Raw genomic sequence first — 56,487 nt, forward strand, 5'->3', positions numbered from 1 at the left:
GCATTTACTGCAGCCCCCATCAGGCGCAGCAGAAGCTGTGAGCATTTAGCTCCTCCGAAACAGCAGCTTGGTGAGGGGAGGCAGGGTACACCCTCTGGCTCTGGCAGGAGGCTCCAGGTGCAGGCAGTGAGCTTCAAACTCCTGATGCGAGGGGCAAGTGCGAGTACGGGCTCGGGAAACCTGTTCTGAAGTGTGGCCGTGGGCCCTGAGCATGGGGCTGCCCTGAGCAGGGATGGGAGCAGGCTGCACCTGAAGGAAAGGTTTGATTCCAGTCCCTGCACTGGTACCTGCAGTTAAAGGCAGCCAGGAGTGGGGAGAACATGCCAGGTCTGGGGTGCTTTGGGACATGTCTGATCTCAGCCTTAGCCTGCGCTGGTCCACAGCACAACGGGAGCAGCGAGCTGATGTGCCTGTGAGGGCCGGACCTCCTGAAACTCCACAGAAGCAGCAAGTCCAGACCTAAATTTAACTGGCAAGAGGAAGATTTGATAGACATCTGCTTTCAGTTAGAAAGTGCTTTAGAGAGAGAACAAATACTTCAAAGTAACTCTCCTGCATCACCTACAGTTCCTCCTCCTTATCTAAATGCAATATCAGCAGCCCAGCCACTGATGCTCCACAGGGGTTTAATTATTTGCAAGAAATTGCTGTTTGCTGCAGACTGCAGACAGTGCTGGGTAAGGTCCTCTGGGATCAGACTCCAGGCTGCTTTATGGCTTGACATCAGAAGGAAATCACCTGAAAATCAGTCTTCCTGTACATGATCAGATAAATGCAGTTGTCAAGCACAAGGCTGAAAGCTCTTCAGTGAAGAAGAGGCAGTGTTATATTTTTTTTTCAGATGCTGATACAAATTATGAAGTCAAAATGAACTCATGAAGCACTTTTTAAGCTCTAGTGTCTGCCAGACTCATACAGACTTCTGTGGGAGGTCTGTTTTGAACAAGGCTATTTTCAGCTCTCCACCTGGGGAAAAAAACCCAACACAAGAAAAAAAAAAAACTGTCTCAGTATAATCTAGTCCTACCATGTGATGCTGACTGATGTGTGATAAAATTTCCAGAGCTCAGCAGGTGTTTGGGGAGTGACTGCAGCCACCCATTCCACGTAACAACACACAACCACAAGAGAAAGATCCGAAGCAGCAGTCAAGGGAACGAGAGTGCAAGAAGGTAGGTGTGAAGATGAGTGATGACAATGGATGAAACTTGTGCCAAACATGATTTACAGAAGAGAAACTGAATTCTCTTTCTGGGTGAGAGCAAGTCGATTGGTCCCTGCTAGAGGTTCTTCTCCATCACGCTGACAGTCAGAGGTCCACACACACTCGGATCCTCTGGGACAAATGGTTGATCCCAGGAGCCCCAGGCCAGAGCACCCCTTGCAGCACACTTTGTCCACTTACTTCGTGCACATCCTTGCTACTACATTTGGCAAAGGAAAGGGGTTTTACTCCTTCTCTTTCAGAGATCCTATTGTCACAGAGAAGCTGAAAATCAGCAACAGAGTGATGCCATAAATTCAATTCTTTGCTGGTTGCGTAGCCCGAACACTGATGTCACAGGAGAAAGTTCCAACTCACTGTTGGAACTCAAACACCAAAGCACCCACAGCCCAGACCTTCTGGCTGTCAGACGTTTCAGAACCATGTACCAAGTATAGTCATGACCCTAAAAATACCCCATGCACTGTCTGCAGAGAGCGGAACACTCTGCGTGCACCAGCCAGCCAGATTTAGGGTAGCACTGGTGTCATGTGCAGGATAGCCAGTACCTGCTTATCCCAACCTGCTGCACTCCTCCACAGGCTGCTGTGCTGCACAGACCCCATTGCAGAGCTAACTACAGAGCAACAGCAGTCAGAGCAGCAAGGCTGCTAAGGTCTAACAAGTACAAACGAAGTGACATCAAGGGGATAACCTGGGATCAAGTTACCAGGCAGAAAAAAGGATGCCTAAAGAGTCCCTGCACGTACACTGGCTTCCCCCTGGAAAATAAGGCAAGCACCGTTTCGCAGAGCTCCTCCTGACTCTCCTGGAGCCGCTTCCCAACACGCCAGCAGAAAGGCTGGTGCAGCCCCAGGCAGCAGGCACACCCCCGCATTCCCAGCGCGGGGAGCCAGCCTCCCTCCTCTGCGGGGGGATCTCAGACCAAGCAAAACCCTGAATGGCTCCCAGCAAGACTTTCTTATAGCAGGAGCTTCATGGTCAAAGGAGAGGCACACTAACCTGCAAGTCTTTCCCACAGAAGATGGGGATCGTGGGCTTATGAAAGCTTGGTCTTTTCACTTTCTGTGCAAGCTGGTTTTAATTCTTGCTCACTCTAGCCACTGTATTACTGAAACTGGAGCAGGCTGGTCCAGGAGAAACACATGCTCAGCAGCACTGAGTCTTGCTCCTCTAAAGGGAAAGAGCAAAACCAGATCAAAGAAACTCCTCTGCTACAAAAAGTTGCACTTTGTCTGTGTATAGATATTAAATACTTTGGAAGATGTCTCCGTAAATTGGTGTGGGAGACTAGCAGTTGAAAAATACAATAAAAAATTTATTACTTTTGTCTAAATCCTCAAAGCTTGTGCACTGTTCTATTTTCTAATACAAGGCACTAAGAAACTAGAAAAACCTCACCACAGATCACCCAAAAGATCTGATGGGCAAGGCTTCTCCAAAGAAATCTGCAACAAAATGGTCTGACCAGACTGTACAAGGGCTGCCCTAGGTGCTGCCATGACTTGCACATACAAGGACTTTAAATCTGATTGCTACTGTAATGATGAATCATTGCAGAACTGAGGAGGCCTTGCAAACCAAGTATCCTTGGCAAAGGGATCACCCTCTGCTGGTTTTCAGTTCCCTGATAATTTTTTCACTGCTGCAACTCCAGTCCCCAGAGAAGGACCAGAAACACCCCAAGGTAATGACCCAGCTAGACATGACTGTATTTATAGCACTATTATTTCCCCTTTAGTACATTTTGGAGCACAGAGAGAGCAATCAGACCCCTTGAGGATTATATCCCAACATTTGTACTATAAATATTTATCTGACTGACTTAATTTTAGCCTTACCTAGGTATTTCAGGGACACAGAGTGAGGCTTAGCTTGGGAAACCAGAGAAGCAGCACAACATGACCTTCTCGTGTTGCAGGCAGTTTCCCCTTACTCCAGCTGGGCCTCGTTACCTGTGCATAACCAGCCCGGCCCCACAGCGTCACTGCTTTTCCCAGAATGAATCCCAGGACTCTCAGTCCCTGGGGGATGCTGCCTTTAGGGCTGAACTCGATGACAGAGGAGGTATAGCGTATTCCGTCATACTTTAGACCCTTTGCCATGACATTGAAAACCTGGCACTGCCCAAATTAGTATCACTCCAAAGAGGTAACTCCTTTCTGCCCAGTGCAGTACATTCTCAGGAGAGAAAAATGTTCATTCAGCTGCTAAAATAAAAGAGAAATAAGGTCCTAGTCACAGTCACATCTTGGTAGGGTATTGCAAGTCAGGAACACAACATACCTTCTGGAGCAGGCCTTACGTGCCTGCAGTGGTGCCTGCTGTGTGCCTCACACCTTGCCCTGCAGCCCACAGACTGGCAGGCAGCTCCCTTCAGCAGCATGGTTTCTCACCTGGTGCCAGGTCCCACTCAGGAGCCTCCACCCCAGCTTACCTGGCACACCTGGGCAGCAGGAAGGCTTGTGGCAAGGTGGCCCAGGTTTCTAGAACCATCTTTCCTCAAAGAGGGGCAGCAGCTGCCCTGACCCACTATGGCACTGAGCACTGGCACGGGCATGCTTCTCCACTCCATGCCTCCTGCTGTGTCCCAAGCCTTTGCTTTCAGGCAGCCCTTAGGGCTGGCATGGACACCCTAATTACAGGCTGTTGTGAGGAGCAGAGAATCCCTGCAGTGACCACTGGCCTCACTCCACGCACGCTGCCAGCTGCCCAGAGGGAGCCCTGGCACTGCAGGCTGGGGCAGGTGCTCACTGCAAAGGGGAGGTTCAACAACAGCTCCAAAGCACCCACCTGAGGAGGCAGGGCACCGGCTCCAGTCCTGAGGAACCCCGTGGGGCTCAGCCGAGCGTTCCTGCCTCAGCCACCACCCCCAAGGACAGCCCTGGCTGTGGCTTGGCTGGCTGCTCCCACCTGCAGCGTGCCAGCCCAGGGAGTGCCACTGCCCCGAGGATGCCGAGGCAGCCCAGCTGCTGACCACGAACTTAGCCTAACAATGAACTCAAACGCTCAGCAGTGACAGACATGCACACACTACTCCACGGCCGGAAGGGAAGGTCAAGGAGGAGAGTGATAAACTGAGAAAGTGAGCAGTATTTAAACAGCCTCAGATCTGCATCCCTGTGCAGCACTGCAGAGCTGCCATGAGCTGGAGGAGAAAAAGAACCCCAAATTAACTGGATCACTCATATTTGGCCATTACAGGCAATTCCTCTCAGCAGAAAATGTAAATACACAAAGTAACCTGTGCCAAAAATACAGTTCCTCCTCTCCTCCCCCTGGTTTCAGGGTGGAGACAGATTCCTCAGACACACACTTGCAAGGCCAGTGCTCTCTCTACTGCTTTACAAGGCTGTCAGATGCTGAGGGTCCAAGCAGCTCACAAATTAAGGAGCTTAGTTCAGGAACAAATTTTTCTCTGTTTAAAAGGGTATTTTCTTGAACTTTGATAATTTCAGTACTCCCACCTGCACTGTGGCCCCACAGGTAGGTCGGTGGCCAGAGGAGAAGCCCAGGCTGTCGGAGCAGGAATAGTTTTGTCAAGTGGCTTTGGCTCGTTTCGTCGGGAGGCTTTGTTGCTAAAGAAAACGTGGCACTGAGCTGCACCTCGAGTCACGTTTTGGTACACGAAATACTCCCACAGGCTGCAGTTCCCACTTGCTCTCCCTACACAGGCCAGTGCACAGAGAACTGGCTGACTCCCACTCCGCCAGAGCCAGGAGGCGCGTGAGGGGTGGTGACTGCAGGCACTGAGGTGGCCTTAGGAGACATTTGGCTCTTGTGATTTTAAATCCTTCCTTCTCCAGACAATTTGCTGAATTCTCAGTGCTCACTGTGAGTTCCACCTACCCTAGGGACAGTCGTTCTCCAAGGTAAAGTCCTTGAGTTGCCAGTCACTTTGTGGGGCTTCACTAACTCAGGAACAGATCTATGCCTTAAAATTAGTAATATTAAAAGCAAGTCACATAAAATCAGCCTTGTGTTTCCTTCAGAAGCAGACCTGCAGAGTCCCCGTGTGCAGTTGTGTCAGCACAAGAGGAGGTTCGCTCAGTGCCAGAACCCAGGACGGGAAGCCAAGGGTGGAGTGGGGGATATTGTCACCAAAGTGCCCACAGCATGAAACTGCAGCCACACCACCCCTCTGCCAGAAGAGCCCTGTCCCACGCTCCCACAGGCTCCGTGAAGCTGCACCCTGGCAGCAGCAGCAGCGCTGAGCAGGTGGGCAGGGAGGGAAGCAGAGCCCTCAGACCTCAGCACATCCCACTCCCCTTCAAGGCAGGGCTCCTCTCTCTCCCCCGTTGTTCCATGTGGGAAGGAGCAGCACTCCAGAGGTGATGCTGTGGATGGTGCCCCCGATCTCCGCACACCCACAGCGTCCTGGAGCACAGCCAGCATCACAGCTCCACGGGCTGCCTGCCACAACTTCCGTGCATCTAAGGGGACCCATATCTCCTTAAGGGCTGTTTCAAACAGGACACAAGAGTGGATTTATCTAAAATACCACAGAAAACAACATTTCCACAAGGCACTCATGTGAGAGGCATCTCAACACCGAGGGAAGGGCACTGGCAGGGCAGGGCAGGGGTTAATTGGCTGCTTTGGCCACTCATCACCCCAAAAAGCCCTGGGTTAAAATACTGCAGAGGCTGCTGGAGAAGCTGCTTGAGGGACCAGGTAGTGCCCAACAGACGAGGATGGGTGTGGGATGCCAGCAGAGAACAGCCTGCCTTCCAGCCCCTGGCTTGTGAGGAAACCACATCTGCAATGCAAATGGACCATGCACGGGCAAGTTACAGCCCCAGGCAGGCTTGCAGGCCTGATCTTCACTCACTTCTGAAAGGGAAACCGGGATTCGCACCGTTGATGTTCGTACTGTAAATGCGCTGCCAAGGCTGAGGTAGAGGAGGGATCAGCCAACCATTTCAAACGCAATTCAAAACTTAAAAAAATAAAAGTTAAACATCCAAGGTCTTGGGGGTCCCCATGCCACTCCCAACCTACCTGCCAACACCCTAAGAAGATATTTTGATGCTGCATGTCCACAGTAAGTAGACTCCAGCACTGTGGATGGGAAAAGGCTGCTCCTGTGGTGAGACCCAGTCAAATCAGGCACATGACAGGGACAACCACAGGTGGAAGGTAGCAAAGGATCCTTCTTAGGTGCAGTTTTACACAGTGCACTCAGCACTTGATACCTAAACCACGTATCTATATCCTAGAAGGTTTACGCTCGTGTAACTAACCTAAGCATGAAGTGACTAACACACCTGGTCCAGAAAACAAAAAAATAACCAAACCCCACAATCCTGATACAAATATAAATGTGTCACATCAGACAGCAATGGAACTTTCTGTAGAAGAACAGAGGACACGCTCACTTGAACCAAACGAAAAGACCTTAAAGCTGTTTGCTGCTGGCAGAGCTGTGTGCAGCCCCGACACCTGAGCGGCCAGCGCCCCGCTGGCCTCTGCTGCAGGTTACCTGCCTCTCCCACAGCCCCAACAGCCCCAAAGGTTGTGCAAGCCCAGCTCTGGGCACAGACAGCTGGGTTACCCGAGGTCACCACCCAGGGCACGTTCAATTATCCCTTTTTCTGACATAACTGTGGCAGTGTTGAACTCTGGGGCAGAAATGAAGGATAACATCTTTAGCACACAGAGTCAGCAGCTCTCAGAGGCTCTATCTGGCCTTGCTCCAACTGGGGAGTTGTATGAAGAAGACTTCAAGCCTTTACCAGACCTTCCAGACTCTTGCCTCCCCTCTTGTATCGCCCACAAGGAGCACAGGAAACCTTTGTACCTGCACCAGGGGTGAGTGAAGCAGAAAAGCCCCCTCAGCAAGCCTGTGCACCGGAGCACACCAACCTGCAAGTGGTCAAACACATTATGTGATAAGAAACACCAACAGCCGCTGAATGATTTACATGATAAACGATTTCTGGAGCATTTGATCAGCTCTACTGGCTACCATCACTTTTGCTGAATCAACAGCCCCCACCAGAGCATATGCTCCCATGAAAACAAGCAGCGCTGTGACAGGTTAGCAGAGACATTTGCTAAATTAAACGCTCGCTCCGCTGGGCCGTGGCGCAGCCGTGGAGATCCAGGCAGCTGAACGCTTCCCCAGGCAGTGCCTGAGCACACAGCCTGTCCCTGCAAGGCTCTCCATTAACGTAACCACATGTGGAGCTATAAATCAAAGTGAAGGAGAGCAGAGCAGAAGAGCAACAGAAAGAAAACACGTTGCAGGCCATTTTGCAAAAGGTGGCGATTGGCTCTTGTCAGCTAAAAGCAGCTGCAGAGAGAACAACTCTGCACCTCGGTGGCCTGGGGGAGTGGAAGGAGGCTGGGGAGAAACGAGGTGTTCAGTTGCTCTTGAAAATGGAAACAAACATGACAACAGTATTTTTTAAAGATACTAAAACCGTTGCTAAATACACCATTCATTTCAGAATTTAGCACAAGCAGAATGAAGATACCAGTACTGAGTCCTGCAGAGGAGTCAGAGGGCCAAAAGCGAAGGGGGGAATGCAGTAAGGAAGCACAGAAAGGACCCTGGGAAGAGGCCACTCTGCACAGCTGCCCTGGTACCTCCCTGAGGCCACTCAAAGAGCTGCTGTGGCACGAGGGCTGCCCACATCCACACAGGGTGCAACTTCCATGAGCCACCCCTCCACTTCAGGAAGTAGTGCCTGGGATTTGCTGAGGGCAAAATGGTCAGGTTTTTACTACATTCCCCAGGGACACCCCTGACTCCTACAAAATCTGAAACCCTTTCCTGCCACCACCTTTCTCTCCATGGCAGCTGGGAACCACTGTTCTGGTTGTAGAGTTGGCAGATTTTCAGAAAGAGAAAGAAAAACAGCTGTGAAGTGCTGCCCTTGGGCAGGTGACAACCTGATCAGCACTGGGGTTATGAGGTTTCTCCTGCAGGTGGAAGAGCACACGTGGCACACAAGCCCCCACACTTGCCCCCAGCTCCATGGAAGCGCCTGGGGCATCACCTCGGTAGATCTGGCAAGGAGCAGCCACTGCTTGTTTCCCCAAAGGTGCGTGGCTTCGGAGCAGAGGAATGCCCCGTGTGCTGGGACCTGCAGCTCAGAGTGCCAATCCCCTTCGGAGCTGGTGTTAGCAGTGCCCAGCACCGCAGAAGGGAACCTCCCTGTCTCCCCTCGGTCACGCTGAGGCACACGGGGCTCGCAAGAACGCCCTGGCCCAGCAGGTTATTTTGGGGCGGTGAATCAGTCCAGGAGTGCCTGCCAGCGCGCATGACGAGGCAGGAGAGCTGCCAGCTGCCCTTCAGCTGCCGGGGCAGCTCCTCTCTGCACAAACACACTGGCACAACACCCACTCTCGACCTGGCAACAGGAGGTTTGACACTGCTCAGCGCTGCTGTTAAGTGCAGGAATCATTTCAGAGCACAACAACAAAGTCACACGTAACAGGTTTAACCAAAGCTGCGTATTTTCCTGCTATGGAAACCGGTCACAAGAGCCAAAACGCTGCCCAATGACAAGAATTCTGTGTGCTGCTCTTGCCTAATCTCTCCTGTTCCCTTCTGAACCCCTAAAACTGACTAACAGCAACAGGAACTAGTTACAGCTGGCCCAAAGCAGCAATCTCAGCTTTTCACATCAAAGCTCTGCCATTGCATTATCAAGGTCAGACCAAAGCGCAAGGATAGTTCATCTCCCACCTCCAAATGACCTCATGCAACGTGCAGCCTTGCTTCATCTTCACAAAACAGACTCCCCACATACAGACAGAACTTTCAGTTGCAAGGCCTAAAGGCGCTTTTTTTGTTTTCCAGAAGCAGGAATAATCCAGGGGTCTGAGCAAATGGGAACTGACAAGCGCTTGGTGGTCGCCAGCTGAGTGAGAGAGATGCCACCACATTTAGGAATAGGCTCAAAAAGCAGCTGTGTGAATTGCAGCCCTCCCTTGTTTACAGAAAGCAGAAAATGTACTGACTGCAGCTGTAACAAAAGGTGAGCTGAGACTCAGAAAACCTTTGGGAAACCAGAGACAGCTAAGCAGCACAATCAGCACTGTGAAATTACAGGTTAAAATCTGCCAGAAAGGCTTACATCAAGTTTATCCTGTCTCAGAGCACAGAGGTCCATGTGCAAACCTATTTTTCTATGAGCTTAAACCCACTGGTGTTTCATGCCAAGCAACCCAAGGACTAAGGCACTCAGTACTCCGTACTGCAGAGTTTTGGCTTCAGGGATTTGCTACTCTCTACATCTCAGCAAACATTTTCCTGCTTTCCAAACCTTTAAAGGGTCTGTAAGCCATGCTGCCACGTAACACCAGTCCTGCCATGCCACACCACGGCCCCAAACTCACCACCTGAGCCTCAGAGAGGCTTCACACACAGGCTAAACCCCAGCACTGTTCACAGCTCACAGGGCCCTTCCCATAATCTGTCTTGGAGCAGAATAAAATTACACCTTGCCTGAGAAACACTGAACACACCATAACTCAGGCAACAGCCAAACACTTTGTACTGCAAACGCAGCCCTGCCGTGCAAGAGCAGCAGCACAGGGCGAGCACACTGCCTCGGGTGGCAGGAAAAACCAGTGAGGGATGGCAGGAAAAACCAGTGAGGGATGGCAGGATAAACCAGGGAGGGATGGCAAGAAAAACCAGGGAGGGATGGCAGGATAAACCAGTGAGGGACGGCAGGATAAACCAGTGAGGGATGGCAGGATAAACCAGGGAGGGATGGCAGGATAAACCAGTGGGTGATGGCAGGATAAACCAGTGAGGGATGGCAGGATAAACCAGTGAGGGATGGCAGGATAAACCAGGGAGGGACGGCAGGATAAACCAGGGAGGGACGGCAGGATAAACCAGGAGGGATGGCAGGATAAACCAGTGGGGATGGCAGGATAAACCAGTGAGGGATGGCAGGATAAACCAGGGAGGGATGGCAGGATAAACCAGGGAGGGACGGCAGGATAAACCAGGGAGGGATGGCAGGATAAACCAGTGAGGGATGGCAGGATAAACCAGTGGGTGATGGCAGGATAAACCAGTGAGGGATGGCAGGATAAACCAGTGAGGGACGGCAGGATAAACCAGTGAGGGACGGCAGGATAAACCAGGGAGGGATGGCAGGATAAACTAGGATAAATCAGCGGGTGATGGCAGGACAGACACGTGCTGGAGCTGCACGGGCCGGGCTCGGGAGCTCCTGGCCCACCCCGGGCTCCAGCCCCAGGGCTGCGCCGCTCCCTGCGCTCCCCGAGCTGCCGGGGCGCGGCCCCCAGGGCTGTGGGGACGGGCAAACAGCTCACGCCTTCGCTGCTGAATGCAGAGTTTTTTTTCTTTTTTAGCTAAATTGCATTAGTATGCTTTGGGGTTTTGTTTGTTGTTTTTTTTTTTTTTGGTGGGGTTTTTGTTTGGTGTTTTTTTTGTTGTTTTTGCTTTTGGGTATTTTTTTGTTTGTTGTTTGGTTTTGTTCGGTTTGGGTTTTGGATTTTGGGTTTTTGTTTTGTTTTGTTTTTGTTTTATGCAACTTTTCAGTTCATTTTACAGCCTTCTTCGTTGCCACTTTTAAAACACATACATTTATATGGCTGGGAAAGAACCATCTGGAGCAACGATTTGAGAAACACATCCTTCTGGCGGACGACTTGTGTACTTCGGAGTAATTAGTGCGTTTATAGAAAGCCGGGGCATGCCTGCTTTTTTGTTTGTTTGTTTGGTTTGGTTTTTTTTTTGGTTTTTTTTTTTTTGTTTGTTTGTTTGTTTGTGAGCCCACTCTTCATTAATTGCCACATTTCCCGAAGAGCAAGAAACAGCGCTGTGCCTCCGGAGCTCCCGTGTGCGAGGCCGGGATGCGGCACACACAAGGGCAGAGCCCGGGGCAGGGGCAGCTGCGGGCTCACACAGACCCAGCTCCGTCCAGAGAAGCGAGATCCAACACCTGCCAGGGCTTCTGCCCCTCCCCTGCTCCCGAAACAAGACTTCCCCCCTCCGTTTAATTTCAGATTTCCTTTAATCTTAAAGCTTTTCAGGTTTTTGAAGCAACCCGGTGTAAGAAAAACCCAAAAGCAGGACTCGTTCAAGACCAAAGCCCTTCGAAAAGCCAATCTGCCTAAAATCTCTAACTTTGGAAGGCTGTGTACTTCAGAAGAATTTTACAGTCACAGTCTGCTGGAAAAAAGAGGTTTGCTCAGAGTTCAGCCCCACAGCATGCAGGACACCAGTCCTGAACCACCCCAGAGATCCCCTCACCAGCTCAAACGTGACACCTCCTTAGCTGTGTCAAAAAGCTGGAGATCTCATTTGTAGATCCCTGGCAATAGAGCTGATCTGCCAGCATACCTTGGATGGTGATGTGTAACAACAGCAACCTGTTTGGCCCAGGAAAGTCTGAGGAGATTTAATAAATTGTGAAAGGAAGGCAAAAAGAAAAACAAAAACCGGGATAAAGAGAGGCTCAAAAGAAGTCCATGGAACTCAAAATAATTTCTTTCCCTAAAAAAGTTTCCTTCCACCTTACTGGGAATTGTTTTTCTGTGCAGGAAAGTGAGTGTTAGATGTAAACTGCTGTCATATCCAGTGCTGCATCCAAGCTATGAACTGTCCCAAGCATCCAGGTCAGCACTCTCAGCCTTTTCCAACCCACAGGCTCCATTCTTAACAGTAGCATGAGCTCCTCTGCAGATCCAACTGTTCCCAGCCTTCCAGCTCCTCTTAGTTACATGGCGTGGATCTCTGGCAAGTAAGACAGAGACAGAAATCAGACTTAAAAATGCTGCTCTGCACCATGTGTGACTTACACAGAGGTGTCAGTATTTCTGAGGATCACACTGCAATCACAGTGCTTTGCACATTTATGTAATTCCCATCATGTAAATCCAGAATGCCCTTAATAAATGTCACTGCACATGTATTAAGGACATTTAAAAGGCTTGAAAAGTCTCAGATAATCCAGCTTACCCAAAAACTTTGCTGGGTAACTGAAGGGAAAGTTGTCCCAAGGAAAAACAGGGGCAGAGGCAGTAAATAGCTGAGGAGAACAGCAGCCCTGCAGTCCAGTGAAGTGCCAAATTACAAAGTGACTCAAGTCTTCAGACTGGCAGTGCAGCATTCAGAGATTTATTTTCCCCAGTATCTACCAACGTCGTGCTGTGGCAGGACTAAATCTTAGACAGACAACCACATACGTGGTGCTGCCTGATACATGTCAGCAGCTACTCCAGTTCAGTGTTTGAGAAAGTCTGAGAGCCAGAATAATCCTATTTAGTTCCGAGAGATCAAACAGGATTTGCAAAAGGGTAACATATCCACAGATTAGCAAAATGTTCTCAGTTTAAATGTGGTCACTTTGCAATCGTGTCCAGTAAGTATTTTCATCATTTAAGGGAAGTTTTTGACCATGAGAGACATGAGAATTACATGGAAAATATGCATTCATATATATGAATATATGTGAGAAAAACCTGGGAGTGGTACTCATAAAACACCAATCCCTCCTTATCTACCCGTGATGAATTTTGACTCACTCATACAGGAAGGTTCTTCCACTCTCAGCAAAGGGAACACACCAACAGAGCACAGCACCTGCTTAGCCCAGAAAGAGTCAACATTCTCTAGTAGTCGACTTTTCTAAACAAGGGTTTCTTTGGAACTTCAGGATGCTATCAAAACAGCACTTGTTCAGAAAGATAAAGTCCATTCTGGTATTATCTACAATTAATTCATAATGAATCTAAACTGATGCCCAGATGCAAGGGCCCCACAGCCAGCACAGCCGTGGAAGGCAGCCCCCATGGCAGCCTACAACTGCTCCGAGGGACACAGGGGCTGATCTCTGGTGACCAGAGGAAACGGGGGCAAGCTGTGTCAGGGAAGCTCAGCTTGGACATTAGGAAAAGGTTCTTCACCCAGAGGGCGTTTGGGCACTGGAACAGGCTCCCCAGGGAAGTGGGCACAGCACCAAGCCGGACAGAGTTCAAGAAGTGTTTGAATGCTCTTAGTCCTGTGGTTTAGTTTCAAGCAGCCCTGAGGAGCAGCGAGTTGGACTCGACAATCCCTATGGCTCCCTTCCAGCCTGAGATAGCCTGTGATTCCATGTGCCAAACCATACCTGCAGCTACCGTGGCCACTGCTGACAAGGCTCCTAACAAGAGCTTAGGTGTGAAACTTCCACGTCTTTTGCTCTTAATTCTTTGTGCACTGACGTTACTGAGAAGGCAGTATCAGTCACTCAGCCCACAACAGAAAAGCCTTCACCCAAGGCAACTGTGAACCCACTGCTTCCAAAAGAAAACGCAGCCCCCTCAGATCATGGGAAAACGCAGGGCAGTGGACTGAGCTGTTTGCAGCATCAAACCCCTGACATGAACTGAAGGGCACGAAGGAACCCTTCTGAAGGAGCTCTCTACCACACTCTTATTCCAAAAGCAAAACTCAGCCATTTGCCAGTGGAGATCCTGGGAAAACATTACCTAACCTGTCAGAGCAGACACAAACCTAATTATCAACAGACAAGCACCATAAATAACCTAAATAGATGCACAGATGTTACCTCTCTGATAAGAACAGGGGCAGTAGGAGCTGCAGAAAACTCTGGAGCTCATTCAGTCACTACAGGACAACTCCTGCTATCTTTGAATATTCATTCCCCTGCCCCATAATTTTTTCATCCCACTGGAATGAAGGATATCTAAAATCAGATGTGGATATTTGAATACCCATCAAACACTTATTCACAGCAACATCCTATCCAGCATGTCTACAGTAAGGGCAGCCAGATCAAATTAGCTGCCTGTCAAGATAAAAGTCAATATATTCCCTACGCATTCCCAGTATCCATGGCTGCAAGAGGAGGAAGTGCCCTTGGGTTTAGCTGAAGATGTAATTCCATAATGGAATACCTCGGGTCAGTGGGCAGCAATGCCTTCAGGGTGCTGTGCTCAGCCAGGCTGCTCTTCCCTGACCTGAGGGCTACACAAGCTCCCAGAACTTCCTGGGGCTCGCTCCCTGTGACATTCCTCACCCGGGGCTCTGACAGACCCTATTCAAACCTGCCCCTGTGGCAGCTGTATCGCTGCTTCCTGGCTTGTTTGGAACCTTTTTGGAAAGGTTTCAGTTCAGACCTGAAATGAGCAGTGACAGTGAGCAGGCACAGCCTGTAACGCTGCACCGAGTGCTGACATGAAGACCAGTTTGTCCTGCTAACTTTAGAGAACACCCAGTAATAAACTCCTGTACTTTCCACTGGAAATACTTGTCTTTCTTCCCAAGAATGCTCCATTTGCACATCCTACTTAGGAAGAAGAAAACTTATTTCCTCAGGGAACCTGACCCCCCTCCTACCTGAAACAAGTGTTTTGCTTTCGCAGCAATGCCCACTCAGGCAGTGAGAGGTCAGGGCTGAGCTCTCTTGGCACTGTGCAACACGCCTGAATCTTCTACCAGCCTCACCAGGCACTAGAACAGGCTTTAAACACCCTCATTCCATCAACAGACAGACTGGGAGGCTGGGAAAAGGGAGAGCAAAAACTGTCTTCAAGTTAAATAAAACCATACATTAGACCCACAACTAAAAAAATACTGGGGATAAGGCTAAGTTCATTCAAGTGACTTTAATTACAAGATGATTGTTTAACCAATTTAACAGAAAACACTTTCTAGAAGTCCACATTTAAATAAATCTTTAAAAGAGCAATTTACAAAAGACAACAGTGTAAAAAATGACTTCTTTTCATCTTTGTAATCCACAAAAAGCCTCATTTTTGGAAGCTAAAGTGGACCACTTACTTAGTAAAGGCTTAGTCAGCATCAAACTCACAAAAGTGATTAGAACATTTTCACTCTTAGGAGTGTAGTAAAAATAAAAATAGCCAACATTTTCATTAAACTGATACAAAAGTGAACACATTACCAGTGAAATGGTGCTGTTTCCATATGCCAAATTTGTTGTTTGAGAGGTATCTGTGAGGCTTTTATGTGAAAGTACAGCATGTTACATCCATACAGAACGAGTCCCTGCCTAAACAGCTGGCTTCTTCCTGAGAAGGTTACCAGTGGAGGGCAGGTAACCTCATGTAAGGAACCCAGCAGAAGTCTAGACTAAGAGGATTACAGGGTCAAAATCCCAGCAGCTGGAGGACTTTATCTGCACATTAAAGAGGCACAGAAACTCTTCGATAACAATTTAATGACCGAAAAAAAAGAACAGTTTCTCAGGCCCTCAGACTCCCAAGCTGAAATCTTTCACTTTGTTTTCTTCCTTGCACAGTCTCCACTGCAGTCAGCTGCTCAGCAGAATATATTAACACATGCAGAGCTCTGTGCTCTGCAGCCAGAACGCTCCCCGTGCCTTCCAGGCACGAGAAATGGAGGTAGAGCATTGTGGCAAACACCTCTCCTAATTACAGATGACAAAAGCACCATGTCCAGGTTGAAAGCTCTAACTCAAAGAGCCAGGGAGTATCACAGGCAGAACGCTCACTATGGGGCACTTTCCCCCTTCTGCTTTAGAAAAAAGCCAAATTCAGATGGGCAGGAGAGAGATGGGGACCAGTCCCCCTTCAGTAACTGCCAGCTAATTCCAGTTCATGTAACACGAATCCACATCCTAAACTCTGCACAGCATCACTCAGTGGTTTTGTTTAAAGGGGAGTTCAGCTACTTCTGCTTTCTCAACTTCAAGTCACATTCAGGCTCTGCAGGACCATGTGAGAAGTCAGCCAAAAAAGCAGCACAGGTAACATAAGAATGCTCTCTCACCAGGGAGAGAGATTGCACATGGGTATTTCCTCTCTGAAAGAAAGTGTGGAAAAGTTCAGGTTATTTCTTCTACTGCTTGACAGCTGGCATTGCATTGTCAAAGAAGGTGTTTACAAAAAGTGTAAACGCAGCAACAGTTCTGTGCAGAACATTCTCCTCCAGTGATGTCCCAGCTCCACAAAGCCATTTATAAAACCTACCAGAAACAAGAGGAAATGGCACCATAAGAATTACATGAGATTCTGAGACACTGTTGTCATGTTGTATTTTTTGCACTGTGATTCATTTCACCTTTTAAAGGAGACTTTCAGCTCTGCTGGCAGAAATGTCTCAGTTTTGTTGAAGCAAGTGCTTTTACTCTGACATTTACATCACTAGCATGTGACTATTATTATTATTATTATTATTTATTATTACTGCTCAGGCAAGATGCAGATATTCATTCTGGGCTTCAATGCATGAAAAATAAATGTCTTATGTGATCAGTTAACTGTGAAGTTCATACAGTTAAAAGGATTTACTCAAACATGGCAAGAAATACTTCTAGTCAGCAAAATACACCAGCATAGTAATGTGCTGTCCAGTAAACAGGAAATCAGGAATATCTGGGGAAAAAGCAGAGTTGTACTGTACCACTACATTTTCCTCCAGCCCCCCCACACAGACAGCAAGCTCTGCCACCATACCCTTGTCAGGCAAACTTCTCGTTTGAGCATTCCACAGGGATTAGCATGGCTTCCCCATATGGACTCAGTAAAAGTTACTGACCAATTCACCTGGTAACCAGCTACTGCAGTTCTCAAAACTGAAATACACTGTGCAAGGTAAAAATCAGCATTGTGATGATCCCTGGTGCAACATTCGCTGCAACGAGACAAAACTCTTGGAGTCAAAGGAAGTCAAAAAAACTTTATTCACACCAGAAACGCAGACTTAGGAATTTTCCTTTATCAAAATAAGCCCCTTATGGTTACTTACATCTGTGCTCTAACAGAACTGTACAATATATATAAACATATATATAGAAAAAACAACAACAGAAAGACCCAACTGCTGCGCTTCCTTAATATTAATCATCATCTTCTTCCTCTTCATCACTGATCACGTACTTCTTAGGCTTCTTACTTGCTTTGTCATCATCATCTGCTTTTCTCTTTCCAGAAGGTTCACCTTCCTAAAGGCAAAAAAAGGACAGAAATAAACCCCCATACTTCAAGCTAAAACAGGAAAAACACAGAACAACAACAAAAAGACCTCAAAGCCGTTCTTGCAAGAAAAGCAAAATTACTGGTTCTAGTTTTTCCATTCTGTGCTGCTGTGAAGCTGGACTGCTCCTGTGCCAGTCCTTAACCTCAGAGTGGCTGCAGTGGTTCAGTCACTGCTGCCAGTGTCACACCCCAGACCAGGGGGGTCCATGCATCACCTCGCTGGCCCTGCACCCACATCTGCTCTGCCTGAGCATGGCATGCTCAGAGTCTGTGTTATCTGCAGCGTGTGCAGGGGCACTCTCACCCAGTCTCATGAGCATGGATAACTCCTGGAATTTGCAGTGAATTCTCCAGCATGCAGGCACATTCCCTTCAGGCAGCCACTGCAGCTCTGCTAAGTTTTCAGACTCTTTATACCTGCATGCCCTGAATCAGAGCTCCTGAAGCAAAGAAGAAATTCAGGGAGTGGGTATTTTGTTCATTAGAAAAACAAAACTAAACTAACCACTCTCTGGCATAAAGAAAAAGACTTAGGAGAAACCATTGGCACTCAGAATCAGCACCAGTTTACAGCCCAAGAAATGTAACATTTTATAGTTTATGAGGCTTCAAAGATCTCGTCAAAGGAACACAAATCACTGAGTTAATTACCTGCTTACAAGCAACACCATAATGACTTTTATAGGGTGGATGTTCAGTCTTTAGTTCATGAATATGGAGTCAGCAGGTTGATTTTTGCTCCATGTACATTTCCACCAGTTCAGTTTGAATCATCCTTCCAAACAGCATTTTAGATCACGAGTTGTTAATGCAAAACTCATCAACTATGACATGAGGAACAAGCAGTAACTCAACTATTGTTGAAAAAGAAGAGTATCTTTTAAAATACTCTCAGGTCCAAGAAACCTCATCCCTTTTTCCACTTGTTGGTTTTGGAATGTGGGTTTGGGTGGGTTTTTTTTGGTTTTTTTTGGGTTTTTTTTTAAACTAACTTGCTTGGATTTTAAGGAGGAAAGATTGGGTTCCAGAACTTTGGAGTTTCAGAACTCTGAATAATAATTATTTATCCAAAAGCATTTGTTTCTATATTAATGTATTCAGTAAGTACCGGGAGAATTTCGGTTAGGAAGGAATTTTAAGCATGGAAAACAGAAATTAGCAGGGGTGGGAATCTCAGTGATAGCTTCTTCCTCAGAACAAACATTCTCTTGTAATCTAACTGGGCTATTGTTCAGTGAGTCACTTTCCTGTTCAGCAGAATATCCCCATTAACTGCAGCAACAGTGGAACTGCTTGCTGTGTGGTGATGAAGTGTACTAATAACAGACTGACATTGCCAGTGATGGTAACAAACTGCTACCAGGACACAGATTTGTGCTGTGCTGTTGACTGACAGCAGGTAAAAGCCAGTGAGTGTACCAGAAGCCAGAGTCCCACATATGTGGGCATGCACTGAACACCACACCCCCCTGTGGGGACTGAGCACAAGAACTGGAGCCCCACTGGGGTTTTCTGTGACACTGCAGCACCACTCCATGGCCCTGAGAGGAGAGCACTGCCTCCCAGTCACTCCGTTTAAAATGGAGGCTGCCGCTCCTCAAGCAGCAGAGAAATGCTGCTGATTAGACCTTTTCTGCTGAGAGAAGGGAACTGCCAAGTCCTCACATTGCTGTATCATGAGCTAACACACCTAATAGGGGCTTAAAAATAAACAATTCTGTTTCTACTAACAAACACAGGGCTCACAAAATTACAGTTTTGTCTACCTGACTCACTGTGGCTGTTACATTTTCTGAAATATTAAATTTTCCTAATGTATAATATAAAGCCACAATCTATGTCTTCAGAAGACAAAACTAATTTTTACTTCCACTTCACATTATAACGCCTGTTAGTGCAAATAACTCAGCTGACTCTGTAAGAGCACCAAGAACCTGCACTGAGCACACAGAAAACACCCAAGGGGCTGGGGAGTGAGGCCTCCCAGGGACTTTGCAGGAAACACAGCATAGAAATGAAAGTGAGAGCAGCTTACTCCTTGTGTAACACTGCAGTGCTGTACCAGCAGTCACATGACTTGAACTAAACCACAAATGCAATATTCACAAAGACTCATTTAATAATACCCAGCAGTCATAAATTTCAAACCAATAAAACACCATTTTAGATGAGGAAACAGCACCAGTGCTGTAGCTAACAGTTAATTTGATCAGGGACCAATGTTTCAGATGATACTAGGGTGATGGAAAATGTATGTTTAGCAATGGACAGCAAATCTTTTTAACTCACTTTTTTAACTCTTCTATTTAAAAAGAGCAGAAATACTATGTGAAAATGCTTCCACTGTTTCCATAAAAACAGGAGACGACCATGTAACTTAGGTAACACTGCATTAGCATTCCAATATTAAGTCTTCTTATTCCTTGCATAATTTTGGTAAAGTCATTTTACATAACTCTGCATTAATTTTTCCATCTTTAAATCAGCAATAACAACAGTGTCCTCCTTTGGGAAACACTCAGGTCTGTGAACTAATGCAGTGCATAAGAAATTGGTGATTAATTACCACGGAAAGCACGCCAAGTCAAATAACACACTCACCACGGCATAAATGAAACCACAGAAGTCCCAGGTTTAAACACTAGATTTAGTGAAGGAAATGTTCCTCATTAAAAATTAGCAGCTTAAGAACAAAGTCCTTTTCTTACCTCATCACTATTAAGTTTCTTTGCCTTAAGTAGTCTTTGGGTTTTATCTTCATCTGAGCCTTCATCACTGTCAGAAGAGTAGATTCTAGCACGTTCCTCTGCACATTCCAGAAAAAAATAAAGAGACAAATATTTATGTTTATCTGAAACTGGCAAGGAAGTGAGGATATTAAAAATGTCTTACATCCAGTGCCACAAAATGTTTGCAGAATCTAAGTCCAGAGTAAACAAAATAAACTTACACAAACTGAATTAATGTCTCTTCATGCATCAAATGAGCTGCCAAAATCCTACCCTCCCAGGACCCTCCTGCGAAATGACCCTATCTGAATCACACAGGCCTCAATGACATGCTGTTGAGGTTACCTCTGATGCCACCTTTGTATCTGTTTTTGATAGCTGCCAGACTGATGGCATCGTCCCCCTCATCCTCCTCGTCGTAGCGGTCGGGCTCCAGGTAGCTGGCGCTCAGCCCCCGCTGGTGCTGCTTCTCGCGCATGCGGCGCTGCTGCGACTCCCTGCGGATGGAGGCCCTCAGCCTCTCCTCTTCTTTCTGTCCAAAGACACGAGCAATATGCTGAGGGATAAAAGCACCCCAAGGCATCTCAAGGGCACCTCGTATTCCATGGCAGCTTTTGAGATAAGTTCACAGCAGTGTAAAGGCTGCAAATATTCTCCTTGTTTTGTCATCTGCCAACCACACCCGTGGCTTGTAAGTCTCGCTTAAAACTCCAAAACATTACTGTTTTTCATAAATCATAGAATGTTCAAAAATGTCCAGCTATGTTACAGTTGTGATATCTTAGATTAAACCAGCAGATCAGAGAGTTCCATGCCACAGTACCTTAATCATTTCTGTGCGCTGAGACTCTGGATCACGGCCTGCCATTGGCAAAATACGAATTTTCTGGGTCTTCGAACATCTGTCTGCCAGAGACAGAGTCATCTTCCTGTGGGTGGCACTGTCTGTAGAGTGTGGCCTGGTAAAAAATTGCTAGGGGTTAAGAACTTCTTTAAGGAACATCTCCATTTTCAAAAGACAATGGTAGGGGCAGCATACTTGAGATTTCAGAGACTTCATCTGCACAAAAGTAAAAGCATCAGCCCTTTCTACAAAGTATTTATGTGCAGTGTAACAGCTACTGGAGACATCAAGTCTTCTGTCACTAAAACCACCAGTCCAGCCTTTAACAGTTGGCCTCAAAGATCTCTGAGGGTTTTTCAACCTTAATGATTCTACAATCCTACAACCTTTGACCCGTATCAACCTAAACATCTGTCCTCACAGTTCACATCAGTATCTCAAGAAGCAGTTACCATCTTGACAGCAACTGTGCATCAGACAAAAGATTAATTTCAGGGAATAGTGATATTTTTTCTGATTCAAATGAGGACTTGCCTGTAAAAATGTGAATTAAAACATATACACAAGAAACCTATTTGTAGCCTACATAACGCAGGAAATGGCACATTAACCTTCTCAACTCAGACCCCTAACATAGCACAAATCTTACTGAAAAACTGAGTTTGGAAAACAGCACATTCTTACTAACCAGGGAAGCTCTGATGCTTTACAGACTGCTGTACCTAATCTTTATACACTAGTTCCAACACCTAATTGCACAAATAGTATCAACATTTGATACAGAACAGGAGGTTTACCTGAAGGTTAACTTGGTCTTGAACACGGCCTGTCCTTGCAGACCTGTCCCTTGTCTGATGAACAAATGGTTGTGATCTCCTTGTAGCGGCGCCTTGTACACGTCAAAGACCTCATTCCCCAAGTGGAGGGACATGCTTAAAAGAGATTCCCACATCAGTTACTTGATAAAGCCACTGCAGTCTATTTTTTTACCTCATTTCTAAATGAAGAAAGCCTTCGTTTCCTTTTTATATCTAGCCAGTAATTATATTTCGATCCAAACTAAGCAGAGCATAAACCTTTCAAAGCACTGAGACTAAAATAATCTGTACTGTGATGTCAAAGTCTGCTGACCTTCCAGTTTTGCATGTCACTGCAAGAACAACTGCACTACTTCAATAGCAGAGAGTCCACACTGACCTTCCATCTGACCATTTAACTATCCGGGCATTACTTTCTCTGATCTCATTCCCCTCCTCATCTCGTCGCATCCGCCATCGTATTGTGTTTTCTACCTGTGGGGAAAAGAAACAAAACAGCTTTTCTAGCTCACAGTAAGGAATGCTGTGGTAAAATATACTCTATATAGGTTGAAAATTGCCGTTAGAAAGGCTTGGTAACTTGTGGCATGATGCAAAGAAATAAAGGTGAACACTACTGCTTTTATTGGTGAAATGCAGCTGTCAAGCTTTTAAAAAATTATTGCTAAAATGGATCAACGTTCCTCAGTGCCCACACTTTCATAATCTGAAAACTCAAAACACCATTCCAAAAGACCTGAAATAGACTTTGAAGAAAAGTGCCTAGGTGAGTGTAAAAGACAGAAGGAAAATTAGCATTATACCTTGAGTTTTAACCTAGTTCTACCCTCTTCATCAAGCATCTCCTCATCTTCAAATTCATCTTCATAATACTGGGGATCAAAAGGTCTGCAACAAATTTTACAATAAATTCTTTATTCTTCCAAGAAAATTAATCCAGATTATTCCAGAGTTGTGCAAGTTAACAGGTGCTCGAGAGGTTTAAATTATTCCCTGCCCACAACAGCAGGCACTGCAGTGTAGGACAGCCCCTTCTGCAGCCAGGAAATTCACTGCACTAATTCCCACCCCGGGGCCCGACCCAAGTGTCCTCTCTACCATCAATTACAGGGTAACATTCACACCCTCTGAATGGTTCCAGCTGAAGAAAGCAAGTCTGCCTCAGAAAATACTGTTTCCTTAGTATCAGCATGATGAGGTCAGGGTTAAGAGCGGAACAGAAAATATACAAGATTGTACAGAGGAAATAAAACGAAAGAAATCTCTTATAAATGAGGTGAATTGGGGATCTTCTAAGAGCACAATCTTTGTTGGGTTTTTTTGTTTGTTTGTTTATATTTCAATCTCAAAACCAACCAAAGAGAAAGCAAGATGAGATGGTTTTTCCTCTTCCTTCAAAAATCTGATGAGTGTGATGGGAGTGGGGGGAGCCCTTTCCCTAACCTCCTTCCTAATAGCTCCCAGGCTGCTGCAAGGGGAAAGGGATGAACAGACTCTTGCTACTGTACAATTCTATTTTCAGTCCTGTCTGACCCCAAACATCATCAGCACTTCCCTCTGGTAGCAGCCACTACCCAGATTTTGAACAGTTCTCCCCTGAAACAGCCTGGAGCCCCAAGCCAGGGAGAACGACTGAGCTGAGGTGTGACACAGACAAGGCTGTGCTGCCAGCTGGAGTGACCTTGGCAACAGTGCAAGAAAGCTGTTTAGCAAAACACTCAGATTTAACAGCACTGTGCTGCAAGTGCTGAAGGACCTAACATCACAAACAACTCCAATAATTTATTTTGCTGCTCCTTATGCATTCCAGTCAATGACTTCAGTTTGGGTTAGGTGAATAGGAAAAGAAATAACCAGCCTCTGCATAGTTAAATAGTACATGCAACACACACAAATAAAACTGGTCTTATTCTGAAATTCAAAATGCTGGTTTTAATCACTGGGAAGTGCACAAAGGTCCTGTGCATTTGCCCTTCACATATCTGAGAGCCTGAACTTATGCTTAAAATTCAACTGATAGCATGTGCTTTCAATTAAATTGCACTTTTGTCTAGTTTTTACAGAAAATAAGTTATTAAATCAAGCTGAAACACAACTTCATGATAAAATTATCTGATTAGAAAACAACAGCCATTACTATTGACTAATCACAACCAAAAATATGCATCTTAATGTCAACAACTTTAAGTAGGCCAAACACATTTAACTGCATTACTAAACAAAAGCAACACAGGGAAACACTAAAATACCCTATCAATCCTGTATTTAACATGCAATTACCTGGGCTCCACACTGAGGAAGTTGGGCAGCTTCACAAAATACAAATCATTACCCAAGTCTGTGTTTACTTTTGGTATTTCTACCTCTATTCTGGTCTCTGGGATAGGCTCTTCTTCCTGCTGTTCTTGACTCAGTCCATTCTCATCCTAATGAAAACAAAGAATAGGAGTGCAAGTGAAAAGAGTCTATCTGGCTACTGCTGCTCTAACAATTACATTTTGCTTAAAGAAAAGTCACCCACAGGCACAGAGAGATCAGGAAGATTTGGATAGAAGAATTCAGACATTTTCATTAAATGCAATTCAATTCAGCATTTTCATGTGCCACTCAAAGTGATTTTAAACTCTGTGCAAACTCAAGAGTCCAAAGACAGTAAAGAACAGCAAAGGAGCCAACAGAGTTTTCAGCTGAGCACTGGAGACTCTGTGGGGGACACCTTCTACAAGATTAAAGAAGGTATTTTTATCTATTATCAACAAAAGATGAAAAACTATCATCAAAATGAAAATATTTCTCAAACAGCTGCAATAAGGTACCAAAGACAGCTATGGCTTTGTATTTTATTGATAGCAATTATTCTAAACTAATTATAAACTATTCTTCATATTTCTTCCAAGTACAAAAAGCGGAGCAGGGATGGGGGAAGGCAGATAAATGAGTCCATCTGATATTGTTATGTACAAAACTTTCATAATTCTTTCAGCTGGGGTAAAATTATCTGTAATGCTATTTAATGCCACTACTCTTTTTTCTCACTAAAATATTACCCAACTCAATTGTTCTGCATTTCAGAGTGGAATGGAGTGTTAATTATCTCAGAAGTCAGGTCCACTTACAATGGGCTGTCCTGGGGTTGGTGGCTTGTCTTCTCCATCGCTCCCTGAGGAAATGTCATCAGCACCTCCAAACAGATCCATGACATCTGCATGCTCTTTAGCAGAAAAATTACAATTTTAAACCACACATATATATGCACACATGGCCCTAACGCAAGATTTATTTATCAAATAAGGAAATCAAGTTGAGAAATGGCAACAGAAGAGTGTAAGATAATCCTTATTCAAGTAACTGAATAGAAGTAAAGAAACTTCATTGCACATTTTGGAGGGTTTACTTCTCAGAAAACAAACACCTCTTTCTCAGCCAGTTAAACCATCACAAAACACAGTGCAGGTTCCCTGGACTGCTCTGATTAAAGGAGCCCTTTTTTAACATCTTTCAGTAAAAAGGCATGGGAGAACATTTGCAGGAGAGAAAACCTGACAGAGCTAACTGGAGAGGATCAGCAGGAACAGAGCATGTGCCTCCCACACAGAACTCCTGATGGCTGTTCTGTTATTTCCATGGTACCGTACAGCAAACTCTACCCATTCTACCAAGCCCTGTAGCTGATGAATGGCACACTAAGAAGAGGATTAAAGGAACCAAAACCCCACAAACCCCCCCACCATTTACCTTTCTGCCCTTCTGTGTCACTCTCCGCTTCTGAATCTGATGCAATTGGTTTCTTTCGTTTCATTCGCAGAACTTCGTCCTCACTGTCGCTGCCCCTTGCAGACTCTAATAAGGAGCATAATTATTCTCAGCTAATTAAAAATTTTGGTCCACAAATTTTAAAATTCCTCTGTATTAATAAGCTCTAAAAGTGCTGCATAAAAATAAATTACAAAGATGACTATAGTTAAAAGATAGGTAATTAATGCCTTTACATTGAAATTTCAATCTTTTCAGGCCAATGTAAATAAAACAATAAAGAGAGACCAAACCAGCACCAGATCATTATTTCTGTATTGAGTCCTACCAGATTTGTGCTCTTGCTCCTCCTCATCGGAGTGCTGGGCCCTTTCCTCATCATCAGAGTTCTGAATCTTCTCCTCATCAGACCGCTGGGCCCTTTCATCATCATCAGAGTTCTGCATCTTCTCCTCATCTGAGGCCTGTGGCCTTTCCTCATCATCAGAGTTCTGCATTTTCTCTTCATCCGAGTTCTGGAGTCTTTCCTCATCATCAGACACCTGTGGCCTTTCATCTTCATCCGAGTTCTGCACCTTCTCCTCATCGTCAGAGTTCTGCTGTCTCTCCTCATCGTCAGAGTTCTGCTGCCTCTCCTCATCGTCTGACTGATCACTTTTGTCCTCCTTGCCCCACTTCTCGTCCTCTGAGTGCGCCTTCTCAGAGCCATCTCCCTCTGAGTGATGGCTGCCTTCATCTGAGCCGTGCTCGCGGTCGTCCTCGTCGTCGTCGTGAGCAGCCTCGGAAGCGCTGTGCTGCTCCCCGTCCGACTGCTCGTTGTCCTCGTGCTCGGAGTGCCCCGAAGCCTCCGAGCGATTGTAGGATCGCTCAGAGTGGTTGTCACTCCCCGAGCGATGGGATGCCCCCTCATCCTCGCTGTCGTCCCCAAATAACTCCTTGTTACTGGGTTTGATTGCCTCCCTGTCGTCGTCCTGGTCACTGTCGCTGCCAGAAGCATTGCTCCCAGAGCCCGCGTTTTCCTGCTCGGAATCTGAATCAGATCCAGAATCGGAATCTGCAAAACAAACACCGCCCTTTCAAGAGTCAGGACGCCCCTACAGGGATGCACATGACATGATGTGCATTGCTTTAACAAAAACCCCGGAAACACAACCCAACCCCCAGGGAAAACCTACAGAGAACTGTAAGCAAGACCAACAAAAGTCACCGAGAACAGTAAAATAAAATATCTGCTAATAACGGCACAGCCAAGAGAGGCACAATGAGAAATGATGGATGCTACATAAAGTTTCAAACTACAAGATGCGGTCTAAGATTCTAAAACTGTAGAAAGAATAAGGAATAACCCAAACGAAGATAACAATTGAAATAGCGAGGGCTTAAACAAGTAACTATATAGACGTGGCTTGTAAGATCAAATCGAAAACTGTCACTCCGTATTTAATCCAAGCCATCTACCCAGGGAGGTTTATGACAATGGAGCTACTCCTCAGTGCCGAGGCTGGTGAATGCGGCTTCCAACCGGAAAATAAAAGAGCACCTGCCTCGAAAACTGATTTACGGGAACGCAGAAAAGAATTTTGAAAACGCCAGCGACTTAAACCAGAAGGTGTTCCACCGTTTCCAGAGCTCGGCTGCAGCCGAACAACCTCTCCTGCAGGCACCGACCCCCGGGACCGCGGCTCCGCGCCTCCCGTCCCGCTCCCTCCCTCCCTGCCGCCCGCGCCCGGGGACCGCGGCAGAGGCGGGGCGGGGCGGGCGGCGCGGTCCGTGGTGGGGACACCGCGGGAGAGGAGAGGGAGAGAGGGAGAGAGAAGCCGCGCAGACCTTTGTGCTCGGGCTCCGAGTCCGCGTCGCTCCCGAACAGATCCGCCATATCGGCCATGGCGGCAGCGCGGCCCCGCCGGCGCCGCGCAGTGACGTCACACGGAGCGCCGCTAGCGCGACGCGCGCGGCGGGGCCGCGCTGAGAGGGGGCACCGCCTCTTAAAGGGGCCGCGGCCCTGACGGGACCTGGCCCCGGCGGGAGCGGGACCGAGACCGGGACCGAGACCGGGGCCAGAGCCCCGGGTTCCCGGCGGCACCTCCGCACCCTCCCGGCGTGGCTGCCGCCCTCCGCTGGCGCTGCTCCCGCGCTCTGCCGCCCCTGTGCTGAGGGAAAGCTGCCCCGGTGCTGAGGGAAAGCCCCCCCTGTGCTGAGGGAAAGCCCCCCGGTGCTGAGGGAGAGCCGCCCCGGTGCTGAGGGAAAGCCCCCCTGTGCTGAGGGAGAGCCCCCCCTGTGCTGAGGGAAAGCCGCCCCGGTGCTGAGGGAAAGCCCCCCCTGTGCTGAGGGAGAGCCGCCCCTATGCTGAGGGAGAGCCCCCCCTGTGCTGAGAGAGAGCCGCCCCGGTGCTGAGGGAGAGCCCCCCCTGTGCTGAGGGAAAGCCGCCCCGGTGCTGAGGGAAAGCCCCCCCTGTGCTGAGGGAAAGCCGCCCCGGTGCTGAGGGAGAGCCGCCCCGGTGCTGAGGGAGAGCCCCCCCTGTGCTGAGGAGAGCCCCCCTGTGCTGAGGGAGAGTCGCCCCGGTGCTGAGGGAGAGCCGCCCCTGTGCTGAGGGAGAGTCGCCCCGGTGCTGAGGGAGAGTCGCCCCGGTGCTGAGGGAAAGCCGCCCCTGTGCTGAGGGAAAGCCGCCCCTGTGCTGAGGGAAAGCCGCCCCGGTGCTGAGGGAGAGCCGCCCCGGTGCTGAGGAAAGCCGCGCACAGCGCCGGCCCTCCGGCCCCTCAACGCCAGCCGGGCACTCGCTTCCCCAATGGAGAAGGAAAGGTGCGTTTCGGTATAAACACAAGGGTTTCAAGCAAGTCAGTGCACTGTTAAAAAAAGCAAACAAACGAAACCCCGAAGGCACAAGAAGAATACAGTACTTTAATCATCCAAAACTTAGTAACTGTTTTACAATCTGACAGCATATAGTGCTGATACGCTAAAATACTCAATACATGTTTCCCCAATGGAAATTTAAATTGAACACTTGCTCGTTTGTAGCTTACAAACGCAGGATTACTCAAGCTGTAGAGAGAATGAGGCTATTTCTTTAAAATACAAGAGTAAATAGGTAATTGCTCTGAAATACAGGTTATGTTTCCATGCTTAGCTTGGAACCAACAGAATCAACATATGTGGTCATCTGATTTCTGCATTAAGCCAGAAAAAGTATCAGTAAGAAAACAGCATCTCTTTTGGAAAGAAGACCTTGTGTTTATGGTAACTGGTTATGGAAGTGATACCACTCCCACACTCCATGCAGGCAGACACAGGGTCTCACCACACTTGATGGCATCACATCAGTGTTCACTCTCTTTGTTGAGAGTGTTGAAGATTCCTGGCTACAGACTGAATTTCTTCACTTACTCCAAAAAGGATACACACTGCAGGCACAAGAGTGATTGCTGTTAACTGCTCCATGCACCATGCCAAAGGTCTTACAACAACTTGGATGATTAAAACCTTCTGATTGAAAAAAATAAGTTTTCCATGCCCAGCCTGTCAGGAATCTGTCCTGAAAGTCAACAAGCAGTCAAAATTTTAGCTGCTGTCTACAGAGCTAAACCATTTATTAGGGTCCAATACTATAACCTGTGACAGGACACCTGTGAACTGCAACTTAAAAGGCCCTGCCTTTGATTGGAATATAAATAATTAAGCCACCAAACTTGATTTAGTAAAAGTAAGAAAGAGATTTGGGCTATCATTTCCATAATCCAGCCTTTCCATTTTCTCCTTCATTTTCAAGTAGGAGGTAACTGCCTAATCTTGTTAGGTAGTGATAAAATAACTCATCGTAGAATTCCCAATATGTGAACAGATTCTGTGAACATGCAGCCCTTCAACAAATGAAGGAAGACATTACAGCCTGTTTTTTTGACACAAAATGATTATGGTGCCTAGCAAATATAAAGTACAGCTTTAGGCAACTCAGCACATGACATGCTTTGGCCATGTTTATAAAAAAGACACTTAACTTGTGACTGTATGCGTATTGTATTAGAACTATTTCAAAGTTTATTTAAAAATCTAAAAAGTTCTTGAAAATTTACAAAAACCCAAACCAAAAAAAGCCCTTTTTTTTTTTACTCATCAGAACACTTCTAGTGGTGTTTTGAGACTATGGTAAGCGTAGTCTTTGGTTTTAACTGAATTAATTCCAACTTGGTTTTCAGAGCACATATTTATTTGTAATTCTAATAAAAGGCCAATTTAGAAATAGGAGAAAGAATGTTCTTCCACAAGTATAAACCAGTTATATACTTCCTCACTGAAGGCACTATAGTTCAAAATTCTCTGTACAGTTGCAGTAAAATTTGAAGCCACCTGTGGAATAATGTCTGCCTTTAAAGATCCAAAACTAGATTTGCAGCAAATTACAGTGTGGGCACAGTGCCAGAGGCTTGCTCTGTTTTTATAGCATATACAACCTGATGCAAAAATCTCAGTCCAGTATGTTTTCTACACATAAATGCTCACCACATGATGACCTTTGGATGAAAACAGTTGTCAGTTGAATTCTCTGCTGCTATAAATACAGCCAAGCAGGCCCGTAGAACATTTTTGTGATCTCAAAGCAAACCAGTACAAGACAGTCCAAACAGACCTACACCAAAAAGCCTCTGGATTTTCATATTTCCAAGTGTACTGTGATTATGTGCAGAAGTTGAAGTGATTCTTGTTGCCTTATTAGTCTGTTTATAGAACTTTAAACACTTTAATGATGACTATGCCCTAGAGATTTGACACTACATATTGGTTAGTTTTTGCATGTCTTAGGTAGTGTTTCAACATCAAGACAGATATAGAATGGAAAAACCCTTTCTTAGAAGTATTACTTCATTATTAAAAACGGTTAGATTTGTATGAAGTATAAATAGCTTAATGTAATGCAACTTAGGTCAGTGGTCTTAGAGCTAAGGCTGCTTTTTTCTGTACAGTTATGCAGAATTTTAAACACAAATGTCACTACTTCTAGAGAAATTGATACTTATGAATGTAGATAGAATTTTTAAACAAAGAATATAAACTAAATAATGGTGATGAACATATGAAATCAGTCTAAAAACGTATCCAGTTTAGATACAGAGCAAGATACAATTATGGGATCTTTTGCAAAAGACTTTTAAGGAGTTAGGTGTAACAGAAAACCTCTCATTTTGCAAGGCTCCTAATTTCTTTTTTCTTTTTTTTGCAAGGCTTCCACTTTTGTATCATTTCCTCTAATCTCTTGGGAGAAGTCCTTAACCAATTTATTTTTGTTTGGCTTAAAAGGATGTCTTTGAACTTGATCACAGTATCAAGAACTAATAAAAAATAAAACAGTAGAATTACAAATAACATTGCTGTGAAAGATTTCTCTTCAGTGCATATGAACAAAGCTGAACAGATCTACACAACGAATCCAGCTGTGGGGTGAAGAATCCCTTATCACTACGGCATTGTTTTCAGGAACATACACACCCTCCACGTAAATACACACCCCACATTTTCTCACAAACATTTCAGTTGGGTCAGTATCTGCCCAAGGATCTTAGATGTCCCATTCTTTGACTGCAGACAATTAACCATTGATTTGCAATTACACTTTTAGTAGAAAGCACAGCCAAAGTCTTGAAATACAAAAAAAGTTCTTAAAAAAACCCAATCAAAAACTATGGTACAGAGACTGGCGCAGTTACTGTGTCTCCATCCATCCAAAATCCGTGCTGCATACCAGCAGATGATTATATTGCTTTGCTTTAAAAGGAATGAAGCTTCCAGTCTGTTCCCTTCTAACCCAGTCAATGTAGTCCAAGATTGCCAAAGCCCACGGTGCTGCCCGTGCTGACTCCACAGTTTTGACATCAGCTTTGCTAATTGTCTCCTTCAACCCTTCTCTTGCGAACTGGAACGAGAGAGACAAAAAAAGAGATGGTTTGCTATATTAGCATTTTAACTATTTTTTTTATTTCTGTAACATGAACAGTTACTTTGCCACATGACCTCCCACAAATTAAGGTAGCTAACACTTAGTATTATATAGCATTTTAAGCAAATAAGCCGAGTTTATCGCCTTATTCACAAGCAGTTGCAAATATTTGCAAGGAAGGACTTGTGGGAAACATTAATCATCTTATGTCTCGTAAGCAGATTTAGCCAGCATTCTTTTTTAACAGTTTTTTAGTGGTGAACTTAATTTACATAGCTTCAAAGAAACACTGCAAGAGTTTCACAGTATATCTAACACAATTTATACACACACAGAAGATGTCACAATCAACAGCCTAAAACCTTCCATTTATTAATAAAAACATTCAATTGTCAGAAAATGCAAGAGCAATAAGAATTTGTGAATAAAATAACTAAAAGCTCACATGCTATTTAGATTTGAGAATATGTGAGATTGACTGAATGACTGGAGTTTTCCTCAACATTTGTATTATTTTTGATGTTTTCTTATCATACTATCAAATTATGTTTTCCTTTTCTGTGCAGATAAAACAAATGACACTACAGATTTTAGAAATTTTATAAGGCATCTCCATTTTGTTTAAAAAAGTCAAGCAAGCACATCTATATAAGAAGAAAGCTATTTTGTTCTCAAATCCACTCAATGGAAAGTAGGTGGCAAAAGTTACTCATACCTGCTTTCATCAAGCTGCAAGAACAGATGAAAAGAATTTCAAGCCCTAACTTCTCCAATCATGCAGTTAAAAGCAACATATACACAGACAAAGAACAGGGAAGTGGCACCACACAGTGCGAGCAAGGAAAAAGGAGATGTAGACTTTTTTTAGAAGACACATACGAAGAGAGAAATGAGAGACTTCGAACATCTCGGTTTCAGTGCTCAGTACCCAAGAGGGTATTCAGAGTAACCTTCTCTGTAGCTTCAGGGCTGGAGAGATGAAAAGGTATTTGCAGAAACTTTTACTTGCATACTCCAGACTAAGAAAGCAAAGGAAAAAAGGCAAGATATGAATAGAAACATAGATTTCCAACAGTCAAGCACTAGAAAGAGAACTAGTGAGAGGAGAAACCTTAGAAAGCCGTGAGACACCTGAAGCATTATGACAGAAAACCCAACTGGTTTAGAATCTATTTTGAGAAACTGATATGCAGTGCCTGAGTGCCGTTCTGATCTCTCTGTGCTCTATTCTAGTTACTCATCCATATCTTTCAGAGCTGTTCTCCTCCACTTTAACCTCTATTCAGAGGGGAATCAGATCTTTAAACCAAATTCCATTTTCCTATGTCATTCCCTCTAATATATTCCTTAACTACTGCTACTACTGCTAAACAGCCTGGCCCATTTTCACACTGATGAGAGGTCACCACAAAGCATCTAAAACCAAAAGATTTAATTAAATAGAGTTTTAAAATGCAGTTCTATTTAAATAGATGGATATTATTTTGTAGTTGAGTGCTTCAAGTATTTGACATTATTATACAAATTATTTCCTTTCATGTGCTATGTTATTAACCAATTTTCTGCTGACCCACTTAATAAGGATTCTGACTGACGAGCTCCAACAAACCTGACTGCAGCAAATGAAGAAGCTGCTGCTATCAGCTACCTGCAAGAGGCACAGATGGCACTTGTGCATGAACAGAACCACCAGGGGAGAGATTACCCAGTCCCAGCCTCTGGAGGTGACAGTATGTTCAGTTTCCGTGCTCAAGTAATCCCAGCAACACTGGGATACTGGCACTGAGCAGGGCATCCTACACTGTTAATTTCAAGTACTGCTTTTAAAGAAGAAATGAATCTTATCTGAATACAACTGAATTATCAAAACTATTGTTTTCACTCCCTTTGCCACAACTCACATGAAATTTGAATGCTCTTGTTCTAGACTATGTTAAAACTCCTCAACTCATGCACCTGAATACCCTGCAACAAAATAGGGAATATCAAGCAGCAACAAAAAAGGAAGAGTAAAGCACAGGAGAAACCTGGAACTGATCTACTAACCTTGTGCTATCCTGGCTTTGTCAAGGGAGAAGGAGAATAACCAGACACCTTTAAAGCCTGTGCCACACAGACATTCAGTTAATAATGACAGGTCTTACCCAAATCATTGTTTTTTGTGATAGCTGCAGCTGCCCTGGCTCGAGGTCCCTGTTGTGTGAAATGGTATCCAAATTTGAGGATCTTGGTGTTTTCTTCAAGCATCTTGGCAATTTCTACCTCTGCAGCTGTGCCCAGTTGCTGCCTCTGTTAAAATAAAAAGTACACAAAGACAACAGAGCTTACGTGTGTTCACCCTGAAAGAGACCAGAATACTTTCCCCAGATGAGTCAATGAACACTCGGCTTCATTCTGGTTAATCAAATAGGCAGAAGGTCATAAAATGTGTTTGTATATTTCAAAGCACAAGGAAGCACAGAAGTGAGCAGGAATCAACCTCAGCTGGATGCCTCTGACAATCTTAAGGGTAATTATTGCTGATGGTAAGATAATTAAACATAAAATATTTGAAGAGTTTATCACAAGCTGTCTTCTAAGAATATTCAGGCAACTAGGATTGGCTGGGTTTAGCTATGGTATCACCACCACCTCACTTACCTGATTATCAATTTTGATCTCTGTCAACGTTTTGTTGTCTTTCAGTGCATCAACCAGTGCCAGAATTCCAACTCCAGTGATGAAGTTTGATTCTATGTTTAAACTTTTTAATTTTGTGTTTACTCTCAGCATATCTGCAAGAGCCTTTAAATATAAGAAAGCATCATTAAACTTCTGGATTTTGCTGCAGTGCCTCATAGGACACAGCAATAACCACTTCCACTAACTAGTTCCATAGAAGCAGCAAGTTCAGAGATGCAAGGTGTAACTTTGCAAGCTTTCACTTACTGAGGCTGAGCTGAGTCTTCAGCCAGCCATTATCTACATTCCCTTTCTAAATAGCATTCAGTCAAGGGAAGGCCTGTCTTTCCCTTGTTACAAACTAAGAAGCTACACAGAATACAAATAGTCTGAAATTAGCATATTGGACCAATTCCACTTTCTAAGCCTTCACAGCCCACAATGACTAATGCAGGCTGCTAAGCAAAGGCCAAAGAAAGGGCGTTAGTTAACTGAGAGGAGAATTAGATATGGTTAATTTGTAAACAGATCTGACTTTCAAAATGCTTTTGTCTACAGATTTGGTAGGAAGAGGTAAAATTCGAAGCTCTAACCACAGTACCAGCATGTAGCTAAAAGCACTTTTATACCTGATGTTATTTCTGAGAAAGGAAGAAAACAGGAAAAGCTCACTGCTGAGTTTGCTGTCAGAAAAATCATATCCTTTGAATTTTTTTCTATCAGGTCACAATACAAAAAAAACCAACAAAACCACACCTGAGAAAAGAAGCCACTACAGATTTTTAGTACACATTTAATCCTGCTGAAAAGAAACTTTTTAATTGACCCAAACCCAAAGCTTTCAAATGCTCATTTGTTTATTTAAGGCAGTCTTTCAAACTAGTTACTTTTCTTCTAATTTGAAATTAAAACAAGTGCAAAGGATTGTCCTGGCAACAATTACTTTTGTTTTCTTACCCCTTTATTTAGAATTAAATAAGATACTGCTTTAGTTCAATATAGAAAGAAATAGGACCTGACAATAAATTAGTTTCAATTGTATCAAGCTTTGACTAATATTATGCTTTATATACCAATGTTTTAAACCAATCTTTGGTAGCAGGGAGATAGAGAAACAGGTATTTTACAACTTCAACTAAAACTCTATTTAGTTGGAAAATATTATGGGGGTTTTTAAGTCCTCAAATGTACTTGTTGTAAATTAATTTTGAATAAACCATTGGCTACTGGAATGAACACCAGGAAGTAAACAATTAGGAAAGAAAGAAAAAAAGGAAGGAAGCTAGCAAACTGAAAAATTAGGGAAAGGGACTGGAATAAAGAATTCTCAGTCACATCTGAGGCACTGCTGCATATTAAGGTACTAGCAATCATTTACCAACTTTGATACAACAAAGGTTTATCAAAGAAAACCCACTTTAGAGTGTAGCAGAATGGAATAATTTTCATCCCTGAGTATTTAAACTGGATTAAATTCAATCCCTTACCATTGCCTTTCCATCCTAACTTCCCTTTAAGCACCCCACTTAAAGCCCTTATCAGAAGTACTTACCACAGCAACAGGATCATTGCTTCGGGTGGCAGCCAGGCTAAAATTCTTCACATGTGTGTTGGTTTCTAAGGCTTTTGCAAATTCTTTCAGCGTTGGAATGGGTATGTTCTTGAATTAAAAATAGCATTTCACTCTCTTGAGATACACAAGTTTGTCCCCTCCCCCCAACTTCTCCCATTATCTAACTCTCTTTACAGCAAAATGCCCTACAACATTAACCACCACCGGTCTCCAGCGCTCTCACAGTGACAACCTACCCTAAGATGTGATGGCTATAGGAGCCACCAATTCCATAAAGCAATCATTTTTACACTGTAGTAGCAACCAAGTTTAAAAGGAATAATTTTAGAGAATTAATTAGGGTAGCAAATTTCTCAGTTTATTGTATCAGAAACTTTGATCTGTTGCCTTTTTAGGCAGTTATTTTGGCCAGCATTTACCTGTTATACAGTATTCTTAAGCCATGGATTTTATTTTCCCCCTTTTGTAAGGGGAACAAGTAGCCTTGGCTGCTGGCAAGGCTGTCACTGCTCTCTGCACTGCAAGTCAGGGGTGCTGCAGTTCTGGTTTCTTTCAAGCAAATACACAAAAGCTTGTCACGTGTAAAAACACAACTGTTGCACTTCGGAGCAGAGGCTGCCCTAACTTCCAACAGCTCTTTTGTTCAAGAATCAGAAGGATGTCAGGCACAAATATCCCTTTGCAAACTGAGAAACTGAGAGCACATTGCTTCATTAAGGACAAAGGATTCAACACAGTAGCTGACTCCATGATAATGAACTGCTGGAAATGCTGCCAGCTTGGCAGCGACAGAAATCTGGGCTGGCAGTGAGAAAGGCTAAGACTTTTTAAATACACATTTGGCAAAAGAAACCAAGATGGCTTATTGGTTTAGCTGCAGCTTCTGAGCTTATACACTCTACAACATTTAACAGAAAGATTGCTGTACTTGGAATAAGCCTGTCGCGATCTCTTAGAGAGTTCTGCAGCTTGGAGTGCCTTCTACTGAGAAAAAAGCAGCATGTTTACAGCAGCCTTCAGGTAATTACCTTAATGTTATTTAGATTAACTTCAACAAGACGAGAATCATTATCTTTAATCCTTTGCAGCGTCTCCTCCACATTTGTGGGATTTGGTGGTTCATCAAAAACAGGCAACATTTTTTCACCTTTTACTATATCTGAAAAGTAAGGCATTTAAATGTAATCAAACAGGTTGCATGCATACATTCATTGTGAATAAATGATATACACACTAAATATGTACTGTATTTAAAGATCATTTCATCAGTCTTTACATCTCTCTCCCACCAAAAAAGCAGAACATCCTCTCCTGACCGTATTTTCATAAAGCTCAATTCTTTTTCAAAAGTCCTCACAGCCTTTCTGCTTTATTTCAGAAAGAACATAGGAGTTACAAACACAAACAGAAAACCTAAAAACCAACACACACAATGCATGCTTATGCCTGCTTTTGTCACCAAAGTGACTTAACTGCGGAGGACATTTTAGTGTACGTGTATTTTAATTCCATTCTTGCCAGAACTCACTTGGCAATGCTATAGGCATACACATTTCCAGACTAAGTCTTAAGAGTCTAAAAGAATGTTGGTGCAACAGAAGATAGTTAATGCTACAGGAACTGTGTGCAGTAGAGAGAATTTATTTTTCTAGCACTTGTGTACACACTTACTTGAGAAGCTGTCTTTGTCAACTCCATTACTGCTTCCTACTACATCACAGAACTGATTGTTTGTTATCAAGTTGGACATTCCCAGTATTGCTGTAAAAGGAAAAAAAGAAAAAGCAAAAAATCATTTTTACTGTTCCTGACTAATTCAGCTCAGATGCAGGGTTCCTTTAAACAACAAAACCTGTTTGTACAACAGCCCGTTATCAGTACAAAGGTCATTCAATACCTTAGTCAATTGAAAAAAGTAGAAAAAATAATTAATTATTGACATTTTAGTTTACTTTCACATCTTAGAAACTTCTGACCTCACAAGATTTAAGCATCAAGGTTAAAAAGTGCAGCTCAATCACAAAATAAAGCTTTAGGAATACAGGCACATACCAACATACTGTTATACACAAGGAAAAGCAGTCAAATGCACATCAAAAACCAGCCAGTCTGAGGAATGGATTTAAAGGTTTTGAGCTGGAAAATCAGGTATCTTTTGCAGGCCAAAATAATTAACTTCCTCACACATTATCACAAATCAACAAAGGTGAAACGCTTCAAGCCAACTGGCAAACAACATATTTTATTTTCTATCACAACTACAACATCCTGCAGTCAGATCAATACACTACCACATTAATTATAGATCTTTCTTGTCTAAATATGTAGCAGCCCATTCATACTTTAAAAAAAACTCACCTGCAAGGTCACCTAATTCTGTGTCTGTGGCACTGGTCAAGGCTTCCTCCAGTTCTGGATCAAGAGAGAATTTTTCTTCTGTGAAAGATTGTACAGGCTTTTGCTTGGGGACAAATATTTTCCCTGGAGTAAAGAAAATGGAAAGTCTGATGTTAGTTTGTCTTACATAGCAACTTATCTTTAAAATACTGTGTACCTAAAGAATACATATCACATTTAGTGAACACCAGGAGAACCACAGACAACATAAAGGTTTCTTCTGTTGTTGCAAGTCAGAGATGAGGAAAGAGCGTAAACAGGAATAAATTTTCAGGAGTCTGGATCATTATTCCAATCTTGTTTCTCCTAATGATTAAAAAGTAACATATAAACCTCCATTATACATTTTAAACAGTCTAGAAAGACTGTAAGAAAGATTTAGTATCACTAGAGAATGATGAGCTTCCTCTCAAGGGAGAAAGGGACCCAGGCAGAACTGTAATCTGAATGTCAGAGAGAGAAAAATCACAGAATTATCTGAAATCACACACCTGACTATTCACTGCAGTTTTTACACCATACACAGTATTTCTGATTTCAGATGTTCACCTCAGTTCTGAAGCAAAAAAACCAAAGCTGCTTGAGAAAACCATGTTTTGTGAACAGCACAAAACACGGTAACAGATTTCTCTGCCAGTGACACTGTTTTCTAAAATGGTCCTTAGAAATGTCATCGAAGATTCAATGGCAAAAGAAGCAAGAGTAATATTACATTCTGCACCAACTTTTTAGTTATTACGGCAGGAAATGGGAAAACTTACTTTAGAACACATGCATTTATAGGTAGAGGTCTGTGTAGGTACCAGAATTCCTGCATACACCTTCAGCTGGAAAGTTAGGGGAGGAAATCAGAATATGAGAAAGCCTTTCTAGCAGTCAGCTGTGAATGGGGTAGAACTGGCCCTTCAGAACAAGGAAGTCTTCACTGGGTAAGAGCCAGGACAGGTAAGGGGTGCTTAGGTCCAGGACAAATTAACAGGGCAACCAAAAGCTCTTGTACTGCTGCATCCCAGAGAAACCATTCGCAACTACACAACTGTGAATCAAATCTTAACAGCTATTTAAGGTGCCAGTTTTTCAAACTTTCCAAGTTGCCTGAGCTATCAGCAGAAAGAGCTATGGGAAAGGGGTTTCAACTTCCTTTTGTTATTTCCTGGGGTAGGAAGTGGTGTTGATAATTGTCCTATGAAGTCTCAGTCCTAATTCAGGACCCCACCCTCTGCCATATCCATAGATATAAGAAGTATTTCCCCACAGGAATCATCCTCATCCCAATGTCCCAGTTACAGAGACAGTAGGTGGAGTCTAGCATTAGGGGTGACCCAAAACCATGTATTCCATATCTTCCCTAGATTACAGTAGTTTGTGGTTCACTTTCCTTGTAAAGGAAGTTAATGCATTCCCACTAGCACAGATTACTGAGAAGCACATCAGGTTTTCCTCTGACAACCCAGTCTGATGACAAAGATCTGTTGCTAGCAACACGGTGTTTTTGTTCCCGGGTTGCTATCTCTTTGGAAACTTGTATAAATGGTCATTATCCATATTTAGAAGCAGAAAATAAACGTCCTTACATAACTGTATTGATTCCAAACAGTAGTTGAGTGCAGCTGACATGCATTACCACCCATACCTCAGCTTTGTGCAAAAAAACTGTTGGTGGTGATTCAGGATTAAAAGAAAACCTTCATAAATTGAAGGGTTATGTAGCAAATGTTTCAGGTTGTTTTGATATAATTGATGCAGTATATGTTTCTATCAGTTTATTTTACTAGCATCACCTACTGGGGAGAGATTAACCTTCAACTTAAACTGTAGTTTTTAGAAGAGATGCAAGAATGTTTGACAAGGTTTTCATTAATCCATGAAACACTCTGAGCAGCATGCACACGATCTAAAGCCTTTCAGCAGCTATGTTTGTGTTATTGTCCCTCAGTAATATGGTCTAGTAAAAAGGTGAGGATTTAGGAGTACAAGGAAGGAGGACAGTGGGATGTGAGCACCTGAGCCTTCATTCAGCCATCCTATTTGCAGCATCAGTGCAGCAGGAAGAGAACAGGAGAAAGAAATCAATCTCAATTAAAACCAACTTGGCAAAAAAGTATTTTAACCTAGTTCAGCCTTCTGTCTGGTTCATCCTACAGTGCTCACAAAAAAAGAACTACTTTTCCTGATGTTATTTTCAGTAATTCTTAAATTCATAGGTTGGAAACAGCTGGTTCAAATGTTTGCTTCCTAAGAGTAATACTAAACTTATCCATACGTGCCTGACTCTTTAGAAAACCTAGAGAGAGTGAGAAGTATATTCAGTTTTTAATAAAGCAAAAATGTTAAAAGCCACTGCCCTCCAGAAATGTTCACTGCAGTCACATGAGCTGGGTCAGCAGCAGTCTTTGTTATAAAACAGGTCACACCCTTGTGTGCATAATTTCTCATTCATTGGCTTCATCCCATCCTAGACCAGAATTCAGAGGTATACAATGCACGTACAAAAGCAGGTCCTTCCCTACTCCCCACTTCTAGTGATGAATTTACTTCCAGAAGGATAAGACCCCTGTGTCTCTGGGGACAATGATCTAACTCGAGGCCTGCTGCCAATACAGTTCAGCAAGTCCCTTCCCCCTTACTAATGCAAGCTTTAAATAAAACCAAAAACCACCACACATCTGTGCAGCCCATGAGATGTGCAGCTCGCCTGGCCTGCAAGTGGAACATTTCCAAACAGCAGGGATTTGATTACATGAAAGAACACGACATCTCCTTTTCAGCCAGCCAGGATTCTGCAAAGATTAAGTAATACAACATGAAGAGGCAAACTTCAGGGATGTTCACATCATTTTTATAATAATTATATAGGCACATGTTCCATGCCTTTAAGCTAACATGTTAGATGATGCACATCCATGATTAAGTCACAGACCCCCTCTGCTAAAGAATGAACTTTCAGCTCCAAGTTCCACCCAATTGTATTGCTCCAAAGGCAGGAACACTGGCTGGTGTTTACTGAAGAGCCCTGGACATTTCCTACACAGATGCACAGTATTTCAGGTGGGACTCAGTATCCTGCAGAAACCAGGTCTGTTCAGTGAGGCCATGCAGTGCACATTGATGGTACTGTTCTCACATACCCACTCTAACAGGCAGCCACAATTTGCACAGCAGAAGAACGTCTAAAATCCACTTCGGGGTACTCTATTTGGGGAAGCAAATCAAGTGCCACCTGAGGACAAGTGAATACAAGCTTTTCTCATCAGTAACTTCATGAAGAAAAGTGAGCAACATCTGATGTATTCCTTACATCTTCTGTTCCTTACACCTCCTTTAGTTCAGAAATATATATAATTCACACTTCATCAATCTCCAGTTCTTACCATGTAACAGACTTAGGTTCATCAATTCACTTGTAAGCACAATTTAATACTAATGTTTGTAATTCAACTTACAAGTGAGTTCCTCAGTGTCTTAGTGCAGCAACAGAGCTGTTATCTGCTATCTGATTACAGGTCACGTAGCAGTGAATTAGAACACTGTTTTACATTAAGGCTGGAGTATCACATGTTATTTTGTTCTAGTGCTCTTGTATGGAAAATATCAATTTGACAAGCTGTTTCTGCAAGGCTCCTACAGGATATTAGCTTCACTTCACAACATGTAACACACTTCCTTTAAAGACTTTAAAGTGATTCAATGGCAGAGAACACAGCATCCCAAATCCTGCTGCAACAGAAGGCAGTGGTGATCTAGAGCAACAGCTGAGCAGGGTGCCAACAAAAGAGCTTCAGCCAGGTGGCTACAGTTTCAGTCTGTTTTCTGGGTGATAGAGAAGGGGAAAAACAAACCAAGCCTAAAGCAGAAGTTTCATGAACTGCAAATCTACATAGAACAAACACACCCCGGCAGGAATGCAAAGGGAAGAGAACGCCACAATTAGGAGAGTGCAAAGGCTGGAAATGCAAAGCTTAGTTTACACAATACTTTGCTAATGCCTTGCACTATACAGCACAAAGTACATTACTATCAGATATGCTTTTATCTCAGCTGCAATAATTCTCTTCTTTTGCTGTTCCAAGAGAAGAGAAAAGGCAGAGGAGCATCAGTCAGACTCGGTCAGATGAGTGGAACACACTTGAGGGCAACAGCCTTCAGTGCTGAAGCCTTGCTTTACTGTTTGGAGGACAGATCCTTCCCCTTGCAGTATGCCCTGTAAAATCTTTATGACATACTTCCATACACAGATTGAGACAAAGCTAAGTTTTGTTGCAATTATTACCACATTGGTCTCATGAATCTCTTGAACAATGGTCTACTGTATGGTTCAACACTTAATTGGAACAGAATGTGACTTAAATCATTAAATCATGTTTTAAAGCAAAGTAAGTTTTTAGGGATGCTTTTGGAAAAAAAATCAAGGCACTGGGAAAATGGAATAGAGCCTAATTTAGGGATTGTTAAACTCCACATTTCTTTAGCACTGTTCACTTCACTACAGCAGGACACTACATTATTTCAGATCTTCCACATGTCATAGCACAAAACAAAAAAGAGGTTCCAAAGACCTGGAGAAATTACATCATCTATCACTGAATGAGAAGCAACATTGTTTTAATGACATGTTACCCCAAAATTAGGTACTTGGGACATCTGGAAGAGAGTATTTTCCTTTACACTCTAGCACGAAAACAAGGTTACCAGAATCAGTAGCAAGACAGGATATTTAAAATTAACCCAGGGTAAGCTTCTTTGATAAATCTGCAGGCCAAATCACCATGCAGGACTTCAGTTCTACTAAAATAGAAAAAGGAAAGAGAAGGATAGATTTTCCTCTTCTTGCTCCATGAAATGAATAATTGGAACAAGTTAGAGCAATGAGACCAGCCAGGGACACAGAAATATTTTAGCAAATTCTGACCCACAAAAAGGCACCAAGAAAACAGCTGCAGCTCCAATCCATCTCTCTCCTCCCAAAACCTCTGGAACTGAAGGTTATATTTGCTACTTTTCTCCTGAATTAACAGGAGAACCAAGAAAGATTTTTCACCTACCCTTATTCCACAACTTGCTGGTGTTTCTCCATAATACATTTTTTTAGATGAAGTGAAGAATCAGAACCCTGCTTAGTTGTCTGTTGGTCTGTTTTAATACTAATGAAAAGCACATTAGGATACAAGCCCCCTCTAGATAAAAAACATCCTACACAAGTACTAAGTTGTGCCCCATGCCCTTTCTGAGTTCTACATCTAGATAAATACCATGATTTCTTGATTTAAAAGATTAAGTTATGTACATTTGCCACTTTTATGCACAATGGCAACAAATGTGGCAGCAAGTCAAAGCTGAACCGTAATATTTTCATAAGGGGAAAAGAAAAGGTTATCCTTCACCTGCTACAACATGAGCCTGACCTTCTTGCCTCCTGCCCATTTAACAAAGCATCAATTTGGATACTAAACATTTGTTTCCACATTTTTAGTTTTAATGAAAGTAATCTACATTTCATTTTTCGTATTCTTTTCTTTTCTCCTATGGCATTAAAATAATGCTAGAAGTTACTAGATAGCAGCTTTGTGTTTTTTAAGAGATACAGGAAATTTTACTAACTACACTGGCATGACTTGTTGCAACATGCAGACAGACTATTTAGTAATACTTTATTACATAAAGGAAATGACATTTGATCTTTCTTAACCAAGCTCTGCGTTACAGCTGGACCCTTCTGTTTTTCTACATGATTCTCACAGATTTTATCTCCCCAAACAAATACTTGTGCTGTGTGCATGTAGACATAAGCTGACTTCAGAGCACCATCTATGTGAAAGAAGCACTAGCACTCAGTAGAAAATGCAGTTTTAGAGCACATGCTCCCTGCCCAGCTCACCCCCCGACGGAGCAGTGCGCGGGATGCAAGGGATTCCCCGGTCACCTACGAGCCCCAAAGAGGCTGAACTCAGTCACACTTAACCATCCATCCATCTCCAACACGCGCTGGCAAACATGCCAGGAGAGCAGCAGGCGCAGGGCACAGCCAGACACGGTGAGAACAGGCACTTGCCAGCAGCAGAGGTACCATGCAGGAGCTGTGGCTGTGGGTACCTCTGCCTTCTACAGTCAATGCACTGCATTGTCCTTAACTTGCTCACTCCTACAGGTTCAGCCACCAAACCCCTGCTCTCCTGCCAGCAAAGGAGAGTCACAGTTCTCTCTCAACTCAAGTGCTGTTGAATGAAACAAAAAACGCTCTCTGAAGGGAGTCCATCATGCACAGTGCAGCACATTGTAAAGTCATGGTCTCTCTATCACTTCAGGAAAAAAAGGGAGACACCAGCATTGTCAGGTAAAGCTATCTGGCACAGGCAAGAGAAAATGCAAATACCCCCAACTAAATTTTCACCAAATAGACCCCACAATCATATACACAAACTCAACAGATGAATGAAGACTCAATTCTGAAATAAGCAATGATTCACATCAGAGAATTAAGTAGAATTAAAGGGTGTCAAACCCTTAAGAAAAGAGGAGCCTGTTCATCTTGAGCAGCTGGAATACAACTTAGCAAACAATTTACAGAAGTTTTAGTGCAGCAGATCTGTCCTGCTGCTGAGGAAGGTTCACATGAGCCAGGAGTCACAAGCAGTGCTCAAACACTGTGGTGACAGCTAAAAGCCTGCTCCTATGCACAGGTGTCCTGCACAGGTCTGGGAGTTTCTGTGCCTACCAATAGTGCTTTGTAAGGCACAACAAATTTGGGAACGCCTGGTTTTGGGGAAAAAAATAAAGTTATTCTTACAATATTTAAGAAGCACATTCTTTAAAAATTTTCTTCTGAAAAAAAAAGCTTCCTATCAAGTCAACGAGAATACTAGATCCAAAGCAAAAATTTAAAATCCCAGGCTTTAATAACGTGTCCATGGTTTTCAGACCACAAACCACTGCCAGATTTCAAAACTTGTGATATTAACTAATGTAATTAGTTAGGAGTAACTATGCAATCTTATTAAACCTTTCAGTAGGATACTAGAACACCATGACTGCATACACCACTTGTCTGGCCTTGTCAGCCTACATCATCTTTGAACATTACTGTCTGCCACAACATCATTCAACTGCTATTTTGCTAACCCAACACAGTGTTACAAGGCTGCTGTCTGTGTTCAGCACAAGGCATAAGCCACAGGCACAGTGACAGCGTTTATTATTGACACAAATCAGAGTTAGCTCTTACTTTGAGGATTCCATGCCCATCAGAACTTTGCAATCTATGATAAAATCTCTGAGTCTTATTTCCTTCCTGTGCTACACACAAAGAGCACACCAGCCCCAGGGGCACAAATGCCTGAACAGGAAGCCTCCTGGCCCTGCACAGTAGCAGCCATTTGGAAACGCTGCAAGTTAGAAGCATTACAGGTGCCAGTGCTTCAATCAAATTTGCTTCACGGTAGTTCTGGCTCGTCCACTTTAGAGATTTCATAAGCACTTCCACTGGAAAGGGTGGTGTTACCTTTCTTTTCTCTTGTAAAAGGCACATAGTCTTCCCTGTCCTTGTACTCCAGCGCCTGCTTCTCTAAATAGGCCAGGAGCCGCTCCCTGTCGAAGGGACCCGAGGCCTTCTTGGCAGTCTGGTCCTTCTGCCGGAAGCCTGCAGGCAGCAGCGCGTTCTGCAAAACAAGTGGAGCAAAGGAGAACAGCTTAGGAGGTCTGGGTGAGCACCTGCTTAGTTTCATTTCCCTCTTCCTTCTCCCTCTCTGCAAGGTTCAGCCCTGATCCGCTCTTCTGTAGGCAATCTTTGATCTCCTGCCAACTTCCTTTTTTTGGGGCAGGGAAGGACACAAAGTAATCTAGACACGGAGAATATAATGAAAATGTAGCACACTGTGCTCTCAGTAGGATTGAAGCAATTCTTTTGGTACAATAGCTCCCAGCACTCAATTTGCCTGTTACTTTGCATTTCTTTGCTAGAATCAGCACTGTTTAAATGAGCAGTAGTAAATAAAACTCAGCTATTTACAGTTTAGACATTCAGCAAGAGACTACTTCCTCTGTCACTTACATCCATGTGTTTCTAAGTCTTTAAGACAACTGACTCGACTGTTACCTGTCAATTAACACAGAGTATTTATATTTTTGACCTGACTCAAGGTGGGATGTTTCTTTGATATCATCAACATATTTCAATTAAAGAGAAAAATAAAAAGGATACTAGTACAGAAAGACCAGAATGTATGGGAATTCTGATTGCCATGAAAGAGAACCAGTCCCTTTTGCCAGTTCTCTGTTGAAATGTCCATAAAGTCAAAGGCATTTAAAATACCAGTAATATCTTGCAGTGCAACAAAATAGGTGATCATAATATTCTGAACCAATCCCTGAACATCAAGATTAAACTAATCCTGGTACTATTAAAGCAAAAACAGAGAACCACGAGGTGAAAACACAAGCCTTGGAGTCTGACATTAGCTCCAATATCTGTAGAGGACAACTCAGCTCTTTATAGCAGAAAGCTGTAGTATTCCTTATTCAGTACCCCATGCTGACATAATGATTCAAGAGTTTAGTAATTATTTGCCTTCCCTTTATGAAGTCAGCATGAGGACAGGAATAGATACAAGCTACCAGATACAGGACCAGGAATCATTAGAAGAGGTTGGCACCCTCCCACTCCCATCAAACTCCAAGAGCAGAAATAATAAAACAAACATGGATGCAAAAGGGCTGTTTACCAGACAGCACTGGAAACAGGAAAGTTAAACAGGCCTTTCCAAATAAACTTTCTTTTCAAAACATGAACAACAGCAATGCTTATTTATAAATAAATCCCAGAAAGCTCCTCCCAACTATCCCTTCTTATGTTCTCCTTTACTGCAGTTGCATCCACCTTGCAAACAGGAAATGAACACTATGTACACATCTGTATCTGTGAGATCATCAGCAGTTGTGACAAAAACTCTGATCAAAAGTATATTGTACAAAGTCTCAACTTATTTTAGACTAGTAACGGAACAAATGGAAAAAATAAAACTTCTCTTGGCTAATGCCTACCTCAGGGTCAAGATCATCCAAAACAGTTTCCAGTTGTTTCAGTTCTTCTTCCGAAAGTTTACCAAGAATTTCATCCTCATCGAGATCTTTGTACTTGTCCAAGTCCTTTCGAAACGGGAGCGTCATGACTTGGGCAGTAGCAAGTTGCTCAAACACTTCAAAACCCAAGTCTTAATTCTTATCCAGATCTTTGAAAAGCTTTTAAAAAGAAATAAGCAGAGTTAAGGTAAATATCCCAACTACAAAGCACCTTCAACCTCCATGTACATGTGTGAAAGGAAAGCTTTGTCACCCAGTACTGGTATCTATTATTCTACAGCTCACAAGGAGCACCTGGAAGCTGTTTCTTCACTGATGACAATTCTGTCCCACCATGCCCTTTTCCATCAGTAATTAAGCTATATCTAATTAAGCTATATCTATTTTCAGATCAAAACCCCAGTCTTCTTCACAAGAACTCCAAGGCCATAATTCCCACAGAGCAGGGCAGGTTGTAGGGCAGGAGGGAGGAGATACCAACTCTACCTATTATCTATGAGTCCAGTTAACACCATTGTTTTTTACACATAATGCAGCCAGAAGAAGAGTTAAGATGCTCAACATTTATTGTTGTTACAGCAGTTCAAGGGCACTTAAGGATAACTTCACTATAAATAAGGTAATTGGTTAATACTGACTCATATCCCTGCATATTACCTACAGAGGAAACAAAGGAAGTTTGCCTCCAAGTTAATTATAGCACTACCATCGAAGCAACATTCTGTTCTGTCCAAGGAAAATTACAATGCCTTGATGAAAAGCATAGGAAATACAGCTTCTAAGTGGCAGCACTCCAGTCAATGCTACTACCATAAAAAAAATTAAAAAAAAAAAAATATAAAAATTAAAAATAAAAAATGAACGGTGTGGCTGCTCACTAAATATTATATTTAGAGGAAACCAGGGTCCTTCAAAAAATGTACAGTCTATATAGCACTGCTTACAGACAAAGACAGTGCAGGGAACCTTATTTCTAACACCCACAATTTTTGAGCATTTGTCTTGGTAAAAACAGTTAATCACAGCAGTGTTCCAGCAGACAAGTTATTTCCTCTCATTTTTCTGCAAGAAGTTCTACGATTCTCCTTTTGTTCAGCCCAATTCTTGCTTCAAGTTGACCACACAGACGAAAAAAAGGTAATTTTGATGACTCTCTGTAAGTAAGCAAGAGTGTCCATAAGGTATTTGGGGAGCAAAAGCTAAACATACACATTCCTGTTCATTACTCTCCCTAAACCCTTTCTTGGCTCTACAGAAATACTCAACACAGACCAGACACCCAGTAGAAGTCACTTTTTCTCCAGTAGCCCCTATTCAAGGACAGATGCTCGCACCATAAATACAACTGCATTACTTCAAATCCACACTTACACTGTCCTTCAAAACCAGATCAATTTAGTCACTGCCTCTTAAGAAGCAGGAAAAGGCTGGCTGTGTATACATACAGGCTATACCATGGAATCCTGCACACAGGATTCCTCCACCTCAGCTGTTTACATCCAGAAACGTCTCCCTGGCTGCCACAGTTACATACAGCAACATTTTAATTCAGGGACACTAAACAGACATGAGCACATAGAGGTTCATCCACACCATTCAGTCACGTGTACCCGTAAAACTGATCTGGTTTGAACAATTGCCTTTGCAAGAACAGTATTTCTGGGTCCTACCAACATCCACACCTGAATGAGCAATGTATTTACAGCTATTTTCAGGATGTCTGCTTTTAAAAAAGTATTGCTGATATAAATACCAGAGCTTTATTGTGAACTACAGTTGACACTGATGGGACCAAAGCTGAAGTCCTCTGAAACATAAGGAGGAACCCTCACTCGGCTGGTAAGCTACATCAAAAGAACACTGTCTGTCTTCTTCTGAACTAAACCCAATCATGCTGGAAGAGCCTGGACCTTTTGCAAGAGGCTACAGAGCTAGCAACATCCACGTTATTGGCTGCAGAAAATGCAGAGGGTAGCACACCTATGTTTTCCTAAGTTCCAAAAGTAATTAAAGGAGTGACTCTGTGGCCTAGAGAGCCACCTCCCACAGTTTTCATAGTCTGGTAGTATTTGTTTCTCCAGGTGCAAGCAGCTGATGGACAATTAGCTGATGCCACACAATCTGCATGTGAACTTCTCATTCCTGGAGCCTTAATGTTCTGCCCTTCCTCGCAGTTCAAGCCATTACACAGTATCACAAAACATTTCCTGCAGCTGCTTACACAGCACTGTTTGTGACCAGGCTGAGCCCTACATCAAGACACTGCTATTTACCACATTTCTGCATGTCCATTTGCATTCAAATATTAAAAGGTGTAGTTTTAGCAGGTAATTATAAGGAACAGAATGGTTAGCAAGCTGCAGAATAATGCTGCCCTTACTCTGAAAGAGAGTAGCACTGCATAACCATACATTACCTTCACATAAGGTGTATTTCCTCTCCACTAATTGCCACAAAATGCTGTCATCCAGAATTAATTACCTTTTATTTACTGCATTGGGATGTTTCATATTGGTAAACTACTCACCCTTTGTAACACATTAATTAATTTTCAGGCCACAGCCCTTAGTCTCACTACTTTTTGTATGACCAAAGTAGTCATGTCAAATCCCCAGGTACAGTGTTCACACACACACACGCACACAAAAGTGAAAAATAAAGCAGCAGAACAAAAAAACCCATCAGTTTCTGTAACTGAGGCTTTGCTTCAGCAAGAAGAGAATCACATATGGCCTGGCAAATACATATTTAAAGAGTTTTGGACATATTTTTTAATACCTATCAAAGGTATTTTTTTAAAAGTATGAAAGCATCCTTAATGTGAGACCCCTTTAAAATGCAGGATGGTAGCACTGCTTAGCACGTCTGTAGTACACCGAGATTGCTTGGCAACGACTCTCAGAAACATTCCCTACAAAAGAAAACACAGCATATACAACACTTGCACACAACATGCTAAAAATCAGGTTTTAAAACATGGTGTCAGGAATTCTCATTGCCTAAAAAGGGCATAAAGGCCAGCTGGAGCCCTAATCTAATCCAACAAGCCCCTCACCTCCCATTAAACACACTTAGTACTCTATTTGCTTTCCATCACTGCTGTAGCAGTTCAGCATAGAGACACATGCATCACAAACTACAAGCTCTCAGCAGGAGCAGTTACTTGGCCTGTGAATATTTGTGGCACATTATATTTTTATACATATGTATGTGTGATCTTACTGCAAAATCATAGCAAAACTGTAACCATCAATTTTGGCTTTGCAAATACTTTGCCCTTTTTTCATGAGCAGAGCTAGTTTACTTCTAAGTATCCTTCTTAACTTTACCACGAAAACATTACATAGAAGTCCAAAGAGCTAGTATTCTTTTTCAGACATATGACTATAAGGTAAAGTTCTTCACTCCAGCAACTTCATAGTCACATAAACATTTAGAGAAATGGAAAGAAAGCCATCACTTTCAGTCCATCAAATGTCAATTCTCTGTTTGTTAAGCAGAAGAGAGGCTGAAAAATCAGAAATGAAGGAATTCTGCTGGACATCACAGAGAAGAAAATCCTGCCATTATTCCCTCACCTGGGAAATCAATGAAGAACTAAAGAAATGAGAAAACAGCAGTAACTTTATGCCATTTTATAATTACCTGAATCATCCCTTGAAAGACTGTCCAGCAACTTTCACACCTCTTATCCACAAGTCAAAATATTTTCTCCCCTCCTCTCTGAAAGTATATTTTTAAAAACCAAAAGAGTCTAAAAATAGCAAGCTTCCAATTTTCTCTCAAGAACTCCACCCCTCATCCCCCCCTGAAATTTCTATTATACTTAAGAACACAATTTCTTGGGATCCTAACAGGAGAAGCTCTTTAGATATAACTTGCCCACAGGAAACTACAGTGTTGTTAAAGTCCACTGTAAATGGCTTCCGTGACTTGGATTTTAAAATAGAAGCGACATCATGAAAAACAAACTGAGCTGGGTTTGGCCAGCACATTCGCAGAGTTCACTTTAATCTCATTTGTTCCTCATGAGCCTCCTTCCCCCCAGCCTCTGGGTGAACCCGACCCGAGCAGGGGGGTCTGGAGCAGGGGGGTCTGCAGGGCTGTCAGCATTCCTGCACCACTCGGGGCCCCAGACCATCCCAGCTGCTTGGAGGAGCCTAATCTGAGCATTTCCCCAGGGAACCCCTACGATGGCAACAATTCTATTTTCCAGTGTGCAACATTATACAGAACTGTTTATGAAGAATGTACTGCACTTGAAAGAGCTATCTTTACTTACCAAAGCAAGGAGAAAAAATGGTAAATATAAATATTACCATAATCCCAGCAGGTTCCTTAGGATATTTTTGTAACGCCTTATAAGCCTGCTGAACAGCCCGATGCTGCCTTTCTCAGCAGAAAGCTTTTAGAAACCCACCTGCGCCTTCCAAACCCCCAGCCTGGGGTAGGGCACAGGATCCGGGCTGTCCTGCCCCGGGAACGAGCAGGCATCCCCCAGCCCAGAGCCTTATGGAGCCAGCAGGTGGCAGCTCGTCTTTGCCTACACTTCTCATCAGGGTAAATTGTGTTTTCAAGGCAGGAAGACACAACTATTCTGGGCTATTTTCCTAGAAAAGCAAGCCCAAGGCTTCATTCTGTTCAAAGAGACAATTCACTAAGCTTTACACACTGCAAACTGAGCTTCCCTAACTTCACATTTATCCACACAGTGACCCAGGGAGTGGAGGGGGACAGGCAGCTACTGCAGAGTAACTACACGGACCATGAAGATGCTTCCATAATGAAGGAAATCTGAACACATCTGTGTTTCCAGTTCCTGCCAGCTCCTCCTCTGTATCAGAGGGCACCTGCACCCAAAGCCCATTTTGCTCTCTTATAAATCCTGTATACAACGACACAGAGCTGGGACGCAGCTCTCCTGCAGACAGGGTGCTCCGAGTGATGGCTAAGCTGCCAAGCTGGCATTGTCCCATAAAAGCTTACTCCTGTGTGCCTGTCCCTGAAGGCTAGTCACCACACCGCAGGGCTAAATGGACATGCCCAGCCAGCCCAGGCAATGGCAGGGGTGACAGGGCCAGGAGCCCCAGAGCCAGTACTTGGCAAGCTGCAGGGGCATGGAAGTGGCAGCAGTTCAGCACACCCATGGCACTTGCAGGCATGCTCACCAAACTTGCTGCAGGGCAGGTGTTATGATCCTAAATAAATACAAGGCTGGGATAAGATAAGAATCCCAGGTGCCCTGAGAAGTTCTTCTGTCAGGAATCACCACTCCAGTTGCCCATTCCCTCTCCCAACACGCAGGGAGTTACTGCCTGGCCAGGATGAGGGATGTTTAGGCATCAGTTTTTTCAGACAATACCGGGATGTTCTTCAAGAGAGACCTGCTACCCATTAATACACAGTATCTGCTGTTAGAGGAACTGCCTGCTGGTGTTTTAGTCAAAAAGAAACATCAGATGCAAGCTACCTGAACATTTACTGAAACATTCAGTTACATTTTTATCCATCGAGGAAAAGTGGCAAAACTTACAAGCTGTGAACAGGACAGCAGAAGAAATTTACTCCATTCCCATTCCATTACTTCAGGAAAACTCCTGAGTACGAGCCAGTTTCAGGTCCTCCCTTACATCACCGGCTACCTTTCAAGCTCTCTACACCTGACATCACAGCCAAACCTCAGTTATGAGGATTAATCCAACACATTACAGCAAATTTAAAACACACGGCAGCCTCCCTAGAACATCGTTTATCTCAACACAACTTGCGGCTACCCACCGAGCCCAGGCTCTCCGAGCAGGCCCGGGAAAGCTCCGGGGACAAGCCCTGTGCAGGGGCGAACGGGAGGCTGCGGGAGCGCACCCCGCCCCGGAAAGGCATCCCTCCGTCACGGACTGCGGGGACCCGAGTGCTGTGCGAGCCGTGGAAAACACATGGAGCAAGCTGAAAGAACTACGGGCACCAGCTCTACAGGCGAAGTTTCCAAAGTCTCCGTTTTCGGCATCCACAGCAGAGCGGGGCGCCGGCTGAACACCCAACGCAGCCCCGCACCTGGGCGCGCTCCGCAGCCCCCGCACGGCCCCTGAGTCCCCGCGCTCACCGCACGGGAGGCTGCCAGGGCAGGGCCCCCCAGCCCGACCTCCCCCTGCCCAGCACCAGCGGGCTCCGGGCCGCCCGCGAGCCGCCGGGGTCCGGCCGGGCGGGCGTCAACCCAGCCCCGTCTTCCTCCTTCCGCCCCTCCCGCCGCGCCGTGGCAGCGGGCGGAGGGCCGTGCCCGCCCGAGCCCAGCCCGGCCCGGCTCCCCGCGGCACAGCACAGCCCGGCCCCCGGTCCCGGCCCGGCGCCCCGCGGCCGCTCCCCCTCACCCGGGCGGCCGCCGGTCCCCGCTCGCCCAGCCCGACCAGCAGCGCCGCGCCTGCGCATGCGCCCCGCGCACGCCGGGAGAACGCACCCGCCCGGGCGCAGGCGCGGACGCGGGCGGCGCCCCTGGGAGCGGCGGGGCCTGGGCGGGCTGGGGCCGGTCCCGGTCCCGGTCCCGGTTCCCGTCCCCGTCCCCGTCCCCGGGCTCCTGCCCCGGCCATGGAGGTGCTCAAGGCCAGGTTGGACGGGGCTGTGAGCAGCCTGGGCTGTGCGAGGTGCCCTGTCCCTGGCAGGGCGTTGGATCGGGGCGATCTGCAGGGTCCGTCGGAGCCTGCCTGAGGGGGCTGTGGCGGCCCCTCCCTGCGGGCGCACCGCGTCTGCTGCCGGCGGGCGCAAAGCGCCGGGGCCGCCCAGCTCATGGGTGCCTTTTCGGCGCTCCAAGGCCTTGCAGATCTCTCTTGTAGCTTCTTCCTTCCTTTGGCCCCTTCAAGCTCCTCGTCTTCACCTGTGCCCACATTTTGTTTCTTCTCTGTTGAAAACATGCAGCTTCCCCCCCTGGGCTGCCAGGCGGGCCACCGCGCAGGGGAGTCCAATGCCCCGTCACTCTCTGACACACAAGGGGGGCAATTTCAGGGACACGGCGGCTTCTCCTAGGAAGCTCTGGGCCAGAGCTCCTTCAGCGCTTCTGTTGGCGCGCAGCAGGTGGAATCCAAGCACCAACGCGCCCTATGTGCTGGTGTGTGCTTAATCAACGTGATTTTTTGGGACCTTTCAGCTGCCTACTAAACACCACATGTCAGTAAACAATATTCTGTATACAATTTTTTTAAGGTTTATAATGTGAACAGAAGACCTGGACAGCAGTGGAAGTTCCACTGGTGCTGAAACAATGTGCATGCACAGCAAGAGCAGATGCAGCCTGGAGCTCCTGGCTGCTGGTCACTGAGCTGAGCACAGCAGGAAAGGAGCGTCCACAGCCTCCGACGCAATCCTAAACTGATTAAAACATAATATATTTACTCTGTACAGTGCTGATGTGGTAAAAACGAAGAATGTTGGTTCAAAGTATATGGCTTGAGACAGAAATTTCTTCCTGTCTGGGGAATTCACACAGGATATAGAAAGGAAGGATATTGTCAGTAAAGTAGATGGTGACAAAAAGTGATGCCTGACCCTCTATCCCATATATCTTTTTTTTATGAGAGTGGCCAAATTCAGATTGAAACAAATTATCTTATTTCTTCTGGTGGCAGCAAAGAGGGACATGGTTCAGTCCTGGTTCTTTTGAGACACAACACTAACAGTTTGAGAACTTTATGTTCTGATGCAAAGGGTTAAGCACATTCCCATGAGCTTACACAGCCTTTGGTAGGAGGCCACGGGGGTAGCTACCTACACGTGTTTGGGAATTTTTCCCTCTCCTTGTGGATGGCTGCCCTGCGGCCAGCCCAGGGCCCGCCTGCCGAGGCGTGTCTGGAGACAAGCTCAAGCACCGACCATCAGACTCGCAGCACTCTCAGCCTCATCAGCAGGAGCCCACGCGGTCTGACATGCTCTGCCCAGCATCCAGGACCACCCCTCACAGGGCTTTGTTTCTCAAGCAGATCATTAAGACAGTTTAGACATATCCCAAACGACACAATTTCCTGGGGACTGGCTGTATGGAAGAAAAAAGTGGTATGAGAAACATGCCCAGTGCATACTGGTCAGCTCCAAAAGGCCTTTGTCTGACCCTGGACCTCAGACTCCTTGGATAAAGAGAGAAATTCAATGCTGAAGAAGTTGTCCTGCAGATCCATTCATTGAGAAGGAAGCGGAACAGAAAGGTCCTCACCATTAGCAGACCCTGTAACGAGAGGACCACAGTATCTCTTGGCTCCTGCTCCTATCTGAGGAGAAAACCACTTTAAATGTGACAATGTAAAAAAGGTGGGGATTTGGCCAAAGTCTTCTCATTCTCATCCCAGAACAGAGGGCAGAGCTGGGGCAGGTGGAGGAGGAGCCACATCTCTGTGGATGGCAGAGTCATGTTGCCCTTACTCCAGGGCGTCTCCAGGGAAGTGTGAACCAACCTAAGCCTTCTGAGCAGGATTCCTGGAGCAGAGCAGGGGTGCAGAGCTCTGTAAGGAGGCACAGAGGATGGTGAGGTGCTGGGGTCTGGCCCCAGGGTCAGTAGTGGTCATCTTGTGTCCTGTGGGAAATCCCTTCCACCTTTCAGCCTTCAGCCTGTTCCTGTCCCCAGTGGCAGGCCTGCCAAGTGAGCCCCAGACTTCAAATAGCCATCTGTTCTGTGCCTCACTTTCCACGCCTGCAAAGTGAAAATTGTGGTTCAATTTGATATCTACTGCTGCGAATTAACTGGTAAAGATAAGATATTTATTATTAGTGTTACTACCATGGCAAATACAGCATCTAAATCTAAATGGATTTCTTCAGGATTTAGAGTGCTGAGGATGTAGAAGGGTTCACAGGAATCAAGTTTGGGTGAAATACCAGAGGACTTGACATTAGTGTTATTTAATGTATTACTGTACTTCGCCTTAGAAAACAGTCCAAGAAAATCCAATTATCTGTCAAAACAATGCAATTTAAAAAAATCCACTCTGCATATAGTAGGGGATTGACCAGCTGAAATGCTGCTGGCCAACATTTTAAGGCCTGAACCATCAAGGTCTTATGAACTGAGGCTGATTATATGGATTGCTTTTCTTTCAAGGCCATTTCAGAAGTATCTCCCCAATTCAGTAATTTTACATGTGAGCAAGAGTCGAATCTTTTCTCTACCTTAGGTCTGAAATTTGCTGATCAGGCGTTGAACCAGGGGGTTTTATTTACAGGTCACTGAATTTGATCAAACAGCTGGTCTTTAAGGGAAGAGATCAAAACATGCACAACACAGTAATCAAGTCCAGATGTTGTCTAAAAGACAAGCTCCAGTTCTAGCAGGAATTAATTAAGCCAAGTCTTACAAGCTGCGTCATAAGGAAACCAGATAAAAACAACAGCCCCTCCGCTTTTTTTATTTAAAAAATGCAACAACATTTTGAAACAACTGACCACATTTTGGCTACAAATAGCTCAGTGAAACAAAACTTGCTTTTGGGTGCCCCAGTTAATGATTTACTGGTACAACCTGCTGGCAGTAAGCCCAGCTTAGACATGTTGG

General features: G+C 44.5%; 2 protein-coding genes and 1 long non-coding RNA gene across 6 annotated transcripts; 1 reads left to right on the forward strand and 2 right to left on the reverse strand.

The window, feature by feature from the left end:
* Positions 1-16,866: 16,866 nt before the first annotated feature.
* On the reverse strand, positions 16,867-27,232 carry LEO1 (LEO1 homolog, Paf1/RNA polymerase II complex component). The gene is made up of 12 exons (XM_039557897.1): positions 27,157-27,232; positions 25,658-26,383; positions 25,312-25,416; positions 24,693-24,787; positions 23,857-24,002; positions 22,380-22,464; positions 21,956-22,050; positions 21,556-21,690; positions 20,738-20,873; positions 20,260-20,446; positions 19,894-19,991; positions 16,867-17,151 (listed from the first exon to the last, which is right to left on the reverse strand). The coding sequence occupies exons 1-12, from the start codon at positions 27,212-27,214 to the stop codon at positions 17,047-17,049; spliced, it is 1,971 nt and encodes a 656-aa protein (XP_039413831.1). The 5' UTR covers positions 27,215-27,232; the 3' UTR covers positions 16,867-17,046.
* A 973-nt stretch (positions 27,233-28,205) lies between these two features.
* On the reverse strand, positions 28,206-53,402 carry LOC104684014 (tropomodulin-3). Of its 4 annotated transcripts, none has more exons than XR_005602783.1 (11): positions 53,327-53,402; positions 46,923-47,120; positions 45,385-45,541; positions 37,851-37,973; positions 37,164-37,253; positions 36,521-36,651; positions 35,472-35,579; positions 33,899-34,042; positions 33,403-33,547; positions 32,138-32,277; positions 28,206-31,234 (listed from the first exon to the last, which is right to left on the reverse strand). XR_005602783.1 is itself a non-coding variant. In XM_039557689.1 (10 exons), the coding sequence occupies exons 2-10, from the start codon at positions 47,046-47,048 to the stop codon at positions 31,203-31,205; spliced, it is 1,056 nt and encodes a 351-aa protein (XP_039413623.1). In that variant the 5' UTR covers positions 47,049-47,120; positions 53,327-53,402; the 3' UTR covers positions 28,206-31,202. The 4 variants fall into 4 exon arrangements, 1 of the variants encoding a protein (XP_039413623.1); XR_750906.4 differs by lacking the exon at positions 53,327-53,402 and adding an exon at positions 52,740-53,080; XR_750907.4 differs by lacking the exon at positions 53,327-53,402 and adding an exon at positions 50,607-52,698.
* An 88-nt stretch (positions 53,403-53,490) lies between these two features.
* LOC120410564 lies at positions 53,491-54,437 on the forward strand. The gene is made up of 3 exons (XR_005602834.1): positions 53,491-53,560; positions 53,868-54,057; positions 54,153-54,437. It is a non-coding gene; the product is annotated as an uncharacterized LOC120410564 (long non-coding RNA).
* The last annotated feature ends 2,050 nt before the right edge of the window (positions 54,438-56,487 follow it).

Source organism: Corvus cornix, chromosome 10 (assembly GCF_000738735.6).
Source record: "Corvus cornix cornix isolate S_Up_H32 chromosome 10, ASM73873v5, whole genome shotgun sequence".
In the NCBI taxonomy this organism is placed as follows: Eukaryota; Metazoa; Chordata; class Aves; order Passeriformes; family Corvidae; genus Corvus; species Corvus cornix.

Excerpts from the sequence above, each read along its gene's own strand:
- LOC104684014 (XM_039557689.1), bottom strand. The coding sequence starts at position 47,048 with ATGACGCTCCCGTTTCGAAAGGACTTGGACAAGTACAAAGATCTCGAT. Across the intron at positions 37,974-45,384 it reads TTTTACAAGAGAAAAGAAAG|GGAAAATATTTGTCCCCAAG; the intron begins GTAACACCACCC and ends TCTTTACTCCAG. Across the intron at positions 34,043-35,471 it reads GCAATGATCCTGTTGCTGTG|GCTCTTGCAGATATGCTGAG; the intron begins GTAAGTACTTCT and ends TTATATTTAAAG.
- LEO1 (XM_039557897.1), bottom strand. The coding sequence starts at position 27,214 with ATGGCCGATATGGCGGATCTGTTCGGGAGCGACGCGGACTCGGAGCCC. Across the intron at positions 26,384-27,156 it reads CTCGGAGCCCGAGCACAAAG|ATTCCGATTCTGGATCTGAT; the intron begins GTCTGCGCGGCT and ends TTTGTTTTGCAG. Across the intron at positions 19,992-20,259 it reads ATACAAAGGTGGCATCAGAG|AGGAACGTGCTAGAATCTAC; the intron begins GTAACCTCAACA and ends TGGAATGTGCAG.